This window comes from Nothoprocta perdicaria, unplaced genomic scaffold, assembly GCF_003342845.1.
Source record: "Nothoprocta perdicaria isolate Ctin4 unplaced genomic scaffold, notPer1 scaffold_41, whole genome shotgun sequence".
Classification (NCBI taxonomy): Eukaryota; Metazoa; Chordata; class Aves; order Tinamiformes; family Tinamidae; genus Nothoprocta; species Nothoprocta perdicaria.
In genome coordinates this window covers 4,435,126-4,497,261 of record NW_020455655.1, presented here as the reverse complement: position 1 = coordinate 4,497,261, position 62,136 = coordinate 4,435,126, and the positions used below count along the sequence as shown (strand labels likewise).

General features: G+C 43.0%; 1 protein-coding gene across 1 annotated transcript; it reads left to right on the top strand.

Annotated features, from left to right (window-relative positions):
- The first annotated feature begins 5,131 nt into the window (after window positions 1-5,131).
- Window positions 5,132-38,304, top strand: BNC1 (basonuclin 1). Its single transcript, XM_026045819.1, has 5 exons — window positions 5,132-5,164; window positions 31,775-31,877; window positions 32,046-32,281; window positions 33,472-35,396; window positions 37,290-38,304. The coding sequence occupies exons 1-5, from the start codon at window positions 5,132-5,134 to the stop codon at window positions 37,969-37,971; spliced, it is 2,979 nt and encodes a 992-aa protein (XP_025901604.1). The 3' UTR covers window positions 37,972-38,304.
- The last annotated feature ends 23,832 nt before the right edge of the window (window positions 38,305-62,136 follow it).

Below are 62,136 nucleotides of genomic sequence, written 5' to 3'. Positions count from 1 at the left end.
AATAAGAGTAAATAAGAGTAATAAGTGCCATAAGAGTATGCATTACTTAATGTACATTTATGTTTTAGTATATGTGCGCATGTCTCTTTGCCGCCTTTTGAGCATTTTGCTGCAGAGCTGAAGCAGACTGCAGTGTTTGTAAGATTAGAAGATGAGGCCATCAGGCCACAGGGCTTCTTCAGTTTCATCCTCTGAAAATAGGTGAACACATTAGAAAGCTACAGGAGAGGCTTTATAAGTGAGTAAATCTGACTTCTGTAACAAGACTTTTATTTCTTGTCACCTGTCTGTTTTTATTAGATCTTTCAGTTTTCAAGTTACGTGTTTAAAAAAAAAAAAAAAACACTGGAGAGGACCCTTGCCTGTAGCAGGAAGTATAATTCCCTCCCCTCTCCTTGCTCTTTCTCGTTTTCTTTCTCCCCCTCATTATATGCTGGCATGAACACTCTGACATTGCTAATTGCCTCCACATTACACTGGCTGAATTCCAGCAGTAGTGGCATAAAAATTAATGAACAAGACGGGGCTCACGCATAAGGAACATATGGTGCAATGCCGGTCAATTGCGTTCTGCGTTGGAATGATGTCTTGGGAGAGCCATGATCAAAGCCCCCTCACAGGACGGCAGGGGCCGGATCCTGTGTGCGTGGCACATCCCTGCTGTCCTCCTCAGAGGGCTTAGCTGAACCAGGAGCTGCCCCAAACTGGAAAGACGGGACGCCAACAAATTGCTTGTTTTTCACCAATAATACGGATTTCCTCCGCTTTTTTTGCTCTGAACAGTGCTGTGATTTTTGTTGSCTTCTGTGGAGGGCAGTAAGGGGAAAAACCTGCTCTTAGGAAAGCAGAGTTCTTCAAAGATTTTTATCACTGCCTTTAACAGCCTCTATGGAGCGAGCTGTGCGGTTTATAGAAAGGTGACAGACGGTTATTTCCCATCATCCTGAAAAGTGCAGCTTAGCTCTAAGATGAATTGTTTTTATCTGGGTATATGTGTACTCACAGGAAAAAAAAAAATCCAGATTTTGAAGCAATTAAAATAGTGTTAATACAAGGTACTTTCAAGCTGCTTTCAAGTTGAAAGCTTACTTGAGCTTAATGTTAAAATTCAGGTTTTATTCCCTTGCCAAAGTACTTGCTAGGTAACCCCTTGTTAACATTAATGGGAGTTAAATATTTGCACTGAGAGGAAAATAGGCCCCAGTCGTGTTACAAACTATGGTTATATTATGTAATATAAATAAACATTGTTTGCTTAATACCTTTTACTGACTTACTGTGGAACAAACTTACACTAGTATTACAAGGCCTTGTGATATTAATTATTGATTTTTTTATTATGCTAGTGATTTCCTATCACTGTAAATGTGAAATGAGGTGTTCTTCAACTCGTGGGATTTGAGCATGGGCTTTAAACACGAGTTTATATGGGCCAAGTCCTTTCACAATTGAATGGATGACTCAAATAAACCCCCTCATACACAGGGTACTTCATGCACGGGGAAGGTGGCTACGTGGCCCTTTGGTGCCTGTGTCCTCAGCCAGGAGAGAGGCTTTGGTCTCAGCTCAGAGCAGGTTGAGGGTCACCCGACCTAGAGGGTGGCTGCAGGTGGCCCCAYGAGGTCCTTGCAGCCCTGGGGGAGCCGGGGACAGCTGAGCTCAGGCCCGTGTGTCCCTGACTGCCTCTTGCTGCTCTACGGGAGCTTCCCTGAGGATTCCTTGGAGGTGGTTAAAGATGGTTCTCTGCCCGTCTGCATGAGCATTTAAATTGCTTGGTGTCTTTCCCCACATCTACTTTAAAGAAGTGGGTCTTGCAGATTTACGGAAACATCCTTTCTCTGAAGTACTAGTTGCTTCTTATCTGAATATTTTTCGTACAATGTAGTATGCATTTGAATTTCAACTTTAGTGTGCTTATTTTATAGCAAAGCAAGATATTTGACCTTCAATTTGGCTGTAATTTCAATTTTTGCTTGAGATATTTTAAAAGAAAAATCATATGAAGGTTGAAAGCAGTTGTGGTATGATTGCTTCAGCATCAGCTTTTCTTTTTGCAACGCACTTAGATGTTATTCTCTCACAATTAATGGGCCAAAGGATGCTCCCAGTTATTCTAATAGGCTTCCTGGTGTAAAGCTGAGATCATTCAGATTGATATTAACACTTAAGGAAGTGCTTGTGACACAGGCAGTTGTGGAGGTGGGGGAAAAAAAAAAAGCACCATCTAAGTTGCTCTTTCTGCTGCTGTTACCAAGGGTTGTTTTTGGCCTGCTGTCCTGGTCGATATATGAGGAAGCTGGCTCTCATTCTCCCTCTTCATAAAAAGAAGGCAAGGGTACCAGCTGGCATGTGTTACGGAGCTCTTCCTTCTAGCATAGAATTTATTTCCTAGATGAAGAATTGTGAGGATTCCTTCAGTCATCCCCCCAGAGTCTCCAGGTTTGGTATCTCGCCAATGGCATGTAATACACTTCCTGGCACGCGCTATGAGAAGTAAAATTAGTTCAGAACTTCACTTTACAGTTGAGGCTRTTTTTTTCTTGTGTTATTTGGACGTGTTTGGAAAAGGATCAATTTAAGATTTATTAACCWTTTCATTTCCAAGTTAGTCGTAACCTTCTGCTCCAGTTGTACATGTGGACAGTTATTCAAACACGCAAACACTGAGTCTTGTAGTTCGATGCAAATATCATTCATCCTGCTTTCTGTTTCCTTGGGACAGAACAAAGAGCTGGGAGGGACACAGAGTTTGTGAAAATTACTGGTAAAACTTACTTTTCAGGAACTGGGGCTTCCAGTTGGGGTTTTGAGTTGTATTTTTGAGAGTTGTTTGTATAAATGGTAAAGAACGAAATTTTCATCTGTTACTTTAYGTTTATTCTAGGCTGTTTTTCTTAAGGCTTTCAAGTGGACTTAAAGCCGTTTAAAGAAATTTCTCGTGAAACAATTGTCACAGCCCAGTGGTTAATGCATACAAATAGATATTTCTCTGGTTTGCAGTTAAGGGTGTGAGTTRACAAGGTGAGTGTGAAAAGAAAGTTTATCCCAAGGGGCTTTTGCAATAACATCATGTCACTGTTGGGTTGTGGCAATGAAAGCCTTGAGTACTGCAACAGGGGTAGTTGAGAGAAGTTATTAGACCCCCTTGACGTTTGATTTCTTCTGCAGATCTGCATGAAAAGTTTCTTTACAATATAATTTCTTTTTTCACTTGTGTTTTTGTATAGCACAATGTTTTTCRTACTTGTGCAAAAACCTGGGTTATTGTAGACCAGTTATTTTACAGATCTTTTATTGTATTTGCTACTTGAATGCCTATTTACCTGATTTTTTTTAAACAAAAACTTAATCATGTTACTTGGAGGGGTGAATTTTCATTTGCTGTTATGGAGAAAACTTCCTTTGTGGATTTTTGGTGGATTTTTTGCTATCTCTCTCAAATTCTCCTGCCGCTGTATGGGTGCGCTGCACTGTTATCTTGGGAACAATACACATCACCCTAAGTGTGCAGTCGAGTGCGTGTTTATATGAAAAGAGGGGATTGTTTCTGTCTTGCTATAATCCGTGTTTGTACAATTCTTTCAATGTCTTTAATTGTTTTGAACTCTAAAATGAAATGACTTCTAGATAAAATGAGCTTTCAGCTCTCTGCCCGCGTGACAGATTCCAGAGCATCTCTTCCTCGAGGCAAGTTTGGTCACCATTTTGCCTTTGTGACCCTTCCTAACCTGTACCACTCAGCAGGCTAGCACTAATGTCAGGACTGTTTACATGGGCAAGACTGATAGCATCCAGGTGGAGTTTCCAGTCCCCTCTTTTTTACTTCTTTTTTCTTTTTTTCCTCCTCGCTGCCTTTTTCTTTCCCTGCTGTGGAATGCACACCCTAACCAGAGAGTTGAGCAGCAGACTCCCTTGCAGATCAGCCAGGTCTTTATTTTGCATAGTTAACATCCCTCTCCTTTGCACAAAAAATGTTAACCATGTCCCTCCTTAGCATAAACGTGGCACAGAGCCTCAGTCAGTGGGAGCTGGCGTGACTGGAGTGACCTCAGTGCACTTGCAGCGCTCTGTGCGCAAGGGGTCTGGCTCTCAAATCCCAATTGTCCCCAAAATCCCAATTAACAATCTGCAGGGAGCTTATAGCCTAAGATCTCACTAAAATAGTAGTGCTAGTGTATCTTTATTTTGATGATTTAATTTGAATGTTGGTTCAGTGATACCATCTTACTCAAATGTCCTTTCTCTGTTTTTCTTTCATTATTTACAGATTTCCCCTAGATGAATAAGGTGGTGCAAATTAGTATAAATCAGTCCRCTTACAACTTCTGACTCATGTGATTTAAGTGCTGAATTACAGCCCTTGACAGCTGAAAGCTGTGCAGTTTCACTCCCGTCTGAATTTAAGTAGGACTAGAATGTAATTCCTAGCAATTAATAATAGATCATTAGAAATACTCTGGAAATATATGCTGCTGAACTGTAGCAGTGCCACAAACGCTGCTGAGTGCCCGCCAAAAAGGAGGCCACACCTGGAGCAYTGGGTGCAGCTCTGAGCTCCCCAGGACAAGAGGGATGTGGAGCTTCTAGAGAAGGTCCAGTGGAGAGCGACAAAGATGATTAAGGGACTGAAGCATCTCTCTTATGAGGAAAGACTAAGTGAGTTGGGCCTGTTTAGCCTGGAGAAGAGAARTTTGAGAGGGGATCTGATCAATATGTGTAAGTACCTGAAGGATGAATGTAGGGAGGAAGGGGCCAAGCTCTTCTCAGTGGTGGCCAGTGACAGGACAAAGGGCAGTTGGTGTACGTTGRAACATAGAAAGTTCCATCTCCATGTGCGGAAGAACTTCTTCACTGTGAGGGTGACAGGGCCCTGGAGCAGGCTGCCCAGGGAGGTTGGGGAGTCTCCTTCTCTGGAGACCTTCCAAACCCACGTGGATGCCACCCTGTGCTCTGGGCGTCCCTGCTGGAGTGCAGTGGGTTGGACTAGATGATCTTTAGAGGTCCCTTCCAACCTCAGCCATCCTGTGATTCTGTGAAAAGCACTTTTGCTGGCACGGGGCGAGCGCTTGCCAGCCTGGGCTCCCCCAGCTCCTCCAGCGAGTGTCAGAGCGGGGCAGGAGCAGCCCCCACCATGGCTTTGGGGATCGCGCTGCGGAGAGCTCAGGTACCGTCAGCGTGGCCGAGCGCCGGCTCTCCGGCCTGCCGGRCACGGGCAGCGCAGCCTCCCTGCCAGCCAAGGTCACGTTCGTCACGCGCAGGGAGCGGCCTCGAGGGCGCTGCTGAAGGACCGTGCGAGTCCCGTCCTCGAGCTCTGCTTGTAGAGCTTGTGGTTGACTCATTTCCAGGAAACTGCTGTTGCCTTAGGTGTTCTATAAACCGTCGCTGATGTTGATACCTGCGTGGATTCCTTGGGAAAATGAGCAAATGCAGATGGTCCACAGAGCTTTAGAAAGAGGGAGCTGAAAGAATCACCTGGCCATTCAAAAAGAAAGAGATAGACTTATGTCAGCAGGTGAAAATCTCCAGGGACAGGACTTTTTAAACACGCTTTGCTTCCCTCTTACTGGTCTTGAAAAGGATTATTTCCTTTTTCCTGCTGCTATGGATGGTGAGAAGCTCCCTTCCTCTGTGCTCACCTAGTCAATGATGCAGCATCTTTAATGCTGCCATTGAGGATTTGTGCAGTGGTGACCAAAAACGATGAGGATAAGCCTAAACAAAGTACYTTAGTAATACCTATCTAGAGTTTAGGAGACTGGAGATAGTAACTTTCTGATTAGGATTATAGAGAAGCCCTGTTCTGTTAGACACAGGTGGGGGCTTCATTGTGTGATGTCAATTGTAAATTAGTGCAGATTGTTGCTTGCTGAAAAAGTTAAATTCACTGCGARAAAGTTCAAAACCTGTTTATTGCTCTTATTTTCTTTTGCGGGTGAGTCACACGTACGTTTTCTGTGTTCACAGTAGTTGACTGAAACACTGAGCAAGAACTGATTTTAATGAAAATTTGTAGACAGCAGTTGTGGATTTGTTGCGAGGCACCAAGGAACTAAAATTCATTCACTGCAGTATCACTATGCAGTTGATACATTTTTTTTCCCCAAGTGAAAATATGTATCTTTGTATAGGAGCACTGTCCCATTGCTGCTGCTTTTCTCATGGAATGGGGTCCAAATTGAAATCTGCCTCAAAAGAAGTTCAGTCTGAGAAATCTGGTTTTATGGCATTACCTATCAGTTCAGCTCTGCTGTTGCTCACCCTGCCTGCAGTGACTGCCAGGGAACCCCCTGCTGCGGCTCAATAAATGATCAAACAGAGAAGTTAGGGCACTGCTATGCTAGAAACCAGTTTACTGAGCTCCTGTCATTGAAGGTGTGTTTTTAAGAGGTTTGCGTGAGGTTAGCTGAGGGAAGGATGGCGCTGGGCTCACTGGGGTCGCTGCTGCGGGGACAGCAAGCGGGCAGCAGCTCCCTTGGGAGAGGAGCACGGCAGCGAGGGGAGGGTGACGTTGTCTGCTGGTGGTGACACAGCAGCCGGGTGCGAGACTGCAGCACGGTGCGCGTCTCCCAAGTCCCAGTTCAGCAATTAGCCCCTCAGGCCAAACCCCTGCAGGACTGCGAGAAGGGTATGGGGCCAAAGTTGTCTTTGAACTCAGCTTGTATCCTAAGACCTTGCTTTGCTAGAGAAAGAACCTTTCAAAAACAGTTGTTGCTACTGAGTGAATGACTACTGCACTTGTGGGATTGACTGAGACCATATTTCTGTAACAGTTCAGTGGTTATTTGCAATGCCAAAATGGACACTTTCTCCAATGATAAGAAAGGTTCAGAATTGCTATCTTGGGGGAAAAAAAATAATAAAACACCAATAAGAAGGTCTTGCATCATGCCTAAGGTCATTAGCATCTGGCTTTGGGAAGCTGCCAAAGGGAATGAATTTCAAAGGCTGAGACTATTAGTTGAGAGCCTACCAGTCCCATGAGATCTTACCTCAGTCTTAGAGCAAGAGCTTCCTGGCAGCTCCTAATGGCTGGGACAGTGCGGGCAGCGGGAGGGAGCGCGGAGGATGGAGCCTGGAGCTGCACAGGGCTTAGCAAAAACTTCCCAAGCGCGAGTGTGGCCTGCAAGAAGCCACCGAAAGGCAGCCCGTGGCCTGAGTGCTGCAGGTGCTGGTGCTCCCCTTGGTTCCCTCGCTCAGAGGGGCAGCAGATGCTTTTCTGCAGCTGCTCTGCGTTCAGCTGGGCTGAGAGGGATGCGCTGCATTAATCTTGCACAGAGGCGACCAAAGCAAGGTGAATCTGCACAGTCTCTTCCGCAGCCAAAAACAAGCAGCTCGCTGGGTGAGCRCTGGTAGGGGCAAATCCCCAAGCCAAGAGCAGTTGGTGCCAATGCAGGGCAGGCAGTGAACCCGCTCAGTCCTCCTCCTGCAGCCAAAACCCAGTCTCTTCTAGTTACCAACAGACCCCATCATGGTTCGCTGGAGATAAATTTTGGCATTTGAAGCTTAATCTATGGCTCATTGCTCTTCTTCAGGTCACTTCACAGCAGAATAAATTTCAAAAATATTAATAGAAGTAACTTAAAACAGGATGGATTTCCAAGTCTTCCTTGCACTTCACCAATAGTGACTGGACACTGTTCTTCCATGCAGTCTTCCTTTAGCTCCCACATGGCCTCATGTACTCRTGTGGAAAGGTGTTCCCATCATTGAATCTGCCCTCTGTCTATCTCTATTTTAGTTATTGTAAATGTCATCATATTCAAYAAGATCAGGGAAAGCTAAAGATTTGGATCACTTGTGAAAAGAACTCATTTGTCCTGTGTTTGTCTCCAGAGCCTGATCTAGGAGCTAGTTAGGATAACATGGGCATGTGCATGTGCCTTGTTGCTGTCCACAGACACCGAGAGCATATATCTGATGTCTCTCCTTTTACACTTAAAGGCATCGTAATCTTAAAAATCTGCTTCMTCTATGGTGGGGTCTCTGGGTTTTCTTGCCTTAGGAGCCAGGCTCTCAAAAGCAAGCAGAAAGTCCACTTTCTAGGGTGGACTCAAGTTTTTCACTTGTTGTTAAGTGCAGGTTCAGTGACAACAAATGTCTGGATTGTTTGTGTCAGTTACTTCTGGAAACCTTAAAAAGTGACAAATGGTAACTTTATAATTTTTTTAACACTCAGACTTATTCAGCTTTAACTTATTCAATTTGAAAGAATCATAGAATGCGTAAGGTTGCAAGGGACCTGTAGAGATCATCTAGTCCAACCCCCTGCACACGTAGGGTCACCTGGAGCCCGTGGCACAGGCTGCATCCAAGCGGGTTGGGAAGATCTGCAGAGAAGGAGACTCCACAACCTCCCTGGGCAGCCTGTGCCCGGGTACCCTCACTCTTAAGAAATTTTTTCCTTCAGTTCCTGTGGAACTTCTGGTGCTTCAGTTTGTGGCCGTTTCCTCTAGTTCTRCCAGTGGCCACCACTGAAAAGAGGCCAACCCCATCCTCCTCTCTGCCTCCCTTGAACTATTTGTATACACCGATCAGGTCCTCCCTCAGCCTTCTCTTCAGGCGTATAAAGAAGCCATATAGGATATAAAACTTTCTTGAGACAGATTAAAWCATTTATTTGACCCAAAATTAAATTATCATGAGCTGTRCAAATTATTTTAAGTGCATTTGAGRAAGAACACTCATTTTTACTACTGGCAATAACTGAAAATTAAGGTTTTTGTTTGTTTTCTTATGCAGTGATTATAAATTAAAGGATTGTAAATACTTATTCCCAAGGTAATGGAGATCAATGCAAATGCAACTAATTCCATGTGACAATAGCTACTTGCTAACAGGCACTGACCCTGGCTATGGGGTCTGTTTTCACCCTGGGTTTAGGAGTCTGGATGTGTGTGTTTTGGTAATGCTTGTACTTAGGAAAGAAACCTGGTGATTTCAGAAGGGATGAGCAATTGCTTTTTAATATGGATGTCTGTCTTTCAGATTACTGTTATTTTGCCAGCTCATTTATTTTTCAGCCGTGTTTGGAAGTTAACTGAGTGTTCAGAGCTTGCAGTAGGTGGTAAGAGGCCAGCTGGCCATTTGAAGCGCTGGGTACAGTTGTTAGTTGCCTTGGGGTTTGCAAAGTAAAGTCATTGAACGTTGTTTCACACTGTGCTTATTTACTGGTGATGTAGTAAAGTAGCTCTCTGCTCACCGCAGATTTCTGCGCCTTCGCTTGCTCTCCTTGTGCTGTTATTTCTAATTGTGCCTGGCCAGTCATGATGAAGCACTTTAATTGGTAAGCAAAATGAGCCCCGTGTCCCATGCTAATGGGGGGCTGTGCAGAGTCCTTAATCAGACTAAAAAAGCACCAAAAGCACCCGTTTTTTCACAAACTGCCTTTCCAACAGCTTATTTACATCACAAAACCTATATAAAGTATGTAAAAGTAGCTTGCTTCCCTCTTCCCTGTAAACAAAAATGTTGCATTCTGTGAGGATGAGGCTTCAAAATGAATGTCATCCAAATAATGTAATTGGGAGCATGGAGGAAGCATCTTGATAAACAGCACACAATTTCTAAGGCTAGAAATGAGTTTTTGGAGCTTTCTAAAGAAGTCAATTTTTAAATAGATGTATTGCAMAGGCTCTACTATTTTTTTTACTGCCCAGGATAATATGATGGTTCTGCCCCAAGATGTCTTTTCTAAGTCTATTGTGGMAAAGTTTGTAAAGACAAAAACTGTGCCTATGCTCTCCTATGCTTATAAATAGCAATTGTCACTGTCTTGCTAAATTGGTGGTCATGAGAAAGTGCTATTTTTAGGAAGATGCTGAAGCCCCAGTACTTACTGAATGACAGGCTGGCTTTGTCAGCCACGTCATATAACTTGGGGTAAATCATAATTTACTAGTTTGGAAAGGGTAGATAATGTTGAGTTTACAGTGAAGGTTGTGATGTTCTATATGAGAATCAAAGGGGCACTTTCTTCTTAGTCCTTCTTTATTATGGAGAAAATTAGAGATCATAGCCTCATTTTAGCATGGATGATTTCAAAAGAAGATACCATTAAATGTGTATGTGGAGCCTAGGGTTTTTGCCCTGTTAGGATCTGGGTKTAGGGGCTGCAGAGATGGAGTGCCCTGCTACTCAAGGGTCACACCAGCTGGGTGCTGTGGCTTGTGCTCACYGAAGAGCGAGGTTGAAAACAATATTTTTTTAATAATCCTGGTAAGCCGAGTATGATGGAGCCGTATCAGAGTGAAGAGTTAATGCGGAGAAATTTATGACAAGCCGGGGGCTTTGGAACAAGACATGTGGCCAGACTAATAAAAGCYTCCCGGCTGCTGCTGGAGGCCTGGATCCCGCTTCCCCGCAGCCAGTGGCGACGTTGGCCTGCGCGAAGGCAGGAGCGAGGCCACCAGCTTGCAGAGCCCCTCAGCAGGAGGGGCCACCTGTCCAAGTCACTGGAAGAGGCATCAAAAGGTAATGTTGAACTGCCATTAACCCCATGCGGCTTCACTAGGGTCTGCTGAAGCGTCACCTTCCTTACGTCCTATGGGGCAGGGACCACTCGGCTCTTGTCGGGACCCCAGGGCTGCTGGTAGTAAGCAACATATCGCCCTGCCTACCAGCACAGCACCGTTTGTTTTAGCAGTGGAACAATGTGAAAGAGAAAAGGTGGTTTGTGCAAAATCACACCAACTACATGTGTGTTCAGTACCGCTTAAGGCTCATTACGTCTGCGGGTAATCCTGCCAGGCCTTCTCCTTCAATCATTTCTGTGTCCGTCTGGCAGCAGTTTCCTGCACACATTATACCCCAAACCACTGCTTCATAAGAGACTTCTGTTTTACACCTGCTGTAGTTCTTTTAATTGTATGTTTTCCCACCTCGTTCTAGGCCTGGTGTTCCTCCAAGAAATTCCCGAGTGTCCACTAAAAAGTGGTTGGTCTTGTAGCGCTTTTCCTCCTTTCCTTTCCATGCTATGCACACTCTCCGTTTATTTTAAACCATATATTAATGAAGGAAAAGCCTGAGTAACCAGTCTGGTGCTTCTGAGTTATTAACAGGGCAGCTCTGGTCCTATCTGAAAATAGGCTTTTGCTTGTTCAAGCCCCTTTGGAGCACAGACGTTTTAGGGACTCAGTGGCTAACACGACGTTTACTGACACCGGCTCCAGGTTTCTTGAACTGCCACCTTTTGGTACCATTCAAGATTATTCCACAAGATATTTAGTTCCTAAACTTGCTCTTGGTCCAGGTTAGCAACCTGGCCACTTTACCTGAGTTTGATGTCCAGATCATCCCGCTATACATCCCACCTCCCAYTGCCAAGGAGGCTTGTTCCCACTGGAGCACAGTTGAGCTAGTAATTCCCAGTGTGAAAGACTCCCCATGAATGCAGCATGAGCAAACACCAGGTAGCAGATGGACTCCGTGTGTTGGTAGATGCAGTCTGGTGGCAGACTGGATGTCAGAAAGGATGGGCAGGAGAAGGAAAGGGGCTGGAAACCGAGGGCATCTGGGCTGAGAAGGGCTCCAGGCTGGAAGGAAGCTCTTCCTTGGGYGCAGAGGAAGGCTGTGCATGACGGCAGGGCTGCTCTTGGGGGCTGCCGGGCAGTGGCGCAAGGCAGCGCCGGGCACCACACGGGAGCTCGAGGCCGATACCCATTCCGCAGCCAGCTCGTCTCCGCAGTGAGTAAAAAGACTAAAGCAAGGGAGTGTTTTTCCTTTAATATTTATTTTTAGGCATATGTGTTCTGTTTTTTAGAAGATTGCTTTTATTTCCAGATTTTCAATTATTTCAAAGGTTGCCTATATTGCAGATACCACAATAACTCAAAGCTTCATAGAGACAAATCTATGATTGCTGATATCACAGAAATGCCCAGAGTCCCCTTCTAGGGACCTGGCCCCTTTGTGTTTGATATAGAAACAYCATGTGTTCATAATTCAATTCATAATAGAATTGAATTAGTCCTAATGGGTAAGTGTATTTTCCATCATTTAATTTCAGGTTGCAGGACCTAAAGTTTATAGTTTATAGGCCAGTTCTGAGTTCTGACAGAAACGTCTGCAGACTGTCAGGGTCACTGCTGTATGCCCCCACAGGCAAATGCCAGCAATAAAGCTAACTAGAAATAAGTGGCTCTAAGAATGTATCACAACAGCAGATTGAAAAAAAATATGTAAAAAAGAGTAGGAAAACTCTTTTTAAAAATCTTTGAAATAATTTTTTAGGATTGAAATTTCACTTTACTAGCAGAATGTGCAGGTGTCTCTTCTGTGTCCCCAAACGGGGGAAAGTAAGGTCATGAATTGAAGGATCATTCGGAAAAGCTCAGTGCAGCGTTATTTTCAATATTACATTGTTTTTGATTTTCCTCTCCTTGCTGTTGATAAAGAGGTTTTTTGGATAAGCTAATATAGCAAAGATTGGGATGGTTGTGCTGTGTAAAGTTGTCATATTGGGTAGACAAATAGTGGGCTAGCAGCTCGCACCATTTAGCAATATACTCTCGAAATAATCTTTTGAARCCACTTGAACTGTTCATAGATTTTAAACAAATGTTTTTGTGATGTTCTAGTTTTGTGCAGAAATGGTATTTTTATTCATTTTGAATGCAGCAAAATTTTGAATTTCTCCCATATAACAAAATAGCGTCCAATGTGCACAGCCAAATGCTGGGAAACATCTGGCATATGGTCGCAAGAAGTGATTGCTTGTGTGGTTAGGCTGGGTTTGGCCCAAACTCCAAGCTCGTGTTAACACTGCTCACAGCATCAAGGTATGTCCAAAGCTACCACCACGTAGCCGTGCAGCTTTATCACTGTGGGTTTTCTCACTTATTRTCCTGCTGCTCTCCTTCACTGGAGCCTTATCTCCCATGTCCATAGCCAAAAGCTACTAACTTGGAACAAAGTTCAATCAAGAGCCCAACATAATGAAGAAGGAGAAATCGCAAAAGATGGAGTTAATGGCTGCGGCTACCGCTGCGGATCCTTTTGCCACAGGCTCTGAAAGTCTGGAAAATTAATCAAAGTTCAATCAAGGATGTATGATATTGCGGCGGCTGCAGCAGCAGTGTCTGTTGTCACCTGGGAGCTGTCCATTAAAAACAGCTCACTGAAAACCGTCCTGGTATTGATGTGGTAGTCCACTTGAAGGGGGAAGTCGGATGCTACTGCAGGACATGGCTATGCCTGCTGCTTTCGCTGCTGGATAAACTCTTAAGGTTCAGAACATGTTTTAGACATAAGAACTTGCACATGTTTGGAGTGGGCTGGTGAAGTAGGTTTAAAGGAAGCTTTAAAACCTAAAGGAAGGTTGGTTTAAGGGAACCATTTTAAGGAAATTTCTTAAAATGTCACTAAAATAGGAATTAATTCCTTCCTCAGTCAAAAAAAAGTGAGAAAAGAGGTTCTGGCTAAAGCATGAATTGTAACATTAATCTTCAGCCAAGTGGGAAAGTTGGTGCATGTCCATCCTAATGAACCCCATGGTCCTGGCAGCGCTGTGCTTGGCGGTTAGAGCTCGGCCTGGGTAGCTCGCGAGCTTGAGGAAATCTGCCACTTGGCTTTCATGATTAATGGAACAACAATTCTTCATGCAAAAATTCAATTAAAAATATAGATTTTTTGCTTTCATTTCGTTACCTGGAAAATAAATTTGTCCTATAAGCTGTGTGATTTTTATGATTAAAACATGGCAACCTGTGTAGACAGGAGAAATTCATCTCTTCCATGTTATCASCTTGCCACTGAGACATGTCCTAGTCATCTGTGTAATACCCTAACACTCCYATGAAACAAAGCAAAATTGCCACCCCTGATATTACTGCTGTGTTACTCATCGGTTACTATGTGCCATGGTTTAAACAGCTGAAAACCACTACTTGGCATTAAAGAACAAAAAAAAAATGCAAGGAGAATGCTGGAGGCTGTGAAAATAAATACAAAGCTTGTTACTGTACATAAAATGTCTCCTGTATTGGTAGGACTTGATAATCTTGGGAGGAGAAAAAACAGCGTTAGCGTTTTAGGCATCATTTTGCCAGCTCTCCTTTTCTTTAACCATGCTAAGTATGAATTGCAGCTTTATAGCAGATGTTTTATTCTGACCTGGACACACCTTTGGCCCCGTGTCCCACCCTTGGGCCCGAGGGCACAACCACGGTTGCTGCTCTGCCTTTTATGACAGCGCCGGGGCTCTGCAATCCTGTCTCGGCGCTCAGATCAGATAGCGGGAGCGCGTTTGTCTCCCCGTGGTGCTCCCGCTCGGGGCATCGCTATCTCAGCTGAAATTACTGGTGGTTTCTTGATAAACCATTAGCGTTAGGAAGGGGGTTGAATTTTTTTGTTGTTGTTAATTACCGAATCTYGGTGACAGACTGAATCTGCCTGTTAAAACTTGCGTTGTAATTTGAGGATTAAATGCTGCGCCTCTGAGAAACATCAGTATCACAACTGATTTGCTGTGAGACTTGTGTTATGAGCTGCAGTTTGACAAAGTAGGTTCCTTAATACAGTCAGTAATTAAATGTTTTGAATTCAACACTTCTAAGACTTAGAAGATGAGGGCRGTCTGTAAAACTGCACAAAGGGAAATGCGTAGCAAATGGAGCTCCCACCTTAATGTCTGAGAATGAAAATCCTTTATTTCCATTAGCATACAGCTATGAGATAAGGTTTGAAAATAGCATTGCAGTTGATCACACCTTTTCTTATTGAGCCCAAAGGTTTCCAGGTTCGCGGTCTATGATAGCAACTTTGTGCTAGTCCACCCCAAACCAGGCTGCCCATGCCAGGAGTGATGCCCGGGAGTTGTTTTGTCTTTGCTGGAGTCTTCTAGTCCTACTCTTCAGAGGGACCTCTCTAGTAGGATATATATGTCTCTATATAGTATACTGCTGATTATATATTTGGTTATCTTATATTTGTAAGAGCTTTTCCAGTCTTTATTGTGTATACAAGCACAAGGCTTATATCTGTGTTTTAAGTAGGTATATTTGTGGGGCTTAGTTTCAAATTTGGCTTTTGTGTTCGGCCTTTTGCAAATTCTTTAGTTCTAAGTATAGATTTGGACTGTGAAACTGCTTCTTGAGTACGAATTTTATGGAGGCTGATCTGCTCTACAAAACATTATAAAGAAGATAATGTCACTATGTAAACTCTTTATAATATCTTCTCTTGTGCTCTTTGAATATACAGATTGAAATCCAAGCATAGAAAGCAGCCGTGAAGCAAGAAGGTGAAAGGTAAAGTATTTAGCTTAACATTACAAACTGGCAGAAAGAAAGAGAACAAAGAATAGGAGCGAGCAGTGAGTTTGCACATGGCTAACAGTTAAGTTGGRTGCTCCAGGCTCCATGTTGGGTCAGATGGTGTTTATTAAAAACCTGGAGAGGTTGGAGTGAGTACAGAAGGAAAGCTCTTTGCAAAGATGCATGTTTTAGACTCATTAAGATTCTGACTTATAAAGGGCTCCAAAAGAATCTAATAAACCTACCTGAATAAGTAGGTTCTGGTGATCTTAAGATACCTCCAGAAAGTTATAACCAGAGAATAAAGAATGGAAATAGAAGTACACAGTTACAAAAATCACAGGAAGAAAGGAAGGCTGTAGTAGGAAGACTAATAGGACCACCTCATTTACTGAAACTACAGGGCATGAAAAAATGTGTGATTGGTGCAGAGAAATAAAGTCCTCAGTTAATTCTCTTTCACATTGTAGAGAAGCGTATTTTAAAACTGGTGTACTGAAATTTCTTTCTGTACAATATGTAGTTAAGCTATAGAGTATAAATACGGTACTATTCATGCAGAGAAAAAGCTCAGCAATGTGTACATAGAACTTTAAAAAACTAAACTATAATGGATGGCAAACTKTTATTGAAATATGTTTTTTTAAAGATGAATATATTGTGGTATRAACCAGTAACCGATAAATGTTAAAAAGGAAGTTTCCTATTCAGGCCAGTTGTTTTACAGCTCTTAGTCTCAGTGTTTCTTGATTCTAAGACCTTTCTCAGTGGAGGTATCTCAGTGGGATAACTGGGAGGGATCTGTGGTACAACCTGGTACTGGTGATTCCATTCATGTCTGCAGTAAGTACTATAAATATTTTTGTCTTACAGTGGCCAGCGTTCAGTCTTTCTTGTTAGCTCAAAATAGCAGTGAACCTGAGTAATACAGTGGTTGGTTTGAAAATTAACGTTGGAGCGGGAGCGCAGATATAGATAGCATTATATAAACTTCACATTTTCATGAGATTCTTTTCATCAAATTACACTAAATGGGGATGTAAATAGCAAGTTAGTTCAACATTTAAACTCTAATTAAAATGTTTATAGCTCAGTGTATCTGCTTGGGACACGTTACAAAGTCATCCTGCATGGAACTACTGAAGAAGAGATTTGGGTTTTGCTTATTGCTTGAGTACTGTCCTTGAACCTCGTAAGAACTTGAGAAAATTTCTTGTAGGGGCTATGGCTTAAGTCAGTTGATTTGTAATTTGACTTGTACTTAAAAACTGTGTTCTAGCATGCTCACTTTGGACTTATATTAGTTTTCATGTGCAAAGATTCATTAGATTTTTAAAACTACCATGTCTTAATCTTTTGAGTCCAGAACCCACAAATGTGTGTTCTGCTTGAAGAACCTCAATTCTTTTCTTTCATTTTAAAGGTCAGGTCCCTTCTTTTCTCTCCTACCTACCACATTATTTGGGTCCCTTCTGTTGTGGACAACGTGTATTTCCTATTCCTGGTGGGTTTTCCCACTGACAGGTGATCCACCGTTGATCTGTATGATCATGGGGCTGGCCATTAGCTCACATGTTTTTTGTGAGATGAAAGGTTTAATCCACATATCTCTCCAAGGCGATAAGTGAGCAGACTATTAAATTAGTGGCAAGATTCTTTGCCAACACTGATTTAAGAGGGACATAGTGTATTATGCTTGGAATTTAGGCCAAGCAGGCAGGATACAGAGGTTAACATCATTTTGCAGCTAATTCTAGCAGCAAGAATCTGAGGCAGGTGGTGGGTAGCTAGGGAAAGTGTCCGTTCGCAAATGGAAAAAGCAGTAGCAAAACCCAAGCTTACTCCTAACACTTCCTCAGTGCTTGGGTTTCTTTTAAATGATGTTTCTCTTTCTGGATTCAATCACCAGCATTTAGATGATGATTGAAATTTAAAAGTTAGGAGAAATCTCTTCCTGGGGACTGTACTGTGTTTTTGTGCTGTATCGCAGTCTCATTTGCAGTTTTTGGGTTATTTTTTGTTTAACACTTTTTTCTTTAACCATAGATAATAAAAGCAGGTAAGAGCAGCAGCTTTCTGCATTTAGCCAGTTCCATGTGCTGGAGCTCTTGCTAAACATAAAAGTATCAGTTTTAAGTAGTTTCAGAACTTGCCAGGCTGCCGGCATCCCCTCACGTTCGTGCCGCTCTGCGCACGGGCTGAGACATGGGAGGACAGGAAACAGGCTGGGGCCGGCAGGATRAGAAAGCAGCTTCCCTCGGGCTGTGTTGTTATGCCTCGGTTCCTGAACTCAGTATTATGACTTGGGTGGAGTTCAGGCCTGGGAGCCCCTTTCCTTTGCCCTCAATGTTGTCCCTAAGAACACGGCAAGATGGCATTGGCTCCTCAAGGAGCTTACAGCTCAGATAGGTGAGATAAGACAAAGTTAGAAGCAAGAAGACAAGAACTGCAGTTGAAATAGTTTGCCCAAGGTTAAATTAGCYCTTTGGCAGAGCTCCAAGTGGCTCCCAATGCCTCGGGCTTGAGCCTGGTGCTTTCTCCTGAAGCCCGCTTTGCTCCCCAAGGAGCTGCTTTTCTACCAGATCTTACTGCTGAAAGGGGAGTTATGGGAGTTACTCTCTGGTTTCTTTTTGGTCATTCTTCAAGGCGTATCTTAACTGTCCTGCAGAAACGAGCTTGACCCATGAATCATGGATGACCATGAAGAAATCTGTGTGCTTGTGCATTGAAGGTTAACCCATAGGTACAAATTGCCAAGCGTGTGTTACGTTGTGCCAGGGTGTCCAGAGATGATTGTTTTTGTACTGAAAGGAGAGAACAGATAGYAAAAAGCTTGAAAAATCACTAATCRGTAACAGTGAATAGTTTAAAATAGCAAGACTGGAATATGTTCCCATAAAATATTCATTTAAAAAGCCTGAATAATGAAAATACGAATTAAAATAAAAGACTGTTTGTAGATAATTAATTAAGAAAAAAGTAAATTGGTCTTAAATTGTTTGCTATGGATAGTTAGCCCATTAAATAAGAATTGAGCATTTTCCAGGCAAGTGGGAGATAGCTGGTAAGTAGGTTCTTCCTGGGAACTGGAGAGAGGGGAGAGCAGCTCTCCACACACCTGAGTTTTAGTCACTTATCATGTAGAAGTAAATTCAGACCTTCTGGCAGTTTATATAATCTTAAACTGCTCTTTTCTCTTTTGTTGTGGAACTCTGTCAGGTAGACATATTCTTGATTATAACATTCTCCATTGTTGTTTATCATTTAGAAGGAAATATGATTTTTTTTAGTAGTAAGGATTGCCTTAGAGTTATCACCACAAGTCTTGCAGTTAGGTTTTGTCTCCATTACAAAATGAACCTTAAAAGATCAATCTGAAGAATCAGGGCAAAAAGCATGATCCCATCCGTGAATTCTCAGGCACTTTTCCGTTAGCAAAGCCAGTTCCTGCAGTTCTCAAAGCTGCCCAGAAGTCCCTCCAGGGTCCCTGTGCGAGGAGAGGCCGTGGGGCCGCAGTGCRGAACCTGGGTGGATAGGACCAGGAGACCACAGCGGTTGGTCCCGCTCTTCACACACACGCCAGCGTTTTTTGGCAGAAGTATCTGGCAGTGAGTGGTATGAAACAAAATCTCCCTCTGATTCTTTTTTTTTGATCTTGTTAAATAGCTCAGTGGGAGAAATAGGTACCTGGTGGAGGAATCTTAGGATTCAGGGATGGTGTGTGCTTCGAGGTGTGCTCTGTGGGACTGGATTCTGATGTTGCTTTGGCTTTAGTTTGTCATTGTCCCAGTTACTGCCATGGAGTTAACATTGACTTTAGCAGTTAGCATGAAGCAATTAGGCTCTCTCCTTAAGCGCAGCACATGTATCTAGCAAACAGTAAATAGGATTAAAAGACGACAAATTACCCAACAATAATTAGTTGTTAGCTGTCTTCTCCCTACAGCCATCTGGCTTCCTGCTGTCTATCCTATGGGATTACAGGTATTTGTATGGTCACATTTTGTCTTGGTGTGTTCCTAAAAGGCTTCCAGTGGCTTCAGTGTGACCTGTTCATGTATGTCTGGACATAGTGTGTTATTGCTGCATTAGAAATAACATGAGACACAGTTTGCAAGAGGGGAGGGAAGGGGAGAACTGTTTTCTTCGTGGGCTTGTTTTGTTTTTTTCTTAAATAGGTGAGAGATGATTACAGCAAAAATCCCGGTCTAACCCATGAATGCAACCTAACACCTGAGTAACTGAAACCAGATTTTTGGCCCAATTACTGGAAAGTAATTCCTCGCCTGTCTTTATGACCTATCCTTTCGTTAATAGGAAGCTTCAACTTCATAAAAAGAAATAAAAATCAGCCCTAACTCAAAATGAAGTTGAGGGGGGAAGTGTATTAACTTAAAAATAACAATGTACACCCTACTCAGCGAACCTTTAAGACCCACATTTGGTTAAAAACAGCAAAAATCAAACAAAAATCAGCGGCAGCAGTTTGGAAAACAACACTGAGGTGCTAAAATAACCAATTTTAGTCATAAATACCTCCGCTTATTTGCAGGTTGCTGTAGGYTGCTGGGGGGGGCGGGAAGGCGCGGGATGGATCGCAATAGGCCTCAGGTCAGCGGCATTGATTTAGTGCGGCGCGAGCTCCGCGCGCGGCGCTGGCAGCACCGGCAGCCTCCGCGCCTCCTTTTGATCAGCCTCCGTGAAGGATGAGTGTGGCGCCCTCGGCGAGGCCGCTGCGAGGGGGCTGCCCCGCGCCGGGGGCCGCGAGGTGAGCGCCGAGGAGGAGGAGGATCCTCGCGCGCGCCCCGGTGCGCAGCCCGCGCCCACATCAGACCTCRAGGTGCTGCGAGGCGCGCGCTGCCTCTGCCTCCCTCCTCGCAGGGGCGGGAGGCTGCCCGGGACTCCTTGGTACAACTCGCGGAGGGGATGGGACTCTATTCGGCAGCACTGGGCACCCGAGCGCAGTGAGGATGTCGGAGGTAAGGAAAAGTTCTCCGCACTTTTACGTGGATGTGCGTGCGTGTGTGTGTGTGGGGGGGGTTGCCCTGCAACTTTTGCCCGTGGCTGCGTGGGGGAAGCGCAGGAGTTGTCGGGAAGGTGCTGGTGGTGGGCGATGAACAATGGGGAGGAGAGCGGGAGGCAGCGCTGCYGGATTGCGGAGCTCGGGACGGAGTTTCCTCAGAAAACGCCGCTTTTCTGCCCGCCGTGCTCCGCAGACAGCTGTGCGACTTTGCTGCTGCGAGGGAAGGAGCGCGCAGGCTGAGCCAGCGGCAGCGAGCGGAGTCGGCACTTGTCTGGTCGCCTTCCCTTGGAAGCAGCACAGCGTAAATCATCAATACTTGACAATGTTTAATTGTACGAGTCCTGAATATACATTAATAGCAATAAAATCCATGATTTGTGGCTCAGATGTGTTCCAAGTCAAGTGCTTTAAGCAGATGCATTATCGCTTTTGTAACATATAAATGCACTGGAGAGCAGACAACAATACAATTTCTCTGTGAAGTTCTGCAGAAATTGCCGCTAAAGTGGAGTTTAACGTATGCCCTTTACATACGATTTCTGATTATTTAGCATCCAGATCCAGAATGATCCATTCCTCAGGATCACTCTATTTGTATTTCAGTTTAAGGGGAGAAAGTGTGAGAGTGTGAGTGTGAAAGGCCTTTTCTCTGCTTGTTTCTTAATTGAGCTAATTAAGAACTGAAACACATCAGAATTTAAGACCGTTATTTGATTTATTTTTCCTCATCATAAAGAATAAACATGTTTTAATTGTCAGCTTATACCCAACAATGTTTAGTTAGGTGTGTTTAAGATAATGTTTTACTTTCTAGTTTACTAATTGRCCAAATACTCCTATTCCTTTGTAACAAGTACTTGGTTTAAAAACGAAGAGACAGAACAGTCGCTAACCCAAGGGGAGGGATAATAATACACGCTGTGGTTTATCCTTCCATAAAAGCCTATAGCTAATAAGTGACACAATTTTTTACCTCCTCATCCTTCTTTTTTCCCTTTTTTATGGTTTCTGATTTGCATGACTGGGGGAGCCAGGCAACAGTGTTATATTTTGGGGATGTGAGAGAGAAATGAAGCGACCTGTTCTTTTTTATTTTACAGCAAACAATTGCTTGAAAGACACTTAGCAGTCAATTTTCCCATCCGATCTGAAGTTCGACTTCAGAGTGCTCATTTAGTTGAGATTACTGTTCAAGTATTTTTTATTATATATATATATATATTCTTTTTTCTTTTTTTGGATTACATGTAACTACTTGGCTTCTTGAACCTCGGGAGCTGATTGTTTGTCTTATCTTTTGGTGAGCTAACTCTGTGCTGTGTTGCAAAACCTGGAGGCATGTTGTGTTTCTTCGTGTTCCTGCAGTCTGCAAGTGAAGTCAGCTTCATTAGTTTCATGATGGCACATCAGTGCATGGCTGGTGTTGCCGCTTCCTCCAAGCTACTCCCGGAGCATGATCTGGGCTGCCTTGGTTTGGATAAGCTTGTAAGGATTTGTCAGCCAGATGTGACAAGATTGTCAAGAGGCAAGTAAAGAAGGAGATCTGATATTAATCAGTGCATAGCTTGGAGCCAAACTTTCTCAAATGCAGTGTAGTAACATGTTCTTCTCATTTACTGCTTCTCTTTGTGGCTATAGAACTGCCACTGTCTGAGTTTGACGGTTAAAAGGGATGCCAGCTAATAGTCTTTAATTGTAAGGGTACAGTTCTAGGTGGGAAAAGATCATATGTTTCTGTTTTTAACAGTCTGTTTGAAAGTACACCTCTGTTTACTGCAGTTTGCTGAAAAATTTGTGAGTGTTACGTTAGTTAAGAGTCTYGTTTCTGCGCTTTGGATTTAAAATACTGAAATTGCGGCTCGRCTCTTAATGCTCGAGGAATGCGAGGTGAGGAGCCTCGCTTTATTCCAGGACATAGTGTAAAGTAGGACCGGTGTTGGTTTTAAATACTAATAGCAATGTGTGTTGGTTTTCTTTGTTTTGGTGATGAGAGCAATATACGGTGAGGAATACCTTTACTTTTTTTCTTTTTCTGAAATGAAATAAAAATAAGGACTTTCAAAGAACATATCATGTAGTATTACATTAGGTGTGTAATGYTTATAAGTGTTCTTTATACTGGATATAATTAGGTACTTCTGTTAGAATTAATCTCTGGAGTTTTTAGCTTTTGCAGTTTGCATAGATTTTTATTTTAATACTAGGTGTACCCAAATAAAAAGTAACTGATCTTCTATGTTGGAAAATGCGTATTTGTTTTACTTAAATTTAAAAAAGTAAAAAGCTTTATAGTTTTTTAGTAGTAGTTCTCTTAACTCTTTATACTACTGAACCATCTACAACCTATATGGATCCCTGAAAAGACCGGGCTGTGCAACCATACCCAAACCTGTGAGAGATGTGAAACTGTACAGAAAGAGGAAAAAACAGTACAAATTTTGGGGCACTCTATGGGCTTGCTGTAGCTGAGGTGAATTTCTGCTGGYTTTGACTGCAACATGATTTGGCCTTTTGATACCAAGGGTTTGACTTTCCACTTCTGTGTCTGTTCATAACAATTTTTTTTAAAAATTGATACAAAATTGAGCATGTCATCCTATTTGTAACRCTGTAATGCAGTGTTTTAGCTTAAGCAATAAGAGCTTCATTAGATGACATTAAAAATGTCTCTAAGAGCAAAACTATTTTTTTAATTTAGATTATGGCTTTTGCTACACACATCTTTAAAAACATTTTTCATATGATCTGGAATGTGGTAAACATTGCCATTCAGGTCTGAACTAAAGTTTAGGGCTGGATCTTGAAATCATTACTCCAGCAAACATCCAGCAAATGCAGGGAAGGAAAACCTGCTGTTGTGGCCCACTGGGCCATCTCCTGCCATTCTCGGCCTCAGCGGTGCAGGAAYCTGCAGCTTAGGCACTCTGCAGCCAGCAGCTTTTGTCCTAACAGCTGAAGTTTTAAGCAAGTGTCATTGCATTTTTTCCTTTTTTTTAATCATCATTGTTTTGTTTTTTCAATTTTTTAAAAAAATTGTTAATAACTATCTTAAAATCTTTATGGGGACTAAAGCCAATATTATTAGAGGAATGTGGAAAAGAGAAAACTTCTAATAGACTATAACTGTTTTAAAATGAAGAAGGATTAATTTTTCATTTCACCCTATAAAATCTCAAGATGATGCTTTCCTTAAACAGCCTTAAAAAAAAAGCCAAGAAAAGAAAACCTTCAAATTTCAAATGTAGCTGGTTACGAGTAAGAAACAGCTATCTTGTTCATTTGAAAGCAACTATTTAAACTAGTGTCAGAAAGCCATTTAGAATTTCCTCACCTGCCTTCAGTAAGGAGCGCTCACTTGTGAAATTTCCAACGGGGTTACACCATTGCGTAAAATATTGCATAACTCCGCAGCACCATAGATAGTATCATGTGAATGCGTGCAAATACTGTTTGGGTTTAAAATTTATGAAATTGCATTAAAATTGTGTAACTAAATATTTCAGATGACTTATTTTTCTTCTATTCTTGTATCTGTCTGCAGCAGGAAAAAAAAGAAATACTTGAGCTTGCACATTTTATGGCTTTAAGCTTCAAACAGTGATGTGAGAAGCTGAAAAAGTTAGGATTATCTTTGAAACATGAACTCATCCACATTTCACATACAGAACTTTTTGTAAACTAGGTAAATTAAGGCGTACTTTAAAGGATTTATAGACTTGCAGTTCACGTATGTTTATATTCTTAATTTCTCTAATACCTGTGCATTTATGTTTGTAACAGCTATATTAATGTAGGGCTTGGAGTGAAATACTTTAATTAAGCATCGTTTCCTGGACAGATCTGTAGTTCCAGCGTTTGAWATGGTATGCGTGACATGTCAGTATGGATAGATAGTATGTCTGCAATTTATTTGTTACGTAAAGCAGCATCTGGGGGTTTATCTTAAAACTTTCACAAGGCTTCTGTTGAATGACTTGTTCTTGCTCTCGACGCTGGAGCAGCTTTTCTCATCAGCACTCAGCAACCTTAGTCATTTTTGCTGGACACTAATATGGACAATTTTYCCTGCAAGTCTATGAGAAAGGAAACTTTCAATTTTTGCAATAGCAAATGCTCAGCAGAACATTAGAGTTTCTGACCTGCACAGAGCAGGATCGTTTGTGGCCTGTTTCAGAACAGAGCAGAAATAACTAAGATAACGTGTGACATTTTGCATTCCTTCATGTATATTTGTTTTCTTTTCCTAATYGAACCCTAAAAGAGAAGAGGATCTGTGCGTGTTTCCTCGTTCGACCAAGCTGTCTGTCAGCACACACCTGCTGTTAACACGTGAGATGAATTGCCCTGCAAGCTCGTGTATCTCCGAGCGTGCTGTCGGACAACACAACTACATTTTCCCGACCAGCGCTCCTCGTTGCAGCAGCAGTGTGTGTATGTGTGAGCACACACACACACGTGCTTGTCCCCTTACAATTATTTTGACAGTGTCATTAAGCAGAGCTGCTCTACGTGGCCCTTTGGGGTAAGGGACACACAGGAGGAGCCCGTTTTGGGGAAGCTTGGCCTGGCAGCGTGCGGCCTGGCCCACTGCTGTGGTTGCTCGCGTGGGCCCAGAGCCGTGGCCAGCGCCTCAGCCGCGGCCTCGTGCACCTCGGCCTCGTGCGGTGATGTGAGGACTATCGGGGTGTGCTGAGGCCGCTGGCTGGAGCTGCCTTCAGGAGCCTGCAAACGGGCTTGGTGAGACCGAGTCCTGCTGTCCCCTTGACTCCGCTCCAGTCCATCTTGTTTCACCCTCACTTCTGGGCTGTTCTTGGCCATGTTTTAGCCTGTTGCTACAAGGACAGGTATTTTCAGCTCAAGGCACTTGCTTGGGTCAACTTCTAGACCGAACTTCGCTTTGTTCAGCCCCACAAAGGGAGAAGGTAATGTGGTGATGTAATTTGCTGAAGAATTTGGGTTGTAAATACTGTTTACTTCTCTTAGCCTGTGACTGTTAAAAATGAGGTCAGGTTTTGGTGTCTGACCCCAAATAAACAATATGATATATGTTTGGATATATATAAAAAGGATCCAGATAATTAATGGCATATATTCTGTGGTCTTGTCTAGAAAATGTATTCAAACTTGTGGCCTTTGTATTCTTTTAGGAGTAAAAGTCATAACATAATCTCCCCACAGAGAATATTCAAGTGGGAGTTTAGTGGTATCAACACTAGCCAAAATTCTCAGCACAACAGACATCAAATTCAGCTCCTAAATTCACATTTGGCCTCTGAACCAAAAGCTTGCACCTTAAATGTTCTTGCATCTCCTGAACTWGGTGTCTGTTCAGGATGTATGAAAACCCATGGAGGAATATGGTCATGGATTTAGGAACGTGATTACGAGCATAATTTTGTGTGTAGTTGGAGCTAAAAGGCAAGTTGTGGCCCATCTCCACCTGTCCCATCTCTATCATGGTTAGTCTCTTACACAGGAGACAAGAATTTTGCTAAATTATTTTACTAATAAGCAGTTTGCCAAATGAATCATCTAAAGCTAGTATGTAAACATGTTTGTTAATGGAGAGGGTTGGAGTTGGTTGGTCAGTGCTGTTGGCTTTGTAAGGAATATTTTTTGAGAAATTTTTGTGAATATTTTTTGTGAACCTGTGGAAATACTGTGCAACATCCAGGCCAATGTAATTAGAAATTCCATAAGGCATTTCTCCTCATTAGTAGGGCCTTCATGGGTTTTTTTTTGGACTTAAATATGTTTTAAGCTTTGGTATTAAAMACAGCAGAACTTTCAACAACCAAAATCTAGTTGCATGAATATACTATGAATGGAAAAATCTTTTATTTCAAGGACTTAAGGCAGWGGATTTATAATATCACTGCTTCTCTGACTGTTTATCAGCCTGCAGAGCTCGGACCTGAACCTCAGCTGAGAACTGTAAGTGTGTGACAGGAGGGTTGCCACCCCATTTGATAGGTGGGTGCAGATTGCATCCTTGCCAACCCCCCCAGCCTGCTCGTTTGCTCCTTGCCTTGATCTTCAGGAAAAGGGAAGAAGCCCACAGCCCTTCCTTGGAGATGCTGCAGGCTCCTCCTAATGCTACATTGAAGGTGGACCGCATTCATAGGTGACCTCMACACAGAGCAGGTTAAAACTTGGACGGAAGAGTAGAGATAGGAGATGCTTAATCTTAGCCCTAGCAGGTATAATGAGGCTTAATTATGGGGCTAAATACAAGTCAGCTCTGACTTCATGAGCTTGCGTGATGTGTTGTTTTAGTGGTCCACCATCTTTTGCRGTTATAGTTGGAATGTCCTGGAATATGCTGCGTTTATAACAGACTGCAGGGAGCTCAATGAAGGAGCAAAAATTGGAGTAAGTGCTTAGGGGGAATCGTCACATGGGCTGTGTCTCCTGCGGAGTGCAGAGGACAGAGCTCTATGAATGCCTATAAACCAAACGGATTGATATTACCAGTGTGATGCAGATAGGCACAGCTAGGTTCTAAGACAGTGAAAGCAAGATAGGAAAAATGTGGATTGAGAACTTGTTTTGAATCATAGCAAAATGATAGCAAGACAGATTTATTTAATAGTAGAATATATTCCCAGTAGAAATAGCACAAATATGGTATGTATTTGTGTAGCATTCTCAAAGAGAAATATAAAGTTTGACTCTGACTTCAAATATTTTTKCAAAGAATTCAAAGGCAGAAGTGTTCTAATGACTGGCTGATTTTTAAGCTTAAACTTTGCAACTGTAAGAAACTCAGTGGATAACGGCAACAGTGCAGGAATAAGCACATTGGGCAGGAAGCTAGCTTTGCCTTTATGTGTAGCTGGGATTTTCTTCCCTGAAAGACGCACAGATTTGAATTGGGCCTTTAATTACATGGACTGTCCTTTTCAAGAAGTGGTGGAAATGCCCTTCCTTTAATGCCGTGAGTGCTCTTTTTACAAGATACATGCAAGAACATATTTCCTAATAACCTATGTTTGGAGTTATTTCTAGATATGTAAGAAGTTAATTTCTWTGGACTCTCTTTAAATTATGTGATCAAGAGTTATTTCTGGTACTATAGGATAGATCACATAAAAGTTGTTGTGCTTTAGCTGGTTGGCAGGCAGAAGGAGCCTTTGTGAAATGATCTCTGCTTCCCATGGTTGAATCTTGCCTCTTCCTCCACAAGATTCTGGCTGTGGAGCCCCTGAAAGTCCCTGCAGAAATGGGACAGGTCCCGATTCCTGGCTGCAGGATATGTGTCCCTGTGCTCAGATCTTGGAGGGTCACATGTATTTAGTGAGATTCACTTGAGTGGGGAAGGAAAGTGCGACGCATTTACAGCCAGTTGCTGGAAACCCTCACAGAGGGCATGAAAAACAGTGCCTGCTACATCTCACACGAGAGCTTTTCCCTAACGTTTTTGCTCATGTAACTCCTCTTTCTTCTCTTCCAAACTCGCGTTCTAAACTCATGAGAACTTTTCATTCCTGACTGCAGGAGGGAAAAAGATGAAGGCAGCCTCTGCGTGAGGGAAACAAGTCTGGATGCCAGCTCGTGCCTTACAGATGCTGAATGGTACCCGAGTAATCTGCGTTCAGAAGAGCACGAGTGTCTTCTGGACTGAGCAGAGATCTCTTACTCAGGCCTGACAGGATATTCAATATCTGTTTATGCTTGAAATTCGGTTCCTGAGACGAAGTGCTGTCAAACAAGCTCCCATCTAACCTTAAATGAGATTTGATAGTTACTCCTCCATATCTTGATATATACATCTTGTGTGTGTGTATATACACACACACTTCTCTTGCCGTATTGCTTTAAAACAGTTCTTAGTCTGTTGCAAGGTGAGCAAAGGTCTCCTGAGGCTTYGGAAATGGGTAGATCTCTATGATATGAAACAAAGGCTGATTATGGCCCGAGAATCGGAAAGAGCTTGTCCCGTTAGCTGCTGCTTTCCTTAGCTGTGGAAGTGGAGAGTTTTTGAAAAGAAATGTTCAGTGACTTTGGAAGATTAATGGAAACCACATCAATCTCTGGCACAAAAAGCACGAGAGTCGGTTGTTGTCACTTTTAGCTGATGTTAAGGTTTCTTTCTCAGTGATTAGTAGTAGATATTTTTCAGTGGTCAATTTAATGGTTAATCTGTGTAGTTCTTGTAATGAACCCTCTATTAAAAATCCAAGATTCCAGTTCTGAYAGTCATGCTGGTGTAAAACCACAGCAAATTTTGATCAGAACTTTCAATTCTCTTKAAATAAATAGGAGAAGAAGATGTTGCTGATAATGGATTTGGAAAGACCCATTTGTGAGGGAGAGMGCAACTGGGAAGAGAAGCAATAGCAAGATCTCTGAGAGGATGGAATTTTTTTAATGTCTTTTGTTTCTGGAAAATGAAACAAAATATTTGACCTGCATGAAGGGATTGCACTTCTTTTTTCCACTTTAATTKCTGTCCTCCTTTCCAATCCTTTAGTTAAGATTTTGATGCTTTACATRAATGAAATACAGAAAGTTATACCCTGCAAAACAAAATCGTGCAAAAAGAAATCGTATGTACTTGCTACTTTTAGGAATAATAAAGCACATTAAAAGATACGATATACTTACTCTGCCCAAGAATAGACATATAGCAAGTTTAATATGCAGTTTATAAATTTATTGCTGTCTTGATTTTCTGCTAAATTTCTGGTCATTAAGCTCTGATATAAGTTAATTTGGGAGATATTCAAAATATCTTTAACAGATTCCTTTTTAGGAAGACTGAAGAATGAAGACTTTCACTTGCCAATTATTTTAGAAGTCAGTTTGCCATATTATGTATGTTTTGTTCCTGTAATAACACAGAAGGCGCTAGAAAATTATAGGGAACATAAAATYGGATAATCACAAATGAAGGGAAATGCTACCAACTTGAAAATCACGTTTGTTTCTTCTCAGGGATTCTCACAGACAGTTTTTAAGTCATTGACAGATACCTGATTTGAGGGGTATGTCTTTGGTATGTCAGCTATATGCAAGCTAACCACGTCTAAGACTGCTTTCTATAAGTTATGATGGATTGATTTTTTTCTTTAATTCCATATTTAGAAGTGGAACTTCACTCCCTTTCTAATTGCCATTTTTGCATGTAGAATCTTCAAGGTTACAGGAAAAGGCAAAATAAATGTATGTATCATGTAGAAGAGACCTGCATGAAGTTATGAAATGCAAAATTGAATGCAGTATATATTTCGTGTCTAGCTGCGTGTGGTAAGAACAAGAAAAAAAGGTTTTAAAGGCCATTAGTTTGTGGAATATGACCAAAGGAGAAGAATGAAAAAATTGTGAAATTTCAGTTAACTTATAGTGACAGTTTTCTTTATATATAACTTCTATTATTTCTTTCCACTCTTTTCTGGAGAGAGACTGCAAGGGAGGAACTCAGGGAATGCAGCTGTAGCTACTGGACCTAGCAGAGTAGCCTATAGGAGAGGTTCAGTCTGTTCAAGTCACAATATTATAGATGTACAGAGGTAAAATTGAACTGCTTTATAGTTTGATATCCTCTGATATAAATGAATCGTCAAATACAGTTTTTTCAGTCTTTGAGAAATGTGTGGCTTTATGCTCTGGAGTTGTGTGTACAGGTGAACTCCTTGATGAGCTCCCGAATGAGACCTTCATCTTCCAAACCAAGGCATTCAAAGCAGTAGATGTAAAAATGCCCTGTACGTGCTGGAACTATAAGATGTTTGTGTATCTAGTGTACTCTTCTGCCCTAGGCCAGTCTAGCTTTTCAAGCCTAAGGAGTGTCCTTAGCAAAAGCAGTACCTCGCTGCCTACCTTTATCGTACCTGCTGTACATCTTAAATGTTTCCTGTCTCCAYCTTCTCAGCCTGATTGCCCCAAATCTCTCTCCTTTATTTGCCAGCATGAGGRCAATGGCATTGCAAAGACATTTCTCTTCTCTTGACCTCTTGCCTTGTGTTTCTGTAGCTAATAGCAAGGCAGAGGTGCTGCCTTGGCCAAAGCTCCTGGCAGGGGCAGTGAGCAGCAGTGTGAAACTGGATGGCTGGGAATATCCTGCGCTCCCCTGGGGCAGGGGGGACCCCGGCTTGCGGCTACTGAGCAACCGAGATCTGGGCTCTGCAGGACCCGGGTTCAAGAGGAGAGGTGGTGGGTGYGAAACTCTGTGTAAATGGCTGACATTTGTCTTCAGGTGTTTGTTGGGGTGTAGGACTCGAGGAATTGAAGGTGTAGGAGGTGTGTTTAAGTTCAAGTCCAATTTGATTTGAATTTTTGCATGCTAAAGGAAAACTGGTCCCCTTGCCTGTTCACATGCGCTCCTTTAGGAGAACAGAAATTCTTAATTCTGAGAGCCCGTTACCCCACTCATTCTCCGCTGCCATCTCTGTGTTCGTATTTGCTTCTCTCTATTTTAATACCATTTGTTTTTAACAAAAACCACCAACAAAAAAAAAAGCAGGCATATGTTGTCATCACGTAATCTAATTCTATTTGTATTCTAGTGCCGATTTCCTGCACATCAGTTTGTTCGTTTTAGTATCCTTAATATTCCATTTATGTAAAAACTATTCTTAGTATCAGATCTAAGTAATACAGAACCATCCAAATGCTTTGCTCTCTAGCAGTCCCTCTGGAGCTTTAACTAGGACCTCAGAGCTGCCTCTGTGCCTCCTGCAGCAGACGGGCCTGTGCAAGGAAAGCGTGGATTCCAGGAAGCCAGTTCCTATCAACCTCTTGATGAGGAGTATCTGAGTACTAATTTGATTTGCATTATAGATGACCTGGGAGAAAGTGAAGTGATGCACAAATTGAACTGTACAACTGGTTGCTAGCCTGGCTCCTGTTCTGTTTTGCTACAACTTTTCCCTTACAAGATGTGACTGCTGTGGTCTTTGAGGAAGTGAAGTACTTTTTGATGAACTTCTTTGTTATTCTGAAGAGTTAGTGAAATTCTGCCACTTTAATAGGCACTTATTGGCTGTGGAGGCTGCCGTGTGCAGGGCATGACTTTAGTCAGTGTGGAGCCGATTCATTGCTCGTCAGAACAGCCTCTGTTGCAGTAAATGGTTCCAATGAAGCTTCAGAGAACAAGACTTTTCTCTGTACGTGCTTGTTTTCAAGCCTTCCAGGGAAAAAAGTGATGCTCACATGAGCAGCAATGCTTAGGTGAATGCACAAGAACTATTTGTTATTGTTACAAAGCCGCTTCCGCCTACGTACATCCATGGGAGTGTTACTAAGCATKTCATTAAATGTTTTGCTTCCTTAGTGCTGTGATGCTCTAGCTGGTGACTGGCTCTCTCTAGAGCAGGGATGGCCTTTCACAGCCAGGTTTTGCCTGGGTTACTTCCATTGCACAGTGATGAATGAGTACGTGTTGGTGTGTTATCTTGGTCATCTTCATGTGTATCTCGTGTTTATGCTGTATGTGTGCTACTCGCTTGCTTTAAAGGGTGCTTACACATGGCCTGTCATCTTTTTTGTTCATTTCCAGGCTATCCGATGCACTCTGGTGAGCTGTAGTTGTCAGTGTTTCAAACCTGGGAAAATAAATCAGCGACAATGTGACCAGTGTCGGCATGGATGGGTAGCACATGGTAATAATTCTTCTAACAGCCTTTTAAAAACTTTTAAGGATCTTTCTCACTTTAGCATGTTTGGCTTTCTTTTGTTTTTTTTTCCTGTTCACTTTTTGCCACAGTATGCTTTACATTCAGTTTTGTCTAACTCTCGTGCTTRTTTCTGCCTTGTAATTTTATTTTCAGCCTTGAGCAAACTAAGGATTCCCAACCTCTACCCAACAAGCCAGGTAGAAATAGTTCAATCCAATGTTGTCTTCGATATCAGTAGCCTCATGCTGTATGGAACCCAAGCCATTCCTGTGCGCCTCAAAATCCTGTTGGATCGGCTGTTCAGTGTCCTCAAGCAGGAAGAGGTGATACAGATTCTCCATGCTCTGGATTGGACATTACAGGATTATATACGTGGATATGTGCTACAGGTATTGACTTGTGGGATTTTTTTTAAGTACAAAGATGGTAGTTGTGTAGGATATCAGCATGTTTTCAAGTCTCATCATGTCAGTGTTCCACAATGGAATTGAAGAGGGAATTCTGAAGGAAGTGTATACTCATTCAAGTGTAGTGCCAGAAAGGAGAGGGTGCATTTTTGGTCTCATTGCTCTCTATTCAGACTGAACCAAAATCATACTACTTTGCTTAAATCTAACAGTTAAGATTCATTTCCAGAAACTTTTATCTGAGTAAAAGCTTCAGAATTTGCTCAAGAAATTATTAAAACAGTGAGTTTACCTTTAAACAGCAAAATAATGCGTTAAGAAAAAAATTGACCATCACTTTAAACACCAGGGACAATGTATCTCTAGTGCAACATTACTGACCTTACTGGAGCTACAAGGATGAGTCTGGCCCTGTGTGCTTATGCTGAGGCTAATTCTTGCTACAGTGGAAGTTACCTTTTATGTAAAGTAACATTATGATCTTGCATTATGACACAAATCAATATTTAATGGTCTTGATAATCTTGCTTTTTAGTGTTAGGATTAAAAATATGGAATCAATTACCTTGAACCTCTCCTGCATGAAAAATTTATAACGYTACGTTCTTCATCATCTTAGAAACTCTTACATGCACTGTGAAAAATCTCAGTAGGCCATCAAATACATGTTCTGTGATAAAATATTTATTGTAGTTATTGGGAAAAGTTAGGCATAGCTAGAGTTTGAAAGAACTCCAACACTCTAGTGTAATTACAGCTGTGCTCTGTGAACACTGGCAATAGATCAATACAGGTTCATTTGTTCTCTGATCTTAGTTGCTTTGGAAGATTATTAAACTTGCAATGAAAGAATACTTGACTTAAATGAGGAGCTAAATCTTAGTCTGATTGCTCTATCTCTGCTGTCTGTACTTACATGATACTGACTGTTGTTCAAATGACATGTGTCTTAATTTGTGGGGAAAAAAATAGTTCGTTGGAAAGTATTACTGTTAGCTTTATTGGTATGTTAAAATTTGGAATAAAGCACACAGAATTGCCATTAATATATCATTGTATAGAATAATTTTGTAGTTTACCTAGGGTAATTCATAGTCCCAGGGAAAAATGGGTTTCAGGGAATTGGGTTTTCTTTCCTGAATGCCTTACTCATGTAAATATTTTTGCCTCAGGATGCTTCAGGAAAAGTGCTGGATCACTGGAGCATAATGACCAATGAAGAAGAACTGGCTACTTTGCAGCAGTTTCTTCGTTTTGGAGAAACTAAGTCCATTGTAGAGTTAATGGCAATTCAGGAGAAAGAAGGACAATCAATTATAATACCGCCAACTACTAATCTGGATATTAGGGCATTCATAGAAAGCTGCAATCAACATAGTCCTAACTTTTCTGCTTCCTTGGACAAACTGAGTCCCACCAACATTCATCCCTTTGAGAATATTGTAAATAACATGGCTTTCATGCTGCCCTTTCAGTTTTTTAGTCCAGTGCCTCCGCCTTTGATAGGTTCACCACCAGAAAGACACTTGATTGAGCAAGGTCAAGACCATAGCAGCGAAACTAAAGATGTTCAGATACCATTTTCTGAAAGCAGCTTCTTAACTTCTAGTTCTGTACCATTTCAAGTTGAAAATGAGAGAAGCATAAATGGTCCAGATGTCATCACTAAGACAGAAGATGATGCCCTTTTAAGTGATTCCAGTTCACATAATACAGCGGCAAAGCTTGAAATGACAGCGCTATCTCCAGAAAACAAAATGAAATCTGTTGAAAAAAATGGCACTGGGCCAAGGAAAGGGCGTGTTTTCTGCACCGCCTGTGAAAAGACTTTTTACGACAAAGGTACTTTGAAAATACATTATAATGCTGTTCATCTGAAGATAAAGCACAAATGCACAATTGAGGGCTGCAATATGGTATTTAGCTCTCTGCGTAGTCGGAATCGTCACAGCGCGAATCCGAACCCCAGGCTCCATATGCCAATGAACAGAAATAACAGRGATAAAGATCTAAGAAATGGTTTGACCATTGCGGGACCTGGAGACAGTAAAAGGACAGAATTTACAATTTTAACTGCAGACAGCAGAACTATTACCAACTATGCCAGCTCTTGCACAGATTCCAAGAGTCAAGCCGCTTTCCCCAGCATTGGACAGAACGGGGTTCTCTTTCCAAACCTAAAGACCGTGCAGCCTGTTCTGCCCTTTTACCGCAGTCCAGTCACGCCAGCTGAGCTTGCTAATACTCCAGGTACTCTCCCTTCTCTGCCTCTCGTTTCTTCCTCAATACCAGAGCAGCTGGTTTCCAATGAATTGCCATTTGACTTGCTACCCAAGAAGAAGTCTCGTAAATCCAGTATGCCCATTAAGATAGAGAAGGAAGCTGTTGAGACACCCAATGAGAGCAGCGATGTCGCCAGCTCCGAAGATGATACACGTCTCCAAGTGGTAAGCGATGGAGAGCTTGAGACCTGTGAGCATAAGATAGAGAAGCAGGTGACCCACAGGGTGGAAAAGCACCCCCTTTCAGGTAATTCATGGAAATCTCTCTCTGGGGTAGAGGGCCCACAGTATTTTGAATCACAGTATTTTGCACCAAATAACAAATACATCAAGGATGTCTCTGAGAATGAATTGCATCACTATGAGAAAGAGGTTAAACCAGAAGAAAACCAACCATTAAAACTAGTTTCCCATGAAATTATATATGAAGATCCAAATCACCACCACATTGATGTTATAAAACCGGTGACTGAACCCCCCCTGTATATTACAGAGCAGTCAAAGCGCAGGATGCCTAAAAATGACTGCCCTGAATTGCAACACCACTTGCTGACCGGGGGCTTTTTCAGCACTTTGTCAAACAGGGGTGCTGCCATTCCTTGTTTTGAAGACTCTAAAGATATGGATCATGTCAGTCAACATGCACTAGGGATTCAGAAGGAAGAAAGCCGCTTTCATTGTGACATCTGTAAGAAGACTTTTAAAAACCCTTACAGTGTAAAAATGCATTTTAAAAATGTACATCTGAAAGAAATGCATATTTGCACAGTTGAGGGCTGTAATGCTGCTTTCCCTTCTCGTAGAAGTCGAGACAGGTAAGAAAATTATAAACAAAATTGTATTTATTTTACCATCACAATGAAGCCTAATTTGAAATTAAAATGGGTATTTGAGGAGTGGAACCTGCAAGATTTTCTGTGTATCTTTGTATAACAGGTACGATAACTTATCAGAACATTCATGAAATGAAAATCTATTGAAAGAAACATTTCCTTTCCACTAGACTACAAGGTATTAAATAAAGCCATGAAAATTTCATAACTGATAAAGACTGCAGTAGTTGAAAGAATACTTCAGAACATAAAGGGGAAGCCACAAGGGTATGAATTTAGCAATTTTCCAGCAGATGTATGTGGGGACTTATATGTTTAACATGTACTTTCATGTGTATTTTAATGCATGCTGTTTTCTTTAATGAAAAGACAATTAGCTCAAGTCAGGAAATCTTTACTCACCTTTGTTCTTGCTTGGCACAAGGATTTTGAACAGACTGGTGGGAAAAACCCCCACAAGAAAGCTAAGATTACCCAATGTCAGTATAAAATTAACACTACCCAGTGCTAGTTGAGCTCATGCTATCTGTTGTATGTTCACCTTGCCTTTAAAAATGAGAGCACATACWAATTCCTAAATTATGCCATAAAGGTGATTCATTTCACTGTCACTCCAGTCCTGCATTGCTGTAAATCAGTTCATTTTGGCGTATTGCRCACACAGGCTGAGAAAGGGGAAGCGCAGCTTTGAGACCAGCAGTTCCGTATATTAATAGATAAGTGGTGCCGAGCAGGCCGGTTAAAATGCGAGCAAGTCCTGTGGGTTTGCAGAGCCTCGGTGCTGGAGCAGAGCCTGGCTGCCCCAGGCAGGCCTGGCTTGTGCTTCCGAGTGACCCCAGGTTTAGGCTGCCGTCACCTGCCGGGAGGGAGGATGAGCCGTGGGGGCTTCGTACCCCCGGCTGCTGCCTGTGTCTGCCCACGTGCCACAGGTGCCTTCTCCCACCAAGAGACTTAGCTCGGCTTTAACATAGGTGCTTTGGGAGATGGCTTCGGTTAAAAAGGGAGGAGGGGGCCCATARAAACCCTTCTGTCCCAAGGTTTGAGAAAAGCAGCAGGTATGTGGAGCAGCTCTGCAAAAGCTTCTGGCGTTGAGTGCTGTGACTGCAGCTTTAAAATACCTCTGTCCCATTTTGAATAGTTCATAGTTTAGATGAAAGCAAGCTAAGTGATGGTAAGGGAGGGAAATGAATGTTTTTCCTATCCTGTGATGAACTGAATCTTCTAGCCAGAGTCTGGAAGTTCACAGTGAGCTAACTGGTAGTACTGAATGAATAACAGTGATTTCCTATGTTTTGGTGGGATGCCCATTTGAAAACTGCAGGTTTTAGAAAATGCAATTTCCCTTCATTCAAGGAAATTCCTCTTAAGGAAAAGCTATTTACTACTGGGTACAGCTGCATCTTAGTATATGCTTAAAGCACCTGAGAGATCATCAGTATTTCTTTGYAGGTTCTGATGCTGGTTCTTTTATGCTTTGTACATTGCAAAAGGTTCTTTTTCTCTCCCATTCCCAGTCCAGTMTGGGATCTCACTTCAGCATAAAGAAAGTGTTTTAGTGGGTTCCCCACCTCTTTTAGGTTCATCCTCAATCTAGTGGTACAGAYTCTTGCCCACAGGGCAGCAGAAAATCTGGATGTTAATTTTTGTGAACGTATTTGTAACGTTTGCCTGTGAAAGCAAGCGCAGATATCCAGTCACATGTATAAATCATCTCTGTGCACTCCCACTGTGGCAGTTGGTCAAATTAGTAATATACAGTTCATGCATGCTATTMAATATTGATATATATATATTTTTCCTTGTTAATGATGATTATGAAACAGCTTCTCAGTGAGGCAAAACACTTTCTTGCTAAGTTTGTCTTTGTTCTTCTAGACATAGTTCAAACCTAAATCTTCATCATAAGCTTCTGACTAAAGATACACTGGAATTCAACAACCATTTCAATGCAACATACCTCTTGAAAGACATGGCTAAAGAGTTTTGTCAAGATGTCTCTTTAAAACAACATGTTGGACATACTTCTGTAATCTTCAAAGGATCAAGCAGAGCAGGCAGCTTGGTTTTTCCAGTGAGCCAAATTAGAGAGCCCTGCTCTGAGAGCTATGGATACGATCCATTGAATGATGGAGCCGTTCTGGATCTAAGCACTACTTCCAGCATTAAATCCGAGAGCAGTGCTCACTCCTCCTGGGACTCCGATGGGGGAAGCGAGGTGTGCACCATGCCCTTGGAAGACAGCGACGAAAGCTGTGAAGGACCCAGCCTAATGCCCGGTGACGAACTCTACCAAGACTGTACTTTAATTGAGAAAGCTAATCAAAACTTTACTAATTTGCCTTCCAGTTTGCCAATAACTTGTCACATATGCCAAAAAACGTACAGTAATAAAGGRACATTCAGGGCTCATTACAAAACTGTGCATCTCCGCCAGCTCCACAAGTGTAAAGTCCCAGGTTGCAACACGATGTTTTCATCCGTTCGCAGTCGGAACAGGCACAGTCAAAACCCAAACCTGCACAAAAGCCTGGCTGGGTCACCAACCAGCCTACAGTAAGATCATGCTGATCGGAGTTTATTTCTGCTAACTGTTAATCATTTCAATTAAGGAATGTCTTAGTTTTGTTTCAACTCACTTGACTTCCAACCCACTTGCCAACCATGGTCAGATCCTTTTCTCCCACGTGTGCTCTATAGAAGTTTCACTTAGCAAAGCTCGCTGCCATTCTTCTGGTGCAATTACTTGGTTTGACTTCAAATAGCTAAGAATTCTGTAAGGATAAGAAGGCAGTTTTGAAATGGGGAAAATACTGCATTAAGTGAAGTATTTCTGATACCTGCCAGGTGTTACTTGACAGCAGTAGGAAATTCAAATGAGAGGCACCATCCCTTGTGTTTACATGTTAAAGGAGTAAAGGTTGGCATGCATTTCCTCTGGTTGGGTTGAGAATTTGGGGGCTACCATTTCATTCCTGAGACCATAGTCCAAGAGAGACTTGCAGTGTTAATTGAATGTGATATTTGCAGTTTACTGTGTCCTGAAAGCCCAAAGATAAAACACAAATTTGGGAAGATTTTGCATATAGTCCAAACTTTCTGAAAACCCTGTGGTCTTGATTCTTTAAGTTGGCATTTCTCATGAGTAAGTGTTGCAGTATTTTGCCTTTACTGGAATTGTGACTGATTTGTTTCACAAAGGGAGGGTCTCCTTAACTGAGAGGGAGTTGTCTGATTTAAATCTGAGGTATTCTGATAGATTGTAGAGTGGAAGAATAGGCTTAGCTAATATTTCGGAACCACAGCCAATGCATCCATGAAATGGGGAAGGGAATGAACCCTTAATTAAATGCACTTTCTGAGCTCCACTTTCAGGAAAAGTTTCCTTTTAAATAGGAGGGGGAAAAAAGGGGGGGAAAGGAGGAAAAAAAAAAAAAAGAAAAGAAAGAAAAAGAAACGCAAACAACTAAAGCATCTGCAGGTGCAATTCTGAGTGTTTGAGAGGTGCAGCTAAAATGGATGCAGTAGATACCTTTCATAATTCAGCAGTTAGTTTCTGGTACTGGTGAGGGGGCAAATGTTGAACTTTAACACTAAGAGATTGTTGATTCTGATTCGCATCTTTTTGTTTTGTTCTTCACGAGCATTGTTCAATATCTGTTAAAACGTTTAATATCCTTGTACTTGTCCCTGTAGTTAACAGTATTCTGCATTATGTTCTATGCACTTAAAAGACTGGTCTTGCATTGTATTTAAACACTTTAATATTTAATTTGTAGTCACATCATACAAATGCTGTGTGTGTACTTGTGGTGCATCTTTGGCTACATCATTTCCAAGTGGAAAACAAGAAATGCTAAAGCAAGTTTTACGGTAACATTCTTTTTAATTCACCCGTTGAAAACAGTTATCAGTTACAATATGCAAGCATGAGGTGGACAGCACAATCTGTACATATTATACCAAAGCGCTTACACTATTTGTGGTTTCTAAACTAGTCTAGCTTTCCAGTATAACTGGATCTTAGTCTTCATTCATTTTTGTGACTGAATAAGAATAGACTGAATTTCTGGGTTTACTATGTATGTAGGAAGAATAGTACAATGCTATTGCCATATGTCTTGATGTTTAACTTATTCTAAAATATACTATGGTATTGTAACCATTTCATATTGTATAAAAGAAACAAAAGTGGACTGAATATTTCACTGATTTTTTTGGAAAATGGTTTGTGTGTGAGTATGGGTTATGCAAGGAGAAACACGGCACAGTTGTAAATGTTTGTGCTCAGTAGAAATCATTTCTGTGCATTGTGTAAAGTAATCTTATTTTTTTAATTTGCAGTAGGTTTATGTGATATTTAAAATAATCCATTTGTGCTTGAAGCTGTCAGGACAAGTTATTAGTCTGGGGAAAGTTGTGCCATTTCTTTGGGGATTTGTGTTTTGGGTTTTGTTTCTTTTGCTGAGGATGGTTATTGTTTGATGGGATTTTGTTTGGGTGTTTTTTTTTTTTTTTTGTGGGAACTCATATTAGTTGAGATTTTTATTTGAAAGCTAAGGTCACAGTCTTAAGGGATACAATACTCCCTACCTTTTGATAGTATAAATCAATGATTTGTTATCCAGCTATTTCAAACTTTTTTAGTATATATATACATATATATAAACTATTTGTTTAATCATAAATATGGTGTTTTTGAAACAGTGTACTGTAAACTAATGCTGTAATGCCCCTAAATTTGGCTTTCACTGTGTCCAAAAAGACAACACAATTTGTATACCCTAAGAATTTTGTATGTATTAATAAAAASAAATAATAATGTCTCTAGTTGATTTTTAAAAGTAGGCTTTTGTGCCTGAAAACATTGTTGTTCTTTAGTTTCATTTAAAACAAAACTGAAAACACATTCCCTATTTAGAGGGTGCTGTGTGATACTCAGTGATTCTAGAATAAGGAAGTGTGTTTTAATAAGCCCTTAAAAATAAGTTTTGCCAGATATGTGATTGATTCTTTGCATAATAAGCAAGGGCAGACATCAATATAAATGTCATCTGTGTGAACAGAGGTAAATACCTGGTTATTGAGAATTTCTTTGAATGTTAGGCATTTGGGGTCCTACTTTTGCTCTGTATTTCAAGATTTACTTGTTATTTCTTTAAAATCTGAGCAAGAGGGGAGATTTATGAGGGGTGGGCTAGGTCCTCAGTGGAGCGTGTGCGTCTCCTGACGCGCTYGTTGCTCCCGATGATCACAGCGCGCCTGGACCAACCCTTAGCATCTCGTATTAGTTTTAAATATGTGGTACTTGCAATAGCCTATAGCACATACTCACCACAGATGTTGAAGGAAGCAACTTCAGAAAAATAGTACCATTATTTTAGGCTTGTCACAGTAAGTCGGGAGAGCTGAACTGGTCTCTGTTAAGTGAGGCTTAGTCCAGAGGTGTTCGTATCTGTGATGCTGTGAGTGTGCACAGTAGGAGGGTCAGGTCTCTTTACGTGAGGTTTGAACTGGGTCTGTCGTGCCCACCATTGCTACCTGTGTATGTTGCTCCATTCTGTCTTGTTTGTATCTTTTTTTTCCCCTTTAGAAAACAACGGCCTCAAAAACTAGATCCTGCAGCCTGTCAGTGACCGCAGAGGAACAGGCACAGCTGCACACTGCAGGGTAGCCAGTCTGGCCGCTTGAGCACCTGGTTTCTCCAAATACAGGTATTTTAAATATTTCTTGATAGCAAGCACATATAGCTCTGGGAGAGTGAATGTCACGGCACTTAAAGGAATATTTGCAAAAATCTGCCTTGAACTGAGTGTAAGGAATCTGGTTTTATAGCTCAAGTTTAAGTACTCTGGAAGAACTGCAGCAAAACCAGAGGCAGTTGTTTCTGATGGATCTTTAGTGAAGTCACACGCTGTAAAACCAGTGGAGTAGAGAAGCAGTTCCAAAAATACCTCTGATGCCACGCGCTGTGCAGGGAAGCCCTAAGAAACAGCTAAACTATTAGGCTGGCTGAACTTAGGCCAGGCATTTAAGTAGGGTGCCAGGCTGCCTTGAAAAGGGTTCCTAGGCAGCTTCTGACTAATGAGTCGGCCTAAGTAGGAGCAACACCGCTAAACTAAAAACACCTTTTGAGCTGGAGATGCAGCCCATAAGGAACCCATTCAGGCTGCAAGTGAGTATTCATGTCAAAGCTGAAATGTGACTTGGAATCTGATTTGGGAAGGAGACAGCAGTGCAATAGGAGAAGGAAGGCTGAGCTGGATCAAAGGGGCTCTGGAGGGGAAGCCAAGCTACAGGTTTTGCTCAGAGCAGCGTTTACTGCTGGGTCTGTCATTCGAGGCAGGCAGAGGGCAAGGCCCTCTGTTAAAAGGAAAGACTGAAAGTTGGGTTAAGCGTATGCAGTGTGATCAGTTCTGTTTGGATGTGCTTGGTTAGAGAGATTGCTCTGTAACCTCAGCAAGCAGGTCTCTGGTGGTAGGAAGGGCTTTTAGTTTCCCCTCCGCCCCCGCTCCACCTTCAGTCTTGTGGCATTTTTTGCATTAGTGAAGTTGCTAACTTGCAAATGTAGTGTGGAAACATCACTCTGTTAAGCTCTAACCTTGTCAGCTCAGTTCCCACTGAGCACCCTCCACTTCTCTTGAGTGTTTTGTAAATGGATAAGAGCAGCAAAGTAACGTCGCCGAGGGGCAGTCCCTCTCTGGTGAGAACATCCAATTCTGCAGCAGGTTAGAGCTTTGCAGAAGCAATCGGAGCCATTTGTACTTTTTTTCTGAAGCTATTATTATCATAAGTTTGTAAAACTGGCTGAATTAGATACTGTTACTGCTGCAGATGAATGTGTCTAGTAAGCAAAGTAGTTGATTTTAACTCCTGCATACAGCAAAATAAGGATTTATCGAACTTGCAGCTTCCAAAGTCATTAGTAAAACTCTCCGTTTAAATTGTAAGGAGTTGCATGCTGATGTATTGCTCAAAATGTCCTAGAAGGGCCCCAGGCCTTCCCTGTCATATCATGATATGAGTGAAATAAGTTCACGACTTTGGAAATTTTCCTGCTGATGTTGGTAGGCCGTGAATTAAACTAAAAGTTCTTAAGATATGTGGCACCTTTCCTGCACCTTCCCTGTCTGCAAATGCTGCCGTAGTCCAGCATTTCTACTCCYTTCAGTCCAGAAGCCCGGCCTGCCCCTCTCTTTCATGTGTACAGCCATAATCTCTGTTGCCAATAAGGTAATTGTGGAGCATGAATTGGAACATTGTGGGCTTTTTTCACCTCCTCTTTGGACACATAGGAGATTTAGAAACCACTAGTCCTACCAAATCCGGTCAGTAACGAACTGGAATGGGTCAGTATTTTACTCCTAACTTCAAAGAAAAACAGGATGATTGAGTTGTAAGTAATATATCATTGCTATGTACTGAGCAGCGTAGGTTGCAGGAAGGCTGACCAGACAAAAGATTTAGGTCTGACTTTGCATTCTAATTCCAAAATTACTAGAAGTTATGGAAAATATTTCTTCTGAAAAAAAATATTTCAGTTGTCTCTGAATCTCCTATTTTATAGGAGTGGCAGTATGCTTATGGGCTCTGCATAGATAACGTGCATGTGCAGATCAGTACATAGTRAAACTGCATATACATAGGGCTGCTTATTCATGTTAAACCTAATTCTGCTCTCACTTATGGCAGTATAAATTGGGAGTAATTACAGTGAGTTYGTTATAACAGCAGGTTGTACAACAATGGAGTCAGGACGGGGAGGTTTCTGGTGTGTGAGGTTGTAGGCTCACGTTGGCAGCTCCTGCTGGCTTGTAAGTGCTGCCTTACTGAAGCAGGTCAAAGCATTGCTCTTCTGAAAGAGCAGGAAAGTTTTGATAAATTCTACTAGTTTGAAGTTTTGTTTCTATGTGGCCACTGTGGCAACAGTCCTATGCAAAGTGTCTTGTGATCCTGTGCTGGGAACATAGCGTGAGAGTGATGCTGGAGGGATGTTAAGCAACAACTCTGGGTGAGCTGTGCCAGCTCAGGCCAGTTCGAAACTTGGGCGGTTATATCTTATCACATTCAAACACTCTCCAGCCAAAAATTCTACAAGAGAACAAAACTGGTGAGTGTTCGGCCTGGAGAGATGCGAGGGAACCAGGAGCAGGCAGAGTGGCTGCAGGAGAGACGCTAGGAAAACAGCCCAGCTTGAGAGGAGACGCGTTATTGCTGCTCTGGGAAGCAGACATCTGCACCTCTGTGTGGGATGATATAAACCGTGCGGTGGATTCCTGAGCGCCGAGAGGCCATGTGCAAGCGAGAGGCGCAGGCAGGCGCCTCGGGCTCCGGCCGCTCYGATAAACCCCCTCCAGATACCAGCTTGTCCAGCGCCTGCTAGTGCTGGGCTTCCCGGTAACTGCAGACCAAGCCYGTGTCCCCTGCAGAACACGGCACTGCGGAGCTGCCACCCTGCCCGGTGTCCCACGGGCTGGGAGCAGCTCTGGGCACACGCGGGAAAACATGTGGATGTAGTGAAATCGGGCCCTGTGTGGTCTGCACCCCCTCCTGCATCCCTGTGCTTGGCCTCCCTGCTGCTTTACAGAGAGGGCTTCTTTAGCCTCTGGGAACGCCAGAATGAAGAAGAGCAGCAGCAGCCAGAGGTGATGCAGGGGCTGTGATGCGAGAGCAGCCTAGGCAGGAAGGTGAAGGGGTGCGCGGGGTGCAGAGGAACCCACGAGGGTGGGATTTGGTACCTTGCTGCTCTTGTCAGCAGTCAGAGAGGCTCTTTGAGGGCTTCCTTCTTGAGCGTTCATGGCACAAGGGGAAGGAAGCTTTCAAGAAAACGGTAGTAACTGAATGGAGGAAAACCTGGRAGCAGGTGGTGAGATGGCAGGAGTTGAAGCAGGACTGGAGGCAGCTCTGGGTGCCAAAGACAAAAGGGAAAAGTGCTGTCTCCTCCAACTTGATTTCTCTTTACCTTGTTTCTTTTGAGAATGAGGCAACTTTCCCTCCTCTTTCCTGTACTCTATCATAATATAACAAAAAAAATATTGCAAGGGGACAGTCAGAAAGAAGCCTTTTACCCACATCTTTGTAAGAGTCCTTATGGGGGGGCAAAAAAATCCTTAATCTTCAGGATTCATAAGCTTTCACTTCCAAATCACTACTCTTTTTGCTTAAAGCAAAGCGGCAATAAAAAGTAAATTACACTGCTCTCAAAATTAGAGAGTAAAAGCTAGTGTTTGATGTCAACTCCCATCCCCTTTCTATTACCCTTTTCTGTGATTGAAATCAATGGTTGTTAAACTGGTGTTTATTTTGTTTTACACGTCAGGCTATTATTGCAGAGAGCGGGTGATGTTGGTCATTTTGAGTCCAGCATTCTGCAAGGAAATGCTGAGCGTGTGTGTGTGTGTGTGTATATATATATGTATATGTATATATATATATATATTGCTGCACCCTTCTGGAGGGAATTAGAACTGGCCACATCAGGCTATTCATTACTAACGATTGGAAGTGATCCTGCTTTCACCATGTGGTAAATGTCTGTGTAAAATCTATGCAGGTATATTTAAAGATGAGTAAAATCTAAATTTTATTTTGTTTCAAGATGTATGTAGTAATAATACGCCTGGTGATGCCTAGGGCGATGTGGATCTCTTACAATATGCTGTAGTTTGTATTGTGAGGTCTGTTGGTCACTGTAAGAAGTTAAGATCATGAGACGTACAGCACAAACCAATCGACTACTGCGTCCAAATGAAGAGTTTCAAGATAGTAAATGCTCGTGATAACATTAAGCAGTGGAAATAGATTGGTGCTGCACATCTGGTTTCAGGGATGCATGTAGCCCAGACAAAAACAATAGTCAAACAAGGAAAGTAGAATAATTTCTAGGTCAGTAATAATAACTGTTCACACAGCACTCAGGGGAAATCAGGCATGTGCATTTGCATTCAGATGTGCACTGCAAGCCTAGGAAGCCTGCATAGCCCTCTGTAAGAACGTGCTAAAGTTTCTTTGAAAAGCTGTGTTTTTCATCACATTAATTACGTGTTGGATAAGGGTAGACGACCACCATCGTGACATTACATCAACTTTTGCACTAATGTAAATACCACAAAGATTCCTTCAAACTACAGTGAGGGCAGTCCATCCATCCCAGAAAACTCTGCAGGACGTAGTTTAACCAGACGTATCACCCTGCTTGGCATCCTGCTCCCGAAGCAGAGAACGCCTCATGGTGTTGCTTTTGTAAAAGGGGAGAAAATATCTTTCTGATTTCAGGTATTTCCTCTTGTGTTTTCAGTTAATATCTTCATAGTGAAAGAATCGCAATGCTAATCTAAATGTGTTTATCTTGGGCAAAAAATAGTCTATAACAGGGATGCAATTAGAAAACCACTAGAGTGCCTTTGAAAAGACCCCAAATCACACAAATTCTGTGAAGAGTGAGGTGTGTATTTCTTTCCTGACTTAAGATCAAAGGAAAGTCTCAGGGCATTTCAAATAAAGATAAAAATGTTTAATTCTGTGTACAGAAAATACCTTCAAGTAAAACATACATTGGAATGAGAGAGCTCCCTGGTGGTTTGGCCTTCCGCTCTCCAGAAGTCACAGGGCTGAGACTAGGTCGCAAGTAGAACTGAATGTTTTATTTGTTTTTCTTCTACTTGTCTGAAATAATTATGTGCTGCCACGTAGCTGGAGAAGGTTACTGTGTGGAAGAAATCACTGCAGGTAGCTGGATATTCCAGACAGGTATGTGCTTTATAGAGGTGCCAAATTTTGGATCCAGATGTGTGACCCAGCATCTGTCCTGGTGTGAGATTGAACCAAACTCTCTTGCCTGAAGGGCTGGAACCCTAAGACTGRGCTCTGAGGGCATGTACCCAGGGTTATTTTAGATATAGGTTGTGTGGCTCAAAATCTGTCAAAATATACGTGTTGTTGGTTCTTTTTTTTCTTCAGAAGCAGTGATTCTCCTTTTTGTCTTGTTTGGCTAACCCAGAGTCCTCCATTCTGCTCAGCAGCCATGTAGCCTCTGCACCAATGCAAAACTTYAAAAATACATAAAGGAAAAAATAAGCCTGTTATTCTTCTCCGTTCTGAGAATTCTGACAGAGTCTAATAATAGAGTCTAGGAACTGGGAAAGGGAGAAAAGGACTGAAGTACAGAACAGTTAATGTCCTTGGCACATCGTAGTGGACATGGCTTGAAAACACTCAGACATTTGACATGACATTCCCCCATCTGTCCACCCTGAAATGTTATACTTTTAAGTCCTGTTAATGTTTGGGTTTGGTCTGTTTACAGTGTGACAAGCAGGTCTGCTGTTGCAAACTCTTCTTGATCCCTGAGCTTGTTACTCAAGAACATCCTTATACCATTACACAGATGGTGCTATGRCCACTCGGATGGTTGAATCAGGCTTTCCTATCTACTTCCTTAAAGCCTTTTGACAGCAAGAAAGTGACTGTCAYTTCAAAGTACTAACTTTGAGTAGCRCTCTAGATAGCAGGAGCATATTTTGAAAACATAATATTACCTGTACAGCTTCATCGTACATGAAATCATCAGGGGCTGCTGGAATSATACTATCTAATCTGTTCAAAGTCTTAACTTCACATCTGCGGGTAACTCAGCTCTCAACTCAGTTCAGTGAAACAGCTAAGTAATAGTAAGATTATGCTGAATCTCTTATTCATGTAATACCTGTAAGTTCTTTTTTTTTGCACATATTGAAATATTGTGAAGGCTTTTATGTGCAGAACTCCAAAAAGTGACTGAATAATTAGATTTTTTCATTACTTTCTCCATACTGTTCAGCGATGTTTTTCTGTTGAACACTCGTGCATGCAGGTTTAAAAGTGTGGATTCTATATAATCTTTGCACTTCTGCTTTCTCTTATTCCCAGRTTGTCATGTCTGCTGAAGTCAACATGTTTAATTCATTTTTTCCTGGCCAGTGGCAAGCTTTCTCATTAGGACAGCTTTGAATGTTTTGGTACAGCAGATGTAAAGCAGCAGGTTGGATGTTGGAGGAAGATGTGTGGTAGGATGGTTCTGATCTCTTACAATTCCTCTGCAAGAAAATATGCCCAAAAAAATAATTTAAAAAATGGTTGGCAGGTTGCACAATTCATCATTCTTTGCTGGTTTCATCGCTCTGTTCTYGCCCACTTTCATTCCTTGAAAGTAGCCGGTGCTACTGTTAGCACTTAAGTTTCTGAGCGCAAAGAAAGAAATTGTCCTCAGGACCTAACCAAGACAACAAGTTCCACAGACCCTCTGCTGCTTTCGCATGGAGTGAACATCCGAGCCGTTTTCTGACACAAAACAGGGCCACTGTGTCTAGAGAGTTGGTGGTTTTAGGAGATTTTGTTGTTCTTGTTCTTCGGGCTGTTTTGCTTCCTACGTTCTTGTACCTCCCTTCTTCGGTTTTGCTTTTCCCTTTTCTTTGTTGTTCATTATTTTTTTTCTTGATATATGTCATATGGATTGAAATCTATGTTGTTGAGGCCAAGACAGACATTTAATCTGTGATGTTCTGGTGAGTTCTAAGTTGAACAGACTTCAGTTGCAAAGCATGGCAACTGTGCCTTTGAACTTGCAACCCAGGTTCATTTGCCTTGCACTTCCTCAGATTTCTTCCAAATGGGAACTTTCTGAATGATTGTGATCTCAAGGTCTAGGCTTGTAGATGCGTTTTGGGACAACAAAGGACATTTATGGAAAAGTAAGAAAAAATAGCAAGAAGTAGGGATGTTGTGAATTATCGTACTGATTGTTCAAAGACAGTGATACTTGCGTGGTAGCAACAGAGCTTTGGAGATGTTAATGATGCAGTCTTGTCATTCCTGGGATAAAGGATAATGTTAGGGTCTTGGTTTTAGAGAAGAAAGGTAGTCTCTTTTAGAAGTAGCCTCTGATGTTATCACGTTTGGGTAATTTTCAGAGATCCTAAAGATCCATGATAACAAATCTTTCTGGGCAATCCTGCTGCCTTTGCAGCCTCTTTCAGGGTCTCTTTCAGTTGAAAGGTACTTTGGGACTATTTGGTATTTCAGTGATTATCTGGCAGAGYACAAAGGGGGGAATTTTATCAACAATGTTATCCACACTTAAAACCATCATGTGCAAAGAAARCAGCTAACTAGAAAAGTAAGAACTGGAAATAAACCCTTAAACCCAGCAGTTAAATGGGTGTGCCTCTTGTCTCCCTGTTATCACAATATCCTTCATTGCTTCATACTTAAATGTACATTTCTTCAGCTTAAATATATGATAGCAAGAGAGATTGGATTGTGGTGAGTTCCCCAGAAAGTCAACATGCCATCTTAAATCAGAGGCAATAGTAGCAGAACAAAGATCAGCTTAGCTGGAATGCAGGTACTTGCTGGGAAACAGCAAGTGAATCATGAATCAAATTGTACCCAGGGTTTGCAAATCAAAGAACTACTGAGTTGCGAGCGAGTTTTTCAAAGGGCTGCAGGAATATCTACTGGAGTATCAAGGGACTTCTGTCTGGTGGTGAATTATAAGCAGAAGACAGGGCATTGATTTGACTAAAACATTCAGTTTTGAGACACAGTGGATCTTTTTGCTGTTTGATTAAAATTCCTTGTGCTGAATCGCAAGCAGTTCCTCTCCTTCACCCTGTTCCCAAAGGCTTGCTGTAGTTAAGGTGAGGATCCGGAGGAAGTGAGCCATGTTATCAGTCTTTTAGTTTAATATTTGCACCTTCTGCTGGATATGTACAAATTGGAAGAATAGACTCAAAGCCGAACAAGAAATTACAGCACTGTTGGAATTTGGCCTGTGAGCACATCCATGTGATGCTATTTGAACTCCAGTATGGTTAGCCTGGTGTAGCTGCAAGTAAGTTGTTAGATCTTGTGCTGCCTGCCAGAAATAGCATAGCCCTCTTTCTCATTTGGCAGCTGTTGCTTGCTGTGTTGTAAGGTTGAATTTGGGTTTAGTAGTGCTCTCTCGGTATCGAACAGCCAACTTCCAATACTGCCTGAATGCCCCARCTTGTAGTACTCCATGGAAGGGAAGTCAGTGTTTGAGAAGGAATTGGAGTTTCTTTATGTGCCAAAACACATGTAAAATTGTTATCTAATAATGCTAGATTTTACAATCCAATTAATATTAAGAGTGATTCTTTAGGCATTACCCACAACCTGCTGTTGAAAGTTACCCCCTGAGACGAGCAGGGTCAGGCTTTGCAGATGCCCTGCTCTAGTACTTCTGCGTTGTCTGTTTTTCAGCAGCTGCCGGTGGCACAGATGTGCTGGATTGTTCCCTGRCCTTGTTTCTACTTGAAATCCAGAACTGTGGCAGTCTGGACATGCAGGGAAGGAAACATGCAGCTTTCACATCACGCTTTAAAGGCTGTTCCAGGAAAGGCTCTTTGAGTGTTCAAGGTGAGCAACCGTTTACCATAGCTCGCCACCGTGCCACGATGATCTTAACGTGAACACGTACAGAGGTGTCGCAATTCAGCTACCAGCTGGGGAGATCACGGCCGTTCTGCTGCAAGAGACTCGCGTCACAGCGTTTCTGGCACAACACAACGTGCGTGGAAACGCTCGGCAACACGGAGGGCGAAGCCCTTTCCTGGGGTGCGGGAAGGGAACGTGTCCTGCCCCAGGGACACCGCGCTTCAAGAGGGCCGCTTGGAGGCTGCTGGATGCTTCCCGGTAAACAGGGCTGCTGCAGCGAGCAATTGGAGAGCAGACCTGAGGAAAGAAGTGTCTGCTCCTTATTTTAGCGCCTCGCATTTTGCAAGTGCATCCCACACCCTGATTAAAGTAGATGGGTAAATAAAATTAAATGGAGGGAAAAGCAGACATAAAAGTAAATAATTTTCTCATAATCAGATATAATTTTTTTTAAATAATTTTCTCAGCTGATACAAATGGGTTTGTAGTAGAGCCGAATGAGAAGAATTGCAGCCTGAAATGTTAATGTCTCTTGAAGCCTTCGCCCTTGATTGCAGTTATCTCTCAAGGTAGAGGTCGTGCTACACTTTGAGAAGAAAGTTTATTTCCTTCCCTTGAAGTGAACTTGTCTGTTTTGCATCCAGAAGTGTGATATTTACAGCTTAGTCTTTCTCTGATGTATCTAACCATGAGGGGCTCTTCATTCTTGAGATCTTTGAAACACGTTGGTTTTCACATAGGCTACATCTGCTGCATAAACCTCAACAGAGTAATCTGAAATTACTCACATAAGGAAACCTTTCTTGCGAATCTCTGGGTATGTAATACATGGGCATTATAACTCTGTGAAACAGATGATGACTTTGAGATAGGYGCTCGCGTTCCTGAGATCCGGGTTTCTTAACCCCATCCAGGGATTTATTCGGGATTCTGGTCCTGGCTGCGCGCCTGCCGCGGACGGGCTCCAATCATTAGTGTGCAGAGACCTCTGCTGGAAGCTGCTCAGAACTTCGGGAAAATTCCAATTGCTCCAAACAGCCGGAATGGTTGGATGCAGCAGCGTCTTGGCAGCACGGCCGTGGCTTTGCCCAGCTGGCAAGGGCACCAGGGCAGCAGCAGCGGCCGGGCAGCCTCAGCACCTCTACCTGCGTTGATAAATAACCAGCAAAATGTTGCAGCTGCCATCCCGGTGCTAGTCTGTCTTGCAGAAGCTTCCTGATTGAGTTAGTAATATTCGCAGGGCTTGTGGGCATGGGATGTAGGAAGCCCAGGTTCTCCTCTCAGGGCAGGCTGTGTACATTTAAAGCAGGATTTGACCCAATGGCTTTTCCCATTAGGTTGCAAAATGGGGAAAATGTCAGGAACGTGAGTTTTTAGACTCCCTGTTCCTGGAAGGAAACAGGTTCTGCTGTGGGACAGCAGCAGTAGCTGCCACGCAGAGCTCCTGAGATTGGTTTAGGGTCTGCCAGGCTTAATGGCAAACGGTCCTAGGTTTGTCTCCTGACAACAGAATTCAAGCTCAAAAATAAAAGATCAGTTCTCAGAAAAACTGCAGCTCCCACTTTTATTTCCTTCTCAAATCTATGAAAAAAGTGTGCATGTAGAGGCATCCGTTCCCTTGGAAGCTGATCGTCTAGTGAGGGCAGTGGTCTAGTGTGGTACTCGGCTACAGAGCAATCAATATTGGACTGAATTATGCTGTAGAAGGATCCTCTTGCATAGGTCATTAGTTGATGGAAAGATTTCTACTGACTTCAAGGTTTTGATTGTGCTCAGGGTATCTCCACCAGCTCTGTAATATGCATGTATTTTGGGTGGCCTCTTAACACAGCCTCTCTGTCCTGGTGTAGCAGCAGCTTTCCCTGTGTTAACCCAAGCAGAGTGCAGCTGGTGGCCAAGTGCTCGAGGGCTGGCAGGTATTTTTGTCTGATTGTCTTGGAGGGGTTGGGATGGTAACCTTTAAGCTAAACCTTTTAGTGAACGTCACATTTTTCTTGGAAGAAATTGCCTAATTTAGAAGTCCTGCTTTTGTAGTATTTTACAGCTCTGTCTGCTAATATTTTTTCAGCTGATTTTCCTACAGAAATATTCTAGCTCCTGTCACCCCAAACAGCTAATGTTGATCACTGATAGACTASTTCAGTTCTCACACTTCTCTTTGCTTGAAAGGACGTACAGAGTTCCATAGTCCCAGAATTTTTCATTACAGAAATCAGATAATCTTGGCCTACAGCTTTTTCACTCAGCACTGCAGTCTCCATATGTAACTGCTTGTTCAAATTTCATTTTCAGGGAGTTTTAGTGTTTTGCCTCTTATTTGAAGCTGTCTCTCTTCCATGTTTTGCCTCTTCTAATTTGAATATATTTACTTAGACGAGTCCCTTCTCACATCAATCCTAGATATATCTTTGGAATTTATGCGCTCTTTAGCCTTAGCTGTACCCAGTTCAACACAATTCAGTATTTGAGGCAGATGATTCATCTGAGAAACCTTCCTTTTTTCCTTTTTTCCTTTTTTTTTATTGTTGACCTACAATAGCAGCATTGTTTTCCTGTGGTAAATATGACCTTAGTTTACTTAAATTATATAGCCACATTTATACATATGTCCAAACAAATCATACAGATTTTACTTTATTACTGATTATAAGTGAAATTAGCATTATGATAACCTTTGCTATCATGCTGCACCTGCAATGCACATCAGGTTTTGCAGATGGAGSATGTTTTTACAGCCTGGGCGTTTCATGGTTTTGCAACAAATGTTTGTCCCAGATAAGGGCTGGGCTGGGTGCTAGACATGCACACAACGAAGAAGGTTTCCCATTCTTCTGTGCACCCAGTTATGACATTTCCTATCACTGTGCATGCCCTTAGCATGTGATATCCCTTATCCCAGGGAGCATGATGGTCTGCACTGGCATTTTAAGTTACTTGAGCATTATTCTGAGTTGGGACTGTTGCTGCAAACCTGCAAACTGACTCTATTATTTCATAGAACATCAAACACCGGGCAAAGGTTTAATATGCTCAACCCCGATGAAATAACTGAGATAATAGCTAGAAGTAAAGTCAGGCCTATCAAATGCTTTAAAATACTCAGTTGTTCTTAATGCTAAAGCTATACATGACAGGTAGGGAAAACAAGTTATAGCACATACATCTGTGCAAACAAGCTAATTTTAGAGAATGGCAAGGTTAGTTTCCTTTTGCACTGAGAAACAAGAGGGTTTGAATTGCTGTGGAGAAGGAATCCTTGGAAGGTCTGCTTTGGAGGCCTGGTTAAAAGCATTTTTAAGTTATAGGCAATCACAAAGATGGATAAGAAAAAAAAAATGTATGGATGAATTTTGGACTTGTAGAGGTTCTGGCAAGCGAGAAGCCCTTTCTTCATCTTCATCTGTTTTTACTTTTGCACTGAAGCAGCCCAGTGGGATCCTTTTAAACAGTACGGGAGCCCCCGAAGGGGCCTCCCTGTCTTCTAGAGCAAAACCCACCAAAACTTAGAATAAAAGCTGTCTGGCTGAATAAAGAGCCSTGTGTCAGAAGTGCATACATGTGTGCARTACGATAGAACRCAGTTTTGTGATTTTTACAGATTARATGCGAAAACATGGTTTTCTTCCTATATTGAGGACATCTTCTAGATGAAGAGATGATGCTAACAGAACAGAAAAAAGCTCATCCCCACACTTAGCTAACTTTAAATAAATTCCCATTTTAAAAAAGACGTAGCCCAGCAGAGCTTTTAGCCCCCAAAGGGAAGACCTCKCTGAGCGCAGCAGGGATTCAGCTTAGTGCCATTGCCCAGGCACGTTTGGTTCATGGGGGACACAAGGGTGAGAGAAGAGACCTTCAGTCTTTCCAAGTAAAAACTTTAGCTTGCARAGGTGTCTATCTATACTGCTCCATTCATTTTATCCAGTCATTTATTTTTAATTTTTTTCTTATGTGAGACAGTAATGTGGTTCAGTCAGGAAAGGGATAGATAATAAAGATCTGATCCTTCAGCATCACTTGGATCCCCCTCAGTTGTAGCAGTAACATGCAGACAAGTGCCTGTTGGGCTGCCGGAGCCGACGCGCTGCCCTGGGGAGAGCAGCGTCCGAAACGCCTGATAGTGCATGGTATGCATGGCATAGCTGGAGGGGTTAGGGGTAAGGAAAGAAGCTGAAACTATCTAAGCTGTGGCCAAAAAAGCGAGGTAGTTAGAAGGTGCAGCAGCATCTCTGCTCCTGCTAACACTTCTCTCTATGCAAACTGCTACGAGCAACTGCACGTAAACATTTTTATTAYCATGTCACATGATGGTGCTGCACTGACGGTGATAGATTTCCTGGCAAATGTTAATGTAGAAAAGGCAAACATATGGCAGAGTGATCTACTGATGAGACAGCTCCTTGGACCTCTGCCCAGCCTGCCAAGGATTCCCAGGATCAGTAAGAAGCAGTAGGTTCATTATCGTGTGTGTGCATGTGCGAGGGGGAATGAGTTCATAATTCGGTGAAATAAAGGAATGGGCGATGTCACCTCTTCCTGATGTCTCTAATTTTGTATCTGCTCTGTRTGTGTGTATCTTCACTAATACAGTTCTACATGATGTGTGTATGCAGTTGAAGGAACATTTAATCTTCCAGTTTTTCATTAATAGTTTGTAAGTGGAGTTTGTAAGAGTGAATTTCTGTCTGAGAACTCAATTAAAGCATCTTGCTGGTCTTGCAAGTGGGCAGTCAAAATTAATGAAGTTACACACTCAGCAGACTTGCATGAATGTGTTTCCTGTCACTGCTTTGTGCCATCGAGGACTGGGTGCACAGAGCCAAATTATTCCCTGTACTGGTGTCAGCGAAGCTGCACCAGGAGCTTTTGGTCCAATGACCTTTGCTGCAAAGCCAATTATTGCATTACAATTATTGTAAATTGCACATTTGCTGAGGAGCAAATTCCTTACTTTAATCTGTGTTTTCTTTGTCACTTTATTAACTCTGGAAAATGAAAACAAAACAGCATTGTCTTTTACCTGATCATTTAGAGCTGTTGATACAAGAAACCCACTAATTGTACGAACTCGATTTCAAGTGCAGCAGCTCTGCACAGGGGCCAGTCCTGGATGCAAGAAGCTCCTGTTCCCAGTACAAGAGTAACCCGCCCTTCCTGGCTCATGTTCCTGCTGGAGCCACGCGTGTTCCTACCCCTCGTTAGCAATGTTCATTTTATGTGGATGCTGCTAGTACCCAGGTAAATGGATTGTGTTGACRGGAATGCTGCTGTGCTGTGGATGTGTGACGTCCCCACGCAGGTCCCTGGGATGGGTGGCAGGCAGGGGAGGGCTCGGCGCAGGGCAGCCGCTTGCAGCCCCTTTGATCCTTGTGCCCGCAGGGCAGCGGCTGTTGCCTCAGGCTTGGCCCTGCCTGCGCGCGGGGGAAGCAGCTCTTCCGCTGCCGCCGGGGTCCGGCGCAGCGTGGAGGTGCGGAGCCCGCGCGGACGGCGCCCTGCTCCCGTCCTGGCTTGCAGGGCAGCACAGGTAGCTGCAGAGCTCCTCGCCGTTCTGCTGCTGCGGGTTATCCGGCACTAGTGCTCCCAGCTCCATCACCCAGCGCTTCCCAGGCGACCAGAAGCGGTGGGAGCCTTGGAGCTGCCTCTCCTGCACCCGCAGCCTGGCTTTTCTTYACCAGGCCACTGCGTCCCCCATGCTCAAAGCTCTCCAGCCCCACCAASGTGCCACAGGAGGCTGCAGTGCCACTAATTAACGCAGTGCAATTAACACGAAGGGGCACAGATCTGGTATCACGTTGAGGCCCAGAGCCTCTGCTCGTGTCTGCACCAGCAGCGTCCCCTTTGAACAATCCCGAGGGAGCTTTGCCTGGGTAAGGCAGGAGCATCGGGTCCAAAGGGAGAAACAGCCTGTAAATACCTGCCCATTATAAGGCTATCATTGCCAATTCTGTTTGGATGCTTCATCTCATAATATTCTCTTTGACTTTCCTAATACTAACCAGCCTAAATATTTTATGGGTGTCTTCCAGCAGCATAGTAGGCCCCTTGCTGCTACGCAGTGAAGATGGGAGTCATTTTTGGTTTATTCTGAAGCACTGTAGCTCTCTGAACTACYCGGGGAAGGTTTGAGCCACTATTTATGCTCCATAAAATAGCATACAGGTAGCTGTAATTGAAAGCTCAAGAAGAAAATAAGGAAGTGGCCAAAAGCAAGAGACTTTCTTACCAGGTGATTACATTCTAATTAAAGAGCAATACTGACATTTCTCTAGAAATATCTGCCTTTTGCGCTTATAAGATTTTTTTCTGTAAATCGATTAGGGTATGTATTTATTATTTAGTAGCATTTCTATCGTCTTTGTARCTTAAGAAGCTTTTACTTTTTAGCAACTGAATTTCTCAGAGATACATATCAGGAGCAACTTTGTTTTATCCAGAGTAAATAAATAGGCGTAAACAGCAGCAGATAACAGGCCCTTTGACTTGTAAGAGATCTAGTGCATATTGGCTCTTTGCTCCTGAGTGCAGTAGTCCTGATTTWTTATTATTCTATTTATTATTTATAAGCATATAACTTATGAAACTCAGAAAAAAGGGAAAACATTCCTGCTTTGAAGAGTGCAATGTGAAGAATAACCAAGTCACGCGAGGGGGAGAAGGATGCACCGTGCAGCAAAGGGATCAGTGAAAGGCCAGACAACGTTGTGTTAATTATGAGCTGTAGTTTTAATTGCTGTGGGGCACACCGAGCTCCTCTCTTCCCCCACAAGTTGTCTGTGACCTCCTCGCCCTCCCCGCCGCCTGTGCTCCGGGCCCGGCATTCCTGCGCTACCCCCTGCCTTGGGCAGGAGCGGTGCCTAATCTGCTGTCCTTCCTGCCCACTGGGCACGGACTTTGGGGAAGGAATCCAAAGATAATGAGGCTGTGAGTCTGGAGAACAGAATGCGAAGGAGATGTCACGAGCAGGGAGTGTGGGCAGTGATCTCTGGGAGACAAATAGGTGAGTAGGATATTAGGTCTGACATGGCTGAGGGAGGAAAACTTGACATGTGGCTGCCACATGCCCAGATGGAAGCAGGAAGGGGCAGCCTCGCAGGCCGCTGCCAGAAACATGATCTGGAGGTAGCGGCGGTGAGGAATGTGTGAAGAAACGTGCTCTTTGAGGAGTTCTCACGGGAGGCAGCCRGAGCGAGTCCCCGCGGGGTGGTCGGGGACGCGCTGCAGCGAGCCCACCGTGCAGGCGGGCGGCAGCCGTGCGGGCCCCGCCGCCTSCGTCTCCCGGCCTCGCTCCTTGGGGAACGCGAGGGAAAATCACCTGCCTGGCCTGGCGGTGTCTGCCCGGCCCATGGTGGCTTCCTTTGCCCTGCAGCCCCTCGCGGGAGAGAGAGGAGGTCTCCCCCTCAGGGAAGGCCAGAAAGATATATAGCAGTGAYGTGCAGAGAACAAAAAACCCACCCGAGCAAAAACAGGCATCGCAAGATTGGGATAAGGCCTAAGGAAGAGAGGAGGGAGCAGTGGGTAAGACCCATTTTATATCTTTATATATCTTTATATATTTTATCTGAGTTGTGGGCAGGTTGGTGCTGTTGACCTTGAGAACAGAGCATGAGGGTGTGGAGAAGGTTTGAGAGGTGACATCATGGGAAAAGCACTGAGAGTTTTTTCTGCTGCCTTCATCAGGGTCAGGATGACACCCTGGTCGTTCACATCAGGTTCTGTTCAATTCATGCTAGTAGGAAGGTATCCAGGAAGAAACACTTGTGTGAATTATTGACTGTTATTAATTCTGTGTTTTTACTGGGATAGCACCTTAGCACTACTGCATCCCGACAGATGGGGTTCAGAAGGCAGGTTCTGGAGCCGTGAATTCCAGATCAATAGACGAAACCAAGCATCGAACYGCTTTTCCTCAGAGTTTCATGGTACAAAACAGTCACAGTCTCTGCATGCTAATCACATTATTTCTTTGTTTCCCAGCTTCTGGCACTGTCATTCAGATGACATAAAAGTGAAGTTACAAAGCTCCTTAAATAAATATGTTCTGCTGTCCATGTCGGGATGTAATTATTCACTAAGTCACATTCCAAAAGGCGCTTTGATGAATGCACCAGAGGGCATGTGAGAGAAATCCTTTCCCCCAGTATTTATGAGGGGAAACTATGATGGGGTAAGTGTCATGAATCTGGCACTAAATTTATTGTGCCTGTCAACTCTCAACATATTTCTCACCCAATAAATTTCTGAGGCTTTAGGTGACACATTTTAAATATTTCTCCAGAAAAGAAATGTCTGTTGCAGATTTTCTATCCTAGGCATTATGGCTTTATAACTTTAGATATGAGCATGTCACCTGGTGATTTTAAGAGGTATTTTATAGATTAGTATATGAAATACAGATGAGAAGGCATTAGTTTTATTGTAATGAACGACGTCTCAACCAAGCAGTTTAAAGCATGGGAACAACCAAGTGAATGAAGAATGTGCAACTCCGGTCCCACAAAACCACAGATAATTATGTTTACTGTATGCTGATGGAAAGTACTAAATTTTGATGTGTGTCCCTCARCAATTGGTTTCTGAAGTCTCTTATGGGACAAAAGAGAAAATCCAAGGAAAAGTAAAGGTGTAAAGTTGGGAAGCCAGAAGTTGGGAAGTGCTTGCGTTGAGCTTACTGGTGTAGCTTGAATCTGCTCTCTTCTTGGGAGGCTTGTGGCACAGTCTTCAGTAGGGCTTGGGTTTAGTTTCTCCATAGCAAAGTTGGGGCTGGTCATTACATAGAGGCTAGGTCCTAGAAAGACTGATACCTTGGGCACGTTCTCCAGGCTTTGGGCATTGCTGAATTGTCCATCTCCCGTGGGCATTGCTTCCCAGAGCTCAGTCACGAGCTTAGTCAAATTCAGCCAAGCCTAGAGCGTGTTTAGTCCAGGCAGAACATTGGGGACGTGTTTACCAGACCTCTGCTGCCTGTGCAGGAATGCTTCTCAGCCCCTTGCAACTTGGCTGCACTTACATGGCTTTTCACAAGGTAATGAGCAGCACCTGTCAGTTTAATGATTTAATTTCTTCTACTGTAACTCTCAGAAATGAGTGCAACCTATTTTTTTCTAAGGGAGATTTAATTTTTAGGCACTCAGTCATTGTGGATGATTTCAATTATAATGGTTGAAGCTCGACATATGCAACTGAGAACAAAGGTAGGGACTGGAAAGCGTAAAGCAGCAGTAACCCCAGGCCTGCTGCTGTGGCACTCAGGGCACAGCCTCGAGCTGCCAAGAGCAGCACGCGCTCCCTCATTCCCTCTCCATCCCGTACGGATCTGCCCAGCTAACAAAGGAAAGCTCCCAACTGCACAGGAAGTTAATTTTCACTGAAGTGCTCCCATCCTCTCTGCCTCCAGGATACGCGCTCGCACCTCTGCAACATTTAAAGCAATTATTGTAAAGATGGTCTACTTTAATATGATTAGGAGATTGCTCCAGTGTATAACATAAGAAGATTCATGAAGCTGAGTATATATAACTTGCCCCAGCTATGATACACATACCCTTCTCTATCCTAAGCTTCTTACAGAGAAGGTTTGAGATCCCCTGGTGAGCTGCTTATCTCCACTAATTAAGAATATCCTAATGGGCACAGTAAGTGCTTTTCTGTGCATGCTGGGGTGGCCATATAACATYGTGGCCTCTTTCTGCCCGACGTGAGGTACGTCTGTAATTGCCGGCAGTGCTCGCAGACATGTCTTGCACGGGGGAACGGCTCAGCTGTGACTCAGAACTATTTCCTATCAAAATATTTAACAGACGAGCACTAACTTATTGTGGACATAAGCAAAATACGAATCATCCTAATCATGTCTGACACATTTTTTTCTGCAGAGGAAATGCAGAAGGCAATTTTATGTTACAGATACAGATAGATACACTGTAATTAATATATTTTTTTTCAGTATTTCATACAAGGTTGATTATTTAAAAGGTTGTTCTGTGGTGGGTGTATAGTTCAATATTAAAAGGATCTTCAGTGGGGAGAGCAAAAATAAAAAGGCTGCCAGCAACAGAATTTTGGAGGCAAATGTCAAAATTCAGGTGAYTTGTATGTATGAAATACAGGCACATCTAACAAAATAGCAAGTGCAAGACAGCAGCATGAATAGGGTCTACAGCTAAGCCAGTCCACATACAAATRTCCAACTTCTGTGTGCAAAAATGTGATCTTGGAATATTTCATGCAAAACTTCTGCATATTTAAAATTTAATTAATGGCTTTGGAAGATGCTTTTTAAATTAGGCTTTTTATGCCTTCATGTTCTTAAGGATTACGCCATACTCTATTGAATCAACTGAATTATTTTTCCATGAAAAATTTCAACCAGGTTTATTGCCATATTTTCTGCTCATATTAAAGAGGTAGAGGGAGAAATAATTAGGCCTGGCCTCGAGGTGCGTGGTAGCTTCGCAGTACTGTTTCCTGAGGATGCCTGCAAGAGCGAAATGCAGCAGCGCAGCAGCGGAGCAGTTACTGCAGGCGCCGTCCGTCCGCGTGACTCAGGGCGCCGGTACTGACCACACGCTGGGCCCTGCCACCTCACGGTGCTGCTGTGGTCCACAGAGCATGTGGCTGCTGTGTCGACACCTCAGGCTGGCCCAGCTGTGGCTTCTGGAGCCTTAGGAGCTGCCCTGTGATATACAGCCAATGTGTTAGCAAGCCCAGCTCCACCACCAAGCTCATGATCTGAAACCGCTCCTGAACTGCTCAGCAAAAACACTTACATCTCCCCTTTCACATTTTATTCTGTGCATAAGAGGTAGTTAATCCTTCTAGTAACAGCAGAGAGAAGGAAAAAGAAGGCAGGTGACAGCAACACTGCCTCTGAGCAGAAGGTCTCAGGATTTGTATGCTGCTGTGCATGGCGGACAGCATTGTGCACACTAGAGACTGTGCTCAGGTGGTTTTCTGTGCTGGGACACAGGTGAAAAAGGGGGATGTTTGGAGGTGTTTTAGTTCAGGATGTGGTCAGTTTGAATTTTGCTGTTGTGGCATGAGCAATGCATGGCTGCCCGTATGTGTACACAAACTGTGGATAAATGGGAATACACACTCCTCCTTTCTGATGTAAGGTCACCAAGTATATTACTCGAAAGCTGTATGTGGAAAACCTGTAAATGGAAAGTAAACACTTGGAAACAGAAGGAAAGCTCCACCTCTTGGCTAAGTATTGTGGAGACAAGACTGATTTGGAGAGGTAGTAGAGATAGGGGAGGAGATAAGAGACAGCAAATAACGTTATCCCAGACAGAGTCAAACCAGAGATCACAGCCCCCATGCTCAGAATTTTTGTATTAAGTTTTTCTGAAGAGAATTTAAACTGAAATGAGTTAAAAAGGATGGAAAACCCTATCTGATGTGGAAGTTAGCTGGTGGCCCCAGGTCCACAGYGAAGGCACCTGGGCAGCACCAGCGCTGATGGGCTACGCAGCCACCCTGTGCTCCGCGGGGACTCATCCGCCAGGTTTCTATTCAGCTGGCCATAGGTGCTGGTTTCCCCATAGCTACCGTGCCGTCGGTAGCTGATGACCAAACAGCAGTGCAGAGGGGGCAGAAATCTGGTATTTTGGGAGTCAGTGTGTCACAGACCATGTTCCAGGGCTGTGTTTGGTGCCACACCACGTCCCTCAGCCCCGCTCCAGCCCAATGGAAGAGGTGTCGGGGCCCTCGGCTGCCGCCACCCTCGCGGCAGCTCCGGTCCCTCTGCTACCGCCTGTGGCTGTGGGAGCGAGTCCGTGTTGGCCGAACCTGTGCTGCATCGTGACCAGGCCTAGGGCAAACAAACCGTGTCCTGCTCGCCCTAGTCTGCCCGGGTGCCATACACTGGGCACCGGGAGCTGCTGGTTTCCGACTGGGGTTTCAACTCGCACGYGTGGGGTTGAACCCGGGGGGCCCAGCAGGCCCCGGGCAATCCCTGGAGCGGGATGGAGGACGATCCCGGGCTGCTGTGGGGAGGCACGAGCGGTTTTGGTGGTGCTGCGGAGGCCCGGGCGGCCATGGGGAGCCCACAGCCCCGCGCAGGCCTTGGCGCTGCGGCAGCCGCGCTCCGACGCGAGGCCTCTGCAGCAGCGAGGGCTCTGCGGGGCCCGGGCGGCTGCGCCTCCATGTCGGGCGCGTGGGGCTCCATGTTGCGCATGGCGGGCACGGCCGGGCTGGCGGCGCGCGCTGCTCTCCTGTTTTCCCAGAAAGCGATCTGTGTACCTAGGAAATAACAGGAAGGCGCGCGGGAGGGAGGCGCGCGGGGAGC